At 35.5% G+C, this 72,089-nt stretch overlaps 4 protein-coding genes across 5 annotated transcripts; 2 read left to right on the top strand and 2 right to left on the bottom strand.

The window, feature by feature from the left end:
* Positions 1–12,950: 12,950 nt before the first annotated feature.
* On the top strand, positions 12,951–17,969 carry LOC121246107 (aspartic proteinase-like). The gene is made up of 14 exons (XM_041144117.1): positions 12,951–13,277; positions 14,584–14,946; positions 15,024–15,084; positions 15,246–15,340; positions 15,432–15,544; positions 15,675–15,843; positions 15,958–15,997; positions 16,458–16,522; positions 16,647–16,760; positions 16,839–16,906; positions 17,000–17,156; positions 17,255–17,371; positions 17,463–17,554; positions 17,666–17,969. Exons 2-14 carry the CDS (start codon positions 14,602–14,604, stop codon positions 17,748–17,750), a joined length of 1,521 nt encoding a protein of 506 aa, XP_041000051.1. The 5' UTR covers positions 12,951–13,277; positions 14,584–14,601; the 3' UTR covers positions 17,751–17,969.
* A 16,718-nt stretch (positions 17,970–34,687) lies between these two features.
* Positions 34,688–40,297, bottom strand: LOC121246111 (3-ketoacyl-CoA thiolase 2, peroxisomal). Of its 2 annotated transcripts, XM_041144122.1 has the most exons (14): positions 40,146–40,296; positions 39,646–39,722; positions 39,434–39,518; positions 39,242–39,368; positions 39,049–39,147; positions 38,888–38,955; positions 38,696–38,803; positions 38,540–38,617; positions 38,319–38,451; positions 38,113–38,209; positions 37,138–37,261; positions 36,942–37,050; positions 35,137–35,220; positions 34,688–34,988 (listed from the first exon to the last, which is right to left on the bottom strand). In XM_041144122.1, the coding sequence occupies exons 1-14, from the start codon at positions 40,233–40,235 to the stop codon at positions 34,876–34,878; spliced, it is 1,392 nt and encodes a 463-aa protein (XP_041000056.1). In that variant the 5' UTR covers positions 40,236–40,296; the 3' UTR covers positions 34,688–34,875. The 2 variants fall into 2 exon arrangements, with proteins under 2 accessions (XP_041000056.1, XP_041000057.1); XM_041144123.1 differs by lacking the exons at positions 34,688–34,988; positions 35,137–35,220 and adding an exon at positions 36,409–36,722 and having other exon boundaries at positions 36,868–37,050; positions 40,146–40,297.
* A 15,938-nt stretch (positions 40,298–56,235) lies between these two features.
* On the bottom strand, positions 56,236–59,966 carry LOC121246120 (probable voltage-gated potassium channel subunit beta). Its single transcript, XM_041144132.1, has 4 exons — positions 59,307–59,966; positions 57,322–57,465; positions 56,913–57,077; positions 56,236–56,601 (listed from the first exon to the last, which is right to left on the bottom strand). Exons 1-4 carry the CDS (start codon positions 59,868–59,870, stop codon positions 56,488–56,490), a joined length of 987 nt encoding a protein of 328 aa, XP_041000066.1. The 5' UTR covers positions 59,871–59,966; the 3' UTR covers positions 56,236–56,487.
* An 8,541-nt stretch (positions 59,967–68,507) lies between these two features.
* Positions 68,508–69,047, top strand: LOC121246134 (40S ribosomal protein S21-2-like). Its single transcript, XM_041144153.1, has one exon. The coding sequence runs from the start codon at positions 68,524–68,526 to the stop codon at positions 68,770–68,772; it is 249 nt and encodes an 82-aa protein (XP_041000087.1). The 5' UTR covers positions 68,508–68,523; the 3' UTR covers positions 68,773–69,047.
* Positions 69,048–72,089: the final 3,042 nt, after the last annotated feature.

The raw sequence follows: 72,089 nt of genomic DNA, 5'->3' as shown, positions 1-72,089 counted from the left end.
ACCTAACATCAAATCGTACTAAGTATGCTTTCCAATGACTTATCATTACCAAACTCAAATCAAAACTCAATTTTATACCATGAATCAAAGCTTAACATATTAATCAATCTTCCAATAAAGAGTCATGGCAGAATCACTTACCAATCCAAAGCTTTGTGGGTCACTTAATACCGACTCTCTTGAAAAGGTGCTCAGTTTCACTCTTAACTTAGTGCTTATAAAGGTTCTCTCACAAAATGCTTATGTACTCTTGAAAGTGGAGTGGATGAAGGTGATGGATGAAGCGTGCTATATATAGGGCTCATAAGAAGAAGAAATTGTGCAAGAGGCTAACCATCACATGGCTTTTCTAAAGTTGAGAGGATAAGTTCATCTTGATGCAATCGGCTATAGTGCTATGATTTTGTTTCATTTTGTTTTCTCATGTGCACTAGGAAAATCTTTTTGTCTCCTTATGGTTGAAGACTAGCTGAGTGTATATGGGGTGTAGGGCTTCATATTTTCAGAGGCGCTTAAGTTCCCAAAAGGAATTGGCTAGCCAAATCAGCTTTATAGGTCCAAGTATGGCTGAGAAAAACAATTTGGCTTCCATTTTTCTTCATATTTTCTACAATCTTTATGGCCAAGTAAAATGTGTGTGGGTCAAGCATGAATTTGAACATCTTGAAACTCTAACCCATGCTTGGGGACAAAGTTTGTGGTTTGTGAATAGGGTTGATTTTGTTTGTTAATGGTGTAAGCTCATGATCGTGCTCTGCTAGTCTTTCAGTGTGCTATTCTAATTTTGAACGTGTAAGAAGGTGCAACTATTGTCCCTACACTAGTTATGAGTTTCCAGCTTTGATTCTTGAGAGGGGGGTTTGTTTGTTGTAGAGATTTTACTCAAGTTTGACTAGGAAACTAATGGCATACATTGAAGGGTATCTAATTGCACTAAGTGGTTTGTTTGTGTGGGTTGCATGGATTTGACATGTCTCATATGGGCATGATATGGGCTGGCATTGCTACCTAGCATAGGTCTGCTAATGTCTGATCTAATTCCAGAAAAGAAAGGCCTAATGTTGCAGAAAATTTTTAGAGAATAAGCCAGGGTAATCGGCTAAACCGTGTATTATGCCAATGTGTCTTGGTGCTAAGGCATTATGCTATAGAATCTTGACCTATGATGAAGAGTTGAACTTGGCAACCAAGAAAGCTTTTAGGGGCACAACATGGCTCAGTCAATGTCAAAGATTTCAGATGCTAGGTGTTGCATTCCTAAGGCCAAGAGTATTAAGCAATGTGCTATACTTGATCTCCAAGTTGGTGAGTCTTTGGCCCCAAATTTCACTCTAGTTAGGATTTTCTTATGGGCCTCGGTTTGGGCCTTCCTTTTGGCTTTGGGTCTAGTTTGTTAAGCTTAGTTTTGGGCCTCTTTAGCTTACTAAATTGGGCCTTAACTTTGGGTCTTGCCTTGGGCCCATCTTTGGCCTCTTTCTTCCAAAGTTTGATCCATAATTTAAATCAGCTTGAGTCCTCTTCATACCTATCCATGATCCATAATATGCTATGGGTCCATCTCCAAGCCCATTGAGGTGACAAGTTTTCTCCATGCCACTTGGCACTTTCCTATTGGTCAATTGGCATCTTATTCCAAAATTTTCTAACTAGAGAAATGGTGGAAGTTAATTGACTAAATCATAATCCCAAATGTCAAAAATTCAATTCTCCTAGAAGTCCAAGTATTCACTTAGCCTAAACATCATATCACCATTGTCAAGACCTTAATATTTCATTTGGTCCCTTAGTGTGTTTTGGTGGGGTGTTACATTAAGAATTATTTTTGTTATATGTCTATGTTTCCGTTAAGTCACTCCATTTTGTTAAGGTGTACGAGAGCAAGGCTTGTGGTAAATTATGTCATTGTCATTTAACAATTGTTTAATTGACTTGAGGAATATTCTCTACCTCCATTAGTTTGGAAGAACTTAATTTTAGTGGAGATAATGTTCTCAGCAAAACATAAGGAATGTTTGGAGAATGAGATGATATGAGAATTTTGTGAATAATAGTTATATGGTTCGTGCATAGTAGTGAAATAATTTGAGTTAAAATATTTTATTGAGTTTTAGAAAAGTAGAGAGAGAAATTTGAACAAAAATATTATTAACATAAAATTGTTAGAATATAGTTTTTTTAATATTTTCTTTTAAATTTAAAAAAGTAGTCTTATTTTTTGTGTTTTGCTTGGAAATTTAGAAAAGTTGTAATTATTAGGTAATGGTTATATAAAAAATTAAAAATTTTGAAATTAAAAAGTGTTTGTGTTTTATTGATGTTTGGGATAGAAATTATGAGAAATTTTGAGATGAGATGAGTTTCCCAAACAAACCCTTAAACTTCAGAAATCAAGATAAAACTTCATATTCTTTTGACAATGGGAACAACCAAGTAAACTTAGAGAAATCATCTATAAAAAGGACATAATAGTTACAACTACCAATGGAAGGAATAGGAGAAGGTCATACACCAGAATGAATTTAAACCGACTCTTATAGAACTAAATGGTTACTACGTTATTTTGGCAAGTTGACAAGGTTCACACATGAATGTTGATGTAGCAACCTTGATCATAGGTAAGTGGAAGTGGCGGATGACATGTTCAACAACAAGTTAAGTTGGATGTCTTGGCCTGAAATGCTATAAGGAGAGAGGTGGCAATGCCTAAAATACAGATAAAGTGACTGTTATTACTGATGAATATCTTTGTAAACCAAATGGGATACAACCCATTTTCACTGTGGCCGTGATAGAGAAGCCTTCTGGTCTTGCAATCCTTGATAAAAAAAATTCATTGGCAGCGAGTTCAAAAAAGTAATCATTATCTAAGAAAAAATTTCAAATGGAAACAAGATTGGTTGCACCTTTTGATAATGAAAAATATTATTTAAGGAAAATGTAGGGTTGTGGGTAGAGAACACTTGAACTAGAGTGAGTAATAGTGAGAGGGGATCCATTACCAGCTATTACATTCTCAAACCCTTGATATGGTTGTTGAAGAGACAAGTTGCCAAGATAGGCAGTGATGTGGTTGTTAGCTCCATTGTCAGCGTGCCAAAATTGTCTTCCAAGGAAGAATTCTTCTTAGCAACAATGACAGCAAGTTGCTTGGGAGGATGGAGGCCTTGGTAGGAGTGATCCATGCGATGATAGCAATCTAGCGCTTGACGATTACAACAAATTTGGTAGGGAGCTCGTGGAGGATAAGAGGTTGACTGTCAAGGTTTGGAAGCCTTTTGTAGAAGAAAATGATTTCTTATATTAAGGTTGTTGATATCTTTGAGAAACATTGGACAATCTAGACTTGTAAGAAGGGGCACTATGGTTACATTTGTTGGAGCGGAGGGCAAAAAACTAGTAGCTTCTGAAGGAGGGGAAGTTTAAGTTTTTAAGAGTATCTCGGATGTTCTGTAAATAGTAGTGAAACAGTAGTTAATAGTTTGTGAATAGTAGTGAAGTAGTCTGAGAGTATCTGATAACAATTGTGTTCTCAAATAGGTCCTAAAGTAACTCATGATTGAGCAACTCTGATTGAAAATCCTCAAAAGACATGGGTTGGGCCCGAGTGGCAAAGCTGAAATAGTGACAAAGAGGTATAGGAGGAATTGAGAGGTCTTTATGCATCCAGCCCACTCTATTTTCATTTCAAAATCATTGACAAAAATAAAAATCAATTAAAGAGGATGAACTAAAATATGAATTATAACGATTTATTTTGTGTCGTTTTGTGACAAACCCGCTTGAAGTGTTCAGACCCTGTGGCCCATGTGTTGTAGTTATCTTTTTAATTTTGCATTTCAGCCTTTACATTAGTCATTGGACTTTGTTGTATTAATCAGTGGGCTTAGGCCCCTAACATAAGTTAGTTTACAAATTGTGATTTTATTATCTTGTTGTTGCTTTTAGCACAGGCTCATTACGTTGGTTATATGTACTAAGCAATTTTGCTACAAAAACTTATGCAAAAAGTAAAAGAAAGTTCATTTTCTTCTTCTATCTTCCTCTTCTTTTTGGAGGTCCTCACTCTCGAAGTGAGATTATCTTTTTAATTCTTTGGAGTGTTACAAACCGGTATTAGAGAGACACCAATTTCTATGTTATCAATGGAATTAATCATGGAATTATTTCTTCAACTGAAAGAAAGTTGTGAGGTGTATCAGCAACAACTAGAAAGGGTTGTAGATAAAATTGCTTCCATGAAAAAGGAAATCAGCGCAGCCATTGATGTAGCCAGGGAAGAGATTTCTACGGCAATCGAAGATATTATTCAGGAATCAGCCGAGGTTGAAACAAGTTTTACGCCATCTACTACGATTACAACTACAAATGAAAATGAAGCCACGGAGCCAGAGAATTTCTTTCCACTATTAGATTGCCCTCTCCTTCTACCGTCTCTTTCAACAATCGAGACGGATCTCACTAAGGAAGGGGACCTTGACCACACAAATCTTCAAGGCAAACGTGTCGAGGTAGCCTTGCATAATGGAGTCCAGACAACATACTGTTAGAGATAATCTGGAATACAAGACTAAGAAGAAAGAAAGAACGCAATCAAGAATTCAAGAACCCTAAGAACCAATCTTTTTTCTTGGAAAGAGTTTTCGAGGAACTCTCAACCTCCACTGTAACAAAATTCGTCTAAACTTTCTGATACCTCTCTTACAAACACGAGCTCCCTTTTATACAAACATTGTAATAAAACGCCCCGTATCACTAACCCATACAATCTCTTCTTCTATACACAAAAAGCACCGCATCACTAATATTAAACGCACTGTTTCACTACAACAAACATATTATTCTTTCCCTTACAACGAAACGCCTCGTATCACTTAACCTACTAAAACGCCCCATTTATTAACTACCAACTAACTTTCCTTCCACTTAAATCCCCTTTCTAGCTACACTTCTGCACTTCTTCTTCCTCCATTCTCTTGCATTTATTTTCACCCATAACAATTCCTCCCCACTTCCAAAAGCCTTGACCACAAGGCTGGTAAAATGTGAGCCATAGTTCCCCCTACAAGACCTTGCCCACGAGCAGAGGGTAAAAGTCCCTTAGCTTCCACAAGGACTCCCATGTACTGTCCTCCATTGAAGTTCTAGTCCATTTTAACAATGCTTTTGTGATAGCCTGATTCCCCTTTTTCTTCATACATCTATCCAAAATAACCTTAGGTTTTGGCTGAATGATGCCTTCTTTATCTACTGGAGGTAAAGAAGGTATAAGAGTAACATGTTGTCCCAACATCCTCTTCAAACAAGATACATGAAAGACATGATGTATCTTGGATGAATTTGGCAAGTTGATTCTATATGCAACACTTCCCAACTTAGCAGTGATATGAAATGGTCCATAAAAACGAGGGGCAAGCTTCAAATTGTGGCGCATAGCCACTGACTTCTGAGATTTCTGTAAGTTTTCCTTCCACAAGGCTATTACCTCTTCTCTAGTCCTCAACTACTGATCTACAACTTCATTGGCAATGGTTCCTTGCACATAAGATAAAAGCTTAGGGGCTAGATACCCATACAAGGACTCAAATGGAGTTAACCCAGTAGCGGAATGAATGGTTGTGTTGTAACACCTTTTAACCATTGAAAAACATAGACTTCAGTCCGTAGGTTTGACCCTTACATAACACCTCATATACCCTTCAACACATTTGTTTAAGACCTCAGTTTGCCCATCTTTCTGTGGATGGTAATCAAAACTAAAGGCCAAAGTAATGTTCTGCAGCTAAAACAACTCCTTCCAAAGTGAACTTGTAAAAGCAGGATCTCTATCTGAGATTATAGTATTACGCATACCATGGAGTTTAAAAGCTCCATTAAAAAAAATACTTGAGCTACCTTCACAACAGTGTATAGGTTGGAATGGGCAATGGTTGTAGCAAGCCAATTGGATGAAGTGTCTCATATTTTGCAGTTTGACACACCTCACATTCCCTCACAAACCTCCTAATATCACCATGCATACCTTCCCAAAAAAACCCCATTTGAGCTCTATGTAAAGTTTTATTATACCCAACATGTCCTGCTTGAGGGTTGTTGTGTATGCAATGTAAGATTTTCTCCTTAAAAGGAGATAAAGGGACTATTATTGGCTTCCTTTTCCTCAATAACAAGTCTTGCTATAAACTGTAATGTCTCATAGACATATCTTCATTTTGCAACTTATAGATAATGTCCATAACTTCTTGTGATATTGAATAGCTACTTCTCAGTTTCTCAACCCTTTATGGAAAAGAAATCAAAGCCAATGTTGCAATATGCTCTTCACCCATCCTGGATAACCCATTTGCTACTTTATTCTCTTTACCTTGTTTGTACTCGATTGTGAAGTCATACCCCATTAATTTTGCCACCCATTTCTGTTGAGACTTAGTTCTCATTTTCTACTCCAAGAGAAATTTAAATGCTTGTAGGTGAGTCTTAACCTTAAAGGCTTGACCAAACAAGTATGGTCTCCATCTTTGAACTGCAGAGACAAGGGCTAATAATTCATTCTCATAGGTCGAAAGTAACAAACTTCTGCCTTTAAGCATCTTGCTAAAGTAGGCAATTGTTTGTCTTTTTTGCATGAGGACTGCCCCCAAACCAACTCCACTAGCATCACACTTTACTGTAAAAGGTTTCGAGAAGTCAGACAATCTTAGAACAGGTGGCTGTGTAGCAACCTTTTTTAATTCCTCAAATGTTGCTGCTGCTGTTTGTGACCATTCAAATGCATTCTTCTTTAACAAAATTGTGAGAGGGGTTACAATCAGGGGCAGAACTACTAAGAGGCTTGCCCCCCCCCCCCCCCCCCAAAATAGCAACCTTTTTTAATTCCTCAAATGTTGCTGCTGCTGTTTGTGACCATTCAAATGCATTCTTCTTTAACAAAATTGTGAGAGGGGTTACAATCAGGGGCAGAACTACTAAGAGGCTTGCCCCCCCCCAAAAAAAATTCAAAATTTGATGAAAATTAAGTTTTGAAAGGTGTTTTTATAAAGTAGACTATATAAAAAATAGTATTTGGTCCCTCCAAAATTATTATTATTTAACTTGGCCCCCCCAAACCAGATTTTCTGGTTCCGCCTGGGCTGCAATGGAACCATAACCCCTTATAAATTTTCTATAGCAGCCAGTGAGACCAAGAAACCCTCTCGTTGACTTCAAAGAAGTTGGAATGGGCCAATCCAACATAGAAGCTATCTTGACTAGATCTTCTTTAACCCCCTCACCTGAAATAAGATGCCCCAAATAATCCACCTCAGCAACTCCAAATTTACACTTGGACATCTTTGCATACAGCTGGTTACACTTCAGAGTCTCCAACACTATCCTCAAATGTTTCAAATGCTCAGAATAAGTGTTGCTATACACCATAATATCATAAACAAAGATCAAAACAAACTTCCTCAAATAAGGCTTGAATACCTTATTCATTAAACCTTGGGAAGTTATTGGTGCATTAGTTAGCCCAAAAGGTATAACTAAAAATTCATAATGACCCTCGTGAGTCCTGAATGCAATCTTGAGTATGTCTTCCCCCCTCACTTTGATTTGGTGGTACCCAGATTTCAGATCAAGCTTTGAAAAAAAATTATGCTCCAAATAGTTCATCAATAAGTTTGTCAATCATAGGAATTGGGAACTTATCCTTGATTGTTTCTTGGTTCATTACTCTATAATCTATGCGCATCTTCCAACTCTCATCAGCCTTTCTTACCAAGAGAACATGAGAGGAAAAACCTGGCTCTGAAACCATTTGTTACACCCCAATGGAAGGTCCAAACCACATGTCCTATGATCCAAAAGGACTAGTCAATGATACAATTGAAGTCTCCATTAAAACCTTATAAAGAGCAAGAAATTTTCTTTCCCAAGCAATGTGGGATCTCATTCACCACCTACATTTATCCATATCATATAGTGTATCACAATATGGGCTCTGACTTGGTCTTATCACTCCTGACTTAAGCAAAACCTGCACAATTTTTTCTATCTCAAATTTCTGATAGAAAGGGTATCTGTAAGGCCTGACTGAAACAGGCTTAGCATCACCTTTTTAACACTATCTTATGATCACATGACCTTGAAGGAGGTAGACCTCTTGGCTCCTAAAAAATGTTATGCAACTCAATCAACAACTCAGAAACTTCTTACTGGTTACTGCCACTGTCACTATCTGCCTCTGCAGACAACAACTACAAAAACCATCCTTGTTTCCTTGCTAAAGATGGTTTAAAGAATTTTTGTCCCTCTTCCAAAGAACTATCTCCACTGCACAATCCATGCAACAACACCTCTTTACCCATAGACTGAAACTGCATTGACATCTTCATAAAATCCCAAACTATAGGCCCCAATGTCCTCAACCACTTCACCCCCATAACTACATCACAGCCACCTAAGGATAATAAATGGAAAGAAATAGGAAATTTGTGACCTGAATCTTTTCATTTAATTCCTCACATCTTCCTTGGCTCAATAGCTTCTCACCATTAGCTACTTTAACCTACAACTGAGGTCCAACAGAGACTCTCACCTTAGCCAACTTAGAAACTTGCACATCAAGAAAGTTATGTGTGCTGCCAGAATCAACCAAAATCACTACTGGCTGAGCACCAATCACTCCTTTCAACCTTATAGTATTTGGGCTAGGGGAACCCAAAATATTATGGATTGAAACTTCTAAATTCTCCTCACCCTCATTGTCAACTCCTCCCCCTATGCCATTCAAAGACCCTTCTTTTCCCTCACAATCAACTACCTCATTAACATCAGCTTGCAAAAGATATACTCGAGGGTTCTTACAAACATGTCTTGGGTTCTACTTCTCCTCACAGTGGTAACACAACCATTTCTTCATTTTTTCATCCATTTGCCAAGAAAAAATATTTTTCCCTTCTACTACATTCTTCTGATTTCCAGTCATTGAATTATCAGTACTGCCATGAGAAGTGCTACTCCACCCTGACTTCAAATAGTAGCATTCAAACTTCTGGAATTAAGCATGTAAACTGGTAGTCTCACTCATCTTTAAGACCACTTAAAACTCAAGTTGTGTTGTTCAGAAAGACCCTTCAATCTATTTGAAAGATTTTTATGCTTTGTAAATAGCCACAGTCAATGTTTGTTTCAGCCTTGTCAAGGCCTTCATGGGTTCATCATACGCCGTTGGTCCAAATCTGACCAATAAAGCCTTAACAAAGGCTTCCCATGTAACAAACTGCCCACTATCAACAACATCCTGATACCACACTAAAGCTTCTTCTTCCATATGATAAGAGGCTATTAAAAGCCTCTGGAATGGGGAAACTTGATGAAACTCGAAATACTGATTCACTTTGAAAACCCATGCTGCTGGGTTACTACCATTAAAGTGAGGAAAGTCAAGTCTGACTCCCCTAGGCAACATACTTCTTGGCTCCTGAGTTCCCTCACCAGAAGACTTTACTCTATGATTCTAAACTAAAGTTCTCATCATATCAGTTAACTGGTCCAACCTGTCAGAAATAACATGAATCGAACATTGTTGATCATCCAATTGCCGCTGAATAGCCTCCTGCTGCCTCTGAGTAGTTTCTTGAGTTGCCTTCCAAGCTGTGACTCGTGTCGCTTCTACCATGAGGAATCTTTCCTCTCTGATACCAATGTTAGGAATAATCTGGAATACAAGACTAAGAAGAAAGAAAGATCGTAATCAAGAATTCAAGAAACTCAAGAACTAATCTTTATTCTTGGAAAGAGTTTTCGAGGAACTCTCAACCTCCATTGTAACAAAATTCGTCCAAGCTTTCTGATACCTCTCTTACAAACACGAGCTCCCTTTTATACAAATAGTGCAGTAAAACGCCCCGTATCACTAACCCATACATTCTCTTCTTCTATACACAAAACCCACTACATCACTAATATTAAACACATCGTTTCACTACAACACACATAATATTCTTTCCCTTACAACGAAACACCCCGTATCACTTAACCTACCAAAACGCCCCATTTATTAACTACTAACAAAATTTCCTTCCACTCAATTCCCATTTCCATTTGCACTTTTGCACTTCTTCTTCCATTCTCTTGCATTTATTTTCACCCATAACACATACCGACTGTGCTTGGCTCCCTTACCATACCTCAAGCTTGAGTATAAAAATGCAAAGCCCTGAAAATGACAAAGATTTCTTAAGGAGTGCAATATATCTTCCCCCGCAGTCTATGCTTCAATTATCTGAGGAGGCTCATTATGCTGGGCATCATTATAGTCCACACCAGCAAATAAATCACAATAGAGAGGTTATTCTTACTCGCTATATGCACCATAATAACCTGTTTATTATCACCATTAAGCCACCTCTAGATGGGGCTTGTAGCCTTGACTTTGGGTTAAGGGACCATCTACAATGAATGGGACTTGATTTTCCCAAAGACATCAGTTTGATTGTTGTCGTAAGTTGTTAGATGAAATGCTAAAGAAGTTGAGCTTGGTTTGGTGCAATGTTGTGTCAAGTAGGGGTTTGGAATCTATAGCATAGAAGTGTGGGTTGTTGGATTCAGAGTGCCTAAGCCACAAAAGGCTACTTGCTACGGCCAAGGAAAGCTCTCTTTTGAAAGTTTTGAAAATACAGTGTGTTAATGTTACTAATGAGGCTTTGGCTGCTATTGGCACTTCTTGTTCATGGCTGGAGTTGCTGGCTCTATCGGTTGGTAGAGACTTATTAAAAGAGGTCCACATGCTATTGACAATAGTTGTAAGAAGTTAAGGAATCATACCCTGAATGATTGTTATTTCCTGGATTACAGGGGTTTGGAATCAATTGCAACTGGGTGCAAGAAACCTACACATATCAAAGTTAATGGGTGCCATAATCTTGGAACTAGGGGACTGGAATCCATGGGAATTTTTTGCCCACACCTCACAAAGTTAGTGTTGTTATTCTACCAAAATATAGGCCACAATACCCTTCTTGAAGTTGGAAGGGGCTGTAAGCTTTTGCAAGCTCTTCACTTAGTAGATTGTTCTTATGGTGCTGATGTTCAAGCTACAATTCTTGTGGTGAGGGGAATGAGAAGGTACATATTGAGCAAGTGGAGGGAATATAAGTGAAGCTTGAATTGGATGGGCTTGTTGTCCATGGTGGAGATGACTCCAACATAAATATCTACCTTCTTTTTGAGAACTTTAGGGGTAAGCACCTGGTAACTCAAATTCTTCTAGTACCAATTCATTGGCCTTTTGATAGAGGAAAATGACTAGACTATTGGATGAATGACCTTGTGTTACTGCATTTTGAGTCAATTTATAATTTGAAGTATGAAGTTTAAGCTGTTAAGAAACTGAAGGAGGAACTTAAAGCCAGTTAGAATGATGCAGGTGTTTGGGAGCGGGTCTTGGAACTTGGGGCATTGGCAAAGCTAATCAAGATGGTAAAATCTAGTTTGTTTGAAGAGTCCATCCAAGCATTATATGCTGGATATATGATGTTCCAGGCCATTCTGAGCAATTTAAGCATTGATATTGGAATGCACAGGGAAGCCATCTCTCTTGTGGGCGATCTGAAAGAGTATCAGTTAGAAAATGAGGAGGCACTTGTTGCAACTAAGAATCTTCTACAACTTAGAACGGCTGAACCACTAGTTTCCAAGGACTTTTGTGGTTTAGGTGGAGCATTAGAGAGAACTAGTCTACAGCTCCAAGCATTAAAGGCAGAGGAAGAGGTCGAAGAGTATGCCATGAATCAACCAAAGGCAATACCTAGAGACGGCATTATCTGTTCTAAGAAGTGTCAATCTCTGAATTAGGAATGGGGTTTGAAAGAAAGGAGTCCATATACCAGGTTATTTAGGAGACTAGCTAGTGATCTAAACCTTGAGGACAAGGTTTTTGAAGGGGACGACAATGTAACAAACCCGCTTGAAGTGTTCAGACCCTGTGGCCCATGTGCTATAGTTGTCTTTTTAATTTTGTATCTTAACCTCTATATTAGTCATTGGACTTTAAGTTGTATTAATTAGTGGGCTTATGCCCCTAGCGTAAATTAGTTTGTAGATTGTGGTTTTATTATCTTGTTGTTGCTTTTAGCCCAGGCCCATTACGTTGGTTATATGTACTGAGCAACTTTGCTTTGAAGATTCGTTTGGAAGTTAAACCTATCTCAATTCATCTCAACTCATCATTACAAATTTTTCAATCCCAACATAAAATATAATAAATAATTCAACTTTTTCAAATCTAAAAATAATAATAATATTAAAAAATAATATTCTAACAATATTTTATCATCTCAACTCAGTGCATCCTTATACAAAAAGTAAAAGAAATTTCATTTTCTTCTTCTATCTTTCTTTCTTTCTGGAGGTCTTTACTCTCGAAATGAGATTATCCTTTGTATTTGCACTCTTATTACTATGGATGTGACGACTTTCAGGGGAAAAAAATCCAATAACACGCAGTCATTTTTTTCTTGGTTTGAGTTAATCTGCTATTTTACAAAGATGAACCTGTGAAAAATTTAAATATTTAAGCCTAACTAGTATTACTCTAAGCAATATAATTGAAATATTTTGATTCCCATGCATATTGTTCTATATATTTAAGCCCAACGCAGCACACTATCCTCTATGTATATTGTTCCATCGATCCCTTACTCGAGTACTTAAAAGGCACGTAATTCTTAAGAGAAGATTTGATCTATATATAAAGTTTAGAAAAATAAATTTATAAATTAACGTGTTTTGATATGAAATATCATATTGTATTTTTTTATTATTATAAAATAAATCTAATATTTTTATAAAATTTTTTATAAAAATATTACTTCTCAAACTTGAAACGTTCCGGATGCCTATTTCACTTTCAATTCAAACAGAAACTAAAACATGTATAGGGTTACATCCCCACTCGCCCTGTCCAGAACGTGAAACACCATTACCATTTTTTACTTTGCCTCCTTGGCTTGCTATCTGTCTTATATGTACTAGCGATTTCCTTCCCACTGGCTATATTCTACATGAACAGTTTGTGTCGTACCACGTCTGCATGGAGAAACTTCGTGCCAGTAGACTGGTTTTGTCTCTTTCAGATCCTGACATGCAGCATGCACGTCTAACTTGGCTTTATTTATTCTGGAAAGACAAGTAGTAGCATTAAAAGAGCTCCATTCGGTGGATCATACTCGGTCGAGAAGCCTACCCATCTTTGCTTTTTTCCTCCTCATCCTCCCTCTCTGCTCGAAGTTACTCTGGTAAGTTTTCTTCTCGGTGTTCCTCTTAATTGTTTGAAAATAATTCCAAATGATGCTTGTTACGTTATTCATTACCATAAGCCTCACTATCCACTTCCCATAGAATATCTTCTTGTAATTATGTGTTGATTGATAACAACTTTGGGTTTACTTCTTTCAAATTCACTGTCTCTCTAGGAATTTGTCTTTGCTGCAATAAGTCTTTTGGTCTTGCGTTATTTCAGAAACTGTTTGCCACAGCATTTGAATTAGACTGCTATATGCTTCTCCAAGCTAAAGACATACAAGCCGTGGAATGCACGCCACACTTATTTTTTGGTGGATTTCAATAGTTTACCTTAAAACAGAGTCAGCTCTCAATGACATCGAAAACTAACTACAACACATGTTTCATAGTTCAATGGTCATATGATATATCACATAGTTTTAAATCTGCATAGATAAAACAGATTTATATTCTTGTATTGCCTTTTAATTTGACCATCTTAACTTTGCTTTCCTACTTTATGTGTTGGCAGTAGTCTGAAAATGAAACTAAGTCCAGATTTGAGACAAGCTTTGACGGTTGGCACTGGACTAACTTCTTTTTTGTGTGTGTTTTTTTCTGAAATAGTTAGCAGTGCATTACATGTTCTGTGCAACCCAGTTTTTGGATAACATAGTAAAATGCTGTTAGTCTTTTCCTCTCTTAGCGTACATGTGCATATGTGTATGTTTATGAGCACTCAAACCTGATCACTGCAGGGTCAACCTTCCCTGGTTGGTCGTCTGATCCAATTTTTGAGCTTGTTAATTGAACAACATTCCCTGACATACTGGATACCGGAGGACTGAAACTCTTAAACATTATCTAGGTACTCTCTAGCTTCTTTCTTCGTTTTCATGAACCTGAAAAACAATGTAGAAGTGGGAGGTGAACATTAGTAGTTCATAATTCATTTCCCTTTGCAAGAAACAGAGTAAATGCTCTGAGAATAACCAACAAGTTCATTGCCATGCTTTGTTAGATTTTGGACTCCAGGTTTTTAATTTAGTATTTTATATTTTATTTAGAACTTTAAACATTGTTAAGAGTAAAGTTGTTTGTCTAAAACATGGTTAGAATGGTTAGAACAGTAACGTATGCCATTCTACTTTTTTCAATTTAATGTCTGTAGAATGATTTGTTATTGAAGTCTCGTAAGGTTTTCTTAATCTAATTGTAGAGTTTAATGGAGTTAAGAACTTGGGGGCTTAGATTAGTTTTTGCAGAGTTGTTGCCATTGCTTTCTCTCAATGTTAATGAATAAGATACGTTGTTTCTCAGAGTCGGATATTTCGTACCATGGCTATTAAGTTCTTGACGGTTCTCTGCATATTGGCTTCAATATGTTCCTTGGCTATTCCTTCTTCCTCCAATGGATTAGTGAGAATCCCATTAAAGAAAGAACGTTTGAATCTTAATAATATAAAAGCGGCCAGAATAGCTGGGAAACAGGGAAAATATGCTACACAGAGCGATTTTCATAATCTAGGTGGTTCAGCAACAGATGTTGTCTCATTGAAGAACTGTTTGGATGCTCAGTATTATGGAGAGATTGGAATTGGTTCACCACCACAAAAGTTCAATGTCATCTTTGATACGGGCAGTTCAAACCTTTGGGTTCCATCTTCATACCATAACTTTTTAGTGAGTCTCTTTGTAATTATGTGCTTTTGGTTTCATAGTCCCCATGTTATTTTCTTAGAAATCTTTTCATCATGCAGATGGATAGCTATGTCCATTCTAGGTACAATGCTTGCCAATCCAGTACACATATGGAGATTGGTAAGTTTTCAGTTGAATGCTCCTACAAATATCATGAAATATATTGGCAGAAAAAAGTTTTGTTGTAGTCTAGTGAAATGAACTTTTTCTTTTTGGGAGGAGGGTGATGAAAAGAGAGGTTTTGAAAACCAGGCCTTCATTTCTTATTATCTTTTGCATAGGTAAAAATTGTAATATCCATTATGGTTTTGGATCAATTTCGGGTCTTCTTAGCAAAGATAATGTACAAGTTGGAGACCTTGCTGTCAAAGATCAAGTAAGTGATTTCCAGCTTGAGATGTACTAGGGTGATGTTATGTTTGCTTGCTGGTTTCATATGATGTTAAGACATTTTTATCATCCTTGAGGTACTCATTGAGGCTACGAATGAGCGAGGTGTTCCTAGGGTACAGACAAAGTTTGATGGGATACTTGGACTTGGGTTTCCAGAAAATTCTGCAGGGAATGCTATGCCAGTTTGGTAAAGACTTGGGCATACTTTTCAAAATATTCATTGTTATACCTCCTCATGTTGAAAGAATTTTTCCCCTCACGTACTATGTTTCATCACTTTCTGTTGCGTTGTACAACCTTTCATGCTCTTGGCACAGGCACAACATGGTACAACAAGGCCTGTTAAGCCAGAAAATCTTTTCCTTATGGTTGAATCAGCATCCAGAGAAAAGTGAGGGAGGTGAGATCATCTTTGGTGGTGTTGATTACAAGCACTTCAAGGGTGAGCATACCTATGTTCCGGTTACTCAAAAGGGTCACTGGCAGGTGCAGTTCTTATGTTCTACCTAGTCGTCTTTATACAACACTCTTAACAGTTATTTTATCTTTTATAGCATTATTGTAAAGTGACATGTTTTGTTTTGAATTTTCATCTTCTAGATTGGGTTGGAAGATTTTCTTATTGCAAACCATTCCACAGGTGATGAGATCGCATACTTGTACCCACTTCAGCGTTTGTGATGAATATTTACATTTCTTTGACCAAGAAAACATCTCTCTCAAAATATGATTCTTAAGATTATGCAGTGCGTCCCATTTAGATAACACAAGCAATGACTTTGTAAAGATATTTTAGAAACAAGCACATCCTACTTGAAAAAGTATTCTCCCTTCAAGAAAGAATGATCCTTTACTGTCACTATTTAAAGTGAAATACTGATAAAAGCCTTTATTAAGAGGCGGTTTGTCTGCTGCGTTACACAAATCATTTCTCCATGCACATATTTTCATTTTATAGTCCTTAGAGATCAAAATATAATATATATCCTAGTATTTCTTAATGTTTAATTTCTGAAGTACATAAAATTGCCTATTGTTTGAGATTCACTGACATAACAAGCTCCATTGAATTCCTAAGATTGAGAAGTTCAAAATTTCAGGTTTGTGTGTGGTTGGCTGTGCTGCTATAATGGATTCAGGCACATCCTTCATCGCTGGACCGAAAGTATGTGCTAGTACTATATGGCACTTGTTCTGCCCAGAAAGTTCTAACAGATACATTGTACCAAGTTTTTTTTACTTAATCCTATTAAAAAAGATGATTTTTCTCTTTGTTTATTCAACTTCAGGCTATGGTCGCTAAAATCAACCATGCCATGGGAGCAAAAAGATTCAAGAGCATGGAATGTAAAAAAGTTCTTTCCCAATATGGAGATATGATGTGGAATCTCTTGCTGTCAGGGGTCTGTCTGTTCTGGTAACTGTATTTTATGCTTGTTATATAGGGTATATGTCTTACACTTTTCTTCCCTTATCTACAGCTACAGCCTGACAAAGTGTGTTCAAGTATTGGACTGTGTTATAATAATGGGTCTCGGCATGTACTGAGGTTATTAATTCCATTTCCTTCTTTTCTTAGAATGAATTCTGTATCATCAGATGTGGCCTTGAACTAATAAATCCAAAATTTGAATTTATGCAGCAAGATTATTGAAACAAAGGTTTTGCATAAGAGTGGGAAGAAATTGGCAATTGGTGAGGATCTTCAATGTGCTGCCTGTGAGATGACTGCTATATGGATCCAAACCCTTCTCAGACAAAACAAGACCAAAGTCAAAATATTTGAATATTTAAACAAGGTTATTTTCCCATATGTCCTCTTCTTTATGTCACCAATTTTTCTTTTTGCATAATGGGACTAATGTTTCTGATCTGCACACATTTTCCTTTGTTGAAGCTGTGTGACAACTTGAATCCAGTGGGAGAATCAGCTGTCAATTGTGACAACATTCGAAACTTGCCACACATTTCATTCATCCTTGGGAATAAATCCTTCCACCTGACACCTGAACAAGTATGGGTTTGTTGCAACCTTTCCCCTTAAGATTCTACAAGTGTTTGAGATAGTTTAATTTCTCATTCCATTTATCTGTTATTTGATGCAGTATATCCTGAAGGTTATACAAGGATCTTCTTCCTTCTGCATCAGTGGCTTTATTCCTTTAGATGCTCGGCCTCCTCAACGAGATCCGCTCTGGTATGTTCTCATCTAATACATGAGGTGTCTCTTTATGCAGTACTGATATGAAATCTTAATGGTTTCTTTCATATTATCTATGCACACATTAAACATAGTGTCTTCAAGCAGGATTCTTGGAGGAATTTTCATGGAAGCATATCACACAGTGTTTGATTTTGGCTATCATCGAGTAGGATTTGCAGAAGCTGCTTAGTGATCCTCCAATAAATAAGACAGTGATATTACTGAGATGGAGGGAGGTATGTATGGTAGGCTGTCATTGAATGATGGATGGCTAATAATGAATGTTAGATATGTACTTTATGGTTAGATGCTTGTGCATGGTCGTGTGTTACTTCATGTAGTACTAATAAACAGTACTGATGGGTAGATAATTTTTATGTAATATTACATCCAATGCTTTTTTTATGTTGATTCAACTTTCGAAACTGAAGGAAATTTAATTTTTATTTAATTTTTATATAAGAAAAATGATAAACACAACTCTTTCCACAACCCTTTTCACAATCATGTTTAAAATGAAGTACAATTTTGTAAAGTAATTTATCCCCATTTTAAAAATGAGAAATGATATTTACAATTCCAGGATGTATAAGTTCCGCGCATCCCTTTTGAAAAAAGTGAGAATTTTATTTTTTTAATGATAGACTCCACTTTTTTCTAAAGGGGGTATGTGAGGCTTGCACATTCTAGGACTGTATCTAGAATTACTCACTAAAATTTCTTACACAGGAACTGATCGAGTGGTTGTACCAATTAATTATTGTGATGATTAATAATTATGTGATGATCTTCAACCCAATTAGGTCTCAAATCAACCTAATTAATCATCACATATGCGAGGTTTTCGGTAACTCCAAGAGAGATTTGATTACACCAGATCGATTAATAGAAAAATTGGTTTCCTTCTTGGCTTAAAATGATAACTCAACATCTAATTGGGTTGCTCTAGAAATGAATTTATTGCTCCTTAAGTAGATCTTGGGTTGACGTGTTATATATATATATATATATATATATATATATTTCGAAATCACACTTCTAAAAATCTGCAAATAGGTCATCATGGTACATTGTTGACATTGTGCTAGGCACGATTTCTCCCTCAAATATGCAGATAACGGCCTTGTCCCTTACCCAAAATTGAAGTACCTTATTCATCAAATAACAAATTTGCAGATACATTTTTATTAAATGTGGAACATTAGTTTCAAGTAAGGGTGTAAGTTAACATGTCCGGACTGGAAGACCGACTGGACCGAACGGTTTCGGTTAGTCCGGTCTCGGTCCATTAGTTTGCAAAGGTTCAGTTTTCAATCCAATCCTAGGTTATGGTTTTTTTGAATCGGACGAGATCGATCGAAATACATATATATACTTTTAATTATTTTTTATATAGTATTTTATATAATAGTTGTATAACTTGATTTTGTAATTTTCATCTAATCTATAATCATCGACTATATATATTAAATATAATATTAAATATTAACTAATATGCTATTGACAATTAACTAATATATTATATGATAAATCATAACATTATATGCAATGATACATACTCTAGTTACCTAGTATCTACACTTAAATGAAATAGTTAGGTACATTTTTTTTGTAAGATACCTAAGTCAAGTATGAAATATCCAAGGACCAATTATTCATTAAAATATTAAAATTTTAATATAGGCCATTATGTATTATCTATCATAATTCATACATGTACTATTAAGTATTGTGTACTAAGTTAGTAATATCATAAATATAATTATAACTAATAGCTTTATGAATGAGTTAATTAGATAATCTACAACTCACTTAAATTTTATTTTATTATTTTCTATAATTTTTATCATTTAATTTATTTGCTAAGAAAAGAAAATGGAAGAAAAATGTTGGGCTCTTTTGTATGTTGGCCCATTTTGCACTGGTTCCAACCAGATTGAACCGATAGATAACGGTCCAGTCCGATCTGCAAGTGTAATCGGTCTGGTCTTGAGATGCAAAATGAGAGGATTGTAATTTTTGATCCTGTCCAAAAATCCCCCCATGAATCAACCGGACTGGATTAATTACACCCCTACTTTCAAGTTTTCATAATTTTCACAAAAACAAACAATCCTAAAATTGTATATACGTGCATATGTGCAATTATTGATTCTTAACCGTCATCTTCCAGCATATTAATTTGCTCGGGTCAGCATCGAAATAAGGACTCACATCCTTTTAAGTAAAACTATTATAGGGCCTTTTGGTCGCCGAGATGCCTACATGAGGTGAAATTGTGTATCCATCCATAGCTTAATAAGCAAAGCAACTACCAAACTGAAAAGAAAGATTTGTTGTGAACGATAACAGAAAAAGTAAACCAAAAACAAAAAAAAAAAAAAACAGAATCATTCATGTGACGCCCCAACCTCCGCTTGGGATGGAATGGAGATTTGGAGCACATGGTTACATACTTCCGTTCTTGACAGATAATATGCAATGCATCTTAGTATGCAACTAGCAGTATGTAATAATTGTAGCGGAAAAAAGTGACTTCTAAAAATTTTGCTCTAGAATGAACTAAACATCTCAATATTCAAATCAACCATAGATAGATGGCACTTTACTTAAAACTTAAAAGAGGTCCCAATAGTAAGCTATAAGTCCAAACATAAATTGGAAGATAGAATCTCCTTATTACAGACAACTTAGTGGTTTCATAAAAGATAGCTTAAATAATTTCTTTGAGGCATTACATGGTAATCAGGACCATCTTTAAAAATATCATAGTCAATTCCAACTTGAGGTCAGGGTCGGGTTCATCCTTAATCACCCGTATTCAGAGGCTGGAGTTCATCACCATCTTAATTGTTTGAAGTTTGGTCCTGCTACAATTTCTACCATTCTGGTGGGGAATGGTAGTTGGGACTAACTCAATGAGATTCTTTAAAATCTCATTAAGTTAAACAACCAACTTGCATATAGATAAGATATACATGATAGATTAGGGGTGAGCACCGAATAGTTAGAGTCGGATTCCCCTAAATCCGACTCTGACTCCGACTTTGTCGGAGTTCAAATCCAAACTTCGACAAATCGGAGTTGGATTTGAGCTTTTAGTCTTGGACTTTTTTTTAACTACATATTTAGCCCCTTTTTTTTAAAAAAAAAAATTTGTGACATTTCAAATTTCAATTTTTCCAAAAAATTTAAAACTAAAACTAAATCATTCCCTGCTAATTTACTTCTATACTAATATCTAATTTATTTTTATACTAGACTTATACCATAATGTCTAATTACATGTTATCATACTATAGTATTACATATTATTTTTAGTGCCTAATCACATATTGTTATACATTAGTATTACATGTTATTATACTAATGTCTAAGTTATTTCTAGCTTAATTATATACTAGACTTTTTAGTGTCTAATTACATGTTATTATACTTTAGTAAATTAGTATATGTGTTATTAATTTATTATACTAGACTTATATAAATACTAGTATCTAATTTATTTCTATACTTGATTATGCATTATAGTAATACTATGCTGTTTACATATACTAAACTATCATTAGTCTATTTATATTATAGTATAAATATATTATTTTATAATAATTTGCTCATAGTAGTATATTATTGAATTTAATTATATAAGTTCTAGTTATATAACTATACTAGTATATATGATAAATATATAGATAAATACATACTTTTATAACATACGTATAATATCGGAATTGGATTTAGAGTTGGAGTGTTGGAGTCGGATCGGATCAAAGTCGAAGTCGGTCCAGTGACACCTCTGACTTCGACTCTGATTGAAAAATTACCAAAAAAAAAAAAAGCTGACTCTAACCTCGTTTTGTTAGAGTTGGAGCGGAGTCAGATTTAGTTGGATTTTCAAATTTTGCTTAGCCCTATGATAGATGATAAACATGATATATATGCATGATATGCATAAAACTGTATTTGCCTTTCATCTAGATTCCTTAACATCTTTCAGAAAAATTTGATACACATTTTCTTACAGAAAACATCTTTTTTTTTTTAAAATGTACTTCTTGTTATTAGAGCCATCATAACATACATAACATATCATTACAGTTCTCTACTTGCACTAAGAGTATCTGCTGGTGACTATAGCACAACTCAAGTTAAGACTATGTCATAAGAGCTGCGCAAATATATTTTTCAATGTGTTGATATTAAACATTTCATTATCATAATATATGCACCCACCATCATTAGATGTCATATACAACTTCGCTCTGAAATTCTTTACATGAAAAAAACCATGTGAAACTCGTTGACTGCTCGTTATCAACCCAGGGATTAACTCTCCATTTTTACTTACTCCAGAGTGGACAGAGGAGTTCCACTAGGATATTCCTCTGTTCTAGCATTGGGTCGTGATAAAAAATTTTCATGCTATGCTTAATGACAAATATTTCATGACGTGTTCATTTCGTAACATGCAGTGTACTTCATGCTTAAAAAGACATTTTCACATACCATGCTAGAATAGTATTCTTTCATGCTTTTTGCAAAAGTAACATAACACATATCATGTATGCAAGTAGTCATATGCTCAATGATGTATCACATGACATTTTATAAACAAAATGACATTTATAACATGAATGTGGTGTTTATACAAGAATCATAAATAAATTATCCAAGAGTAAATTAGAAGCTAACTTACAAACTTCTTGAGTTTTAAAAATCATCGCAACTGAAATAAAATACATACTAGAGTTAGGAATCATGAAATTTGTAGAATTTAATAAACTAAAATCAGTATTTACAAAATTGCCCCTAGCTTTTCCTGAATTTGCTATTTGGGCCTTAAACTTTTACTATTTGCATTGTGGACCCAAATTCCACCAAATTGCACAAACGTCATATAATCCATATTCTTATTCCATATATGACCTTAGAATTTCATGAATCAAACATCCATTATGAGAAATTCATCCAACCCGTGGCATGCGTATGACTTAATTTTTCACTATATGTGATTTTAAGCTTATAATCTCTATGAACTCTTTATAACCAAACATTGTATCTGAACTTATTAACATGCTAATAACTTAGATTTAAGCCATATGGAATCATATCAACATCCATGTGATGAAAAAAATCAAAACATCATTAAATCACCAAAACGAGTACTTAGCATGATGTATCTAACTTCTTTTTAACATAACTCTTATAACTCTAAAGAATTTCTGTAAAAAAAATACTCCAATTTGTCCAATTCAACTCTGTGATGTCACGCTTTCTCTTGTTCTTTTCCCGACCCTTGCCAAATTTGTATTATGCATGTTCTTCAAAAACTTGTTCTCACGAGAATTAGATTTGGATGTGCTGAGGAAGATGAAAGAGGATATTACAATGATACTATGTAAATTCAAGCATATTTTTCCACCTACTTTTTTTTTGTAATGGCTCACTTAGTAGTGCATTTACCTTGAAAGGCCGTGCTAGGTGGACCAATGCAGTTTCATTGGATGTCTCTTGTTGAAAGATTTTTTTTGTAGGTTAAAGCCAGAGCTGAAGAGTCAACAGTAGAGGCTTATATAAATGATGAATGTTTGACATTTTGCTTGCTATGTTTTCATTAGGTTGAGATGCACTTCAACCGATGAGCGGAATGTTGATTTTAGTGCCGACCACTTTTTTCGTGCGAGCTATTTGTATTCTCCCAAAATGTACGTCCATTGGTTACACAATCGGGTTACAATTTAATTAGCAGGGAATTTTACAAAGCTTGATGGTAAATGTTAAATAAGTGAGCATATGGACGAACTTAACGTTTGAACTAATGGTAAACTAACGTTCGAATTAAAAATATTGGTCATCACTTTTGTACAATATATCGAACGGTGGAATTCAAACCGTCACAAAAAATATTTTTCTATATCGGTTGAATAGTAAGCCGACACAACATCTATTTGGTGAAACGGTTGATATGTCGGTAGGTTGACTTTTTTCTTCTTATTGAAAAATTCTTGATAGCGGCCACTGTTTGCTGCATCCAAATTGTACGTATCGAAACAGGAGCAGCCATTGAGAGCTGATGAGAAAGAGAGAGAGTAGAGATGAGAGAGATAGATGAGAGAGAGTCGATGAGAGAGAGACCGAGATGAAAGAGATCTGATAAGAGAGAGGAAGGTCTGGTGCGTTTTGCCTAAAAGAAAAAAAGAATCTAAAAGATCAGAAGCAACCACATAACGTATATAATATGTGTACAGTTACAGTAACTGCTCTATAAATACTCTTTTTTTTACATCACGCAAAAGATGTTGTGCCAATTTAGATTTTTTTTTTTTTTTTTTTGAGTGATGGTTTGGTCCGTCTCAAAGTTACGAATCTGCTGTACGTAGCGAGGAGAGGAAACTCCCCTTGAAAAAGACGGAGGAGAATTAATCTCTTTTATAACTTTTTTGTCTTCTTCGATCGAGACTTACATCTTGTCCCATCTATACTTTATTAAAGTTATAATTGCTGTGTTGCACATCTACATGCCAAATTTTGCCTCCAACTACTCGAAAACTTGTTAATTATAAAATGCGTTACTTTTTTCTGTTTGTATCAATGTGAAAACAACCCTCTCTTGGGAATCATTGAAAAAAGTACTATTGATCATCGGGTTCTAAACAACCGATCGACACATGTTAAAATAAATCTATCATCGGCCTTATTTGTTTTTACAATTCATTTCAATTCATCTCATTTAATTATTATAATTTTTTAAAATTTTCACACAAAATAAAATAAAAAATTTAATTTTTTTAAATTTCAAAACAAAAATAATATTAAAAATATATATTCTAATAATATTTTATTTAAATTTTAATTTTAATCTTAATTCAACTTATCTTATCTGCGAAAATAAATAAGAAGAAAGAATGTTATTCTATGAAAGTTATATAAATAGATGTGATGATTGATGAAAGAAGTTAAAGGCAAAGATAGATTTTGTGCGTCCTATATTGTTAAAGTAGGAGATGTGCATACAAAAATCTGGCTCCGGTAAAGGGATTCAGATGCTAAAAAAGTAGACAGCTTGAATGCACTGCTAAGAGTAGCACTGAAATAAGGGGTGGGGACTTTCTTTCAAAATCCAGGCCCTTACAAGCCAATGCCTTCCACAAAAGGTTCCCCAATAGGAAAAAAGAAACACAAAATAAATAAACAACTGAAAGAAAGATAGAAAGAAAGCACCCATGCAACACGCTTTTGATTTTCCTTCTTTCATTTTGATGTTGGCTAAGAAAGCTAGCTATATATATATATATATATATATATATATATATATACTCAAGAACAAAGTACGCGGAATAACTTTCTGCAGAAAAAATATATATTGGAGGATGATCAGTTTGCTGCAATTTATTTAGTTGTATGATGTAGTTGTCTTTCAAACCATTCCATGCATCTAGACGGCCTCGTGATTCATGTTATCCTTCAAATATCATTGCTTGAGATGAAAAAAAAATTAAGCCTTTACATTGGCGGAGGAGTTAGCTAGAGACGGTACTGAAAATATGTATTTTCTGTTTGTACGTAAAAACTTGAGCCCACTTAGGGGGAAAATAAAATAAGAATTCTAGAAGAATAAAAGGATTCACCAATATTCATATGCACTATAAGCAATATTATATATCAATCACTATTTATTTTTATATTTTATATTTATAATTTTTTTATAAGATATGAGAGTATTTTTTATAGTATATAAAAATATTTTTTATAAAAGCAATTCTATGTATCAGTCTATAGCCGCAGCACACCTCACATTATTTATTTATTTATTTTTTACTACAGCACATGAGGTGTGTTGCAGCTATGGGTTGATGCAAATACATTTTTTTTTTTATAAAATGTAAGGTATGAGATGATGAATAGTAGTTAATGAAAAAAAATTTTGATAAAAAGGAGGACATCTACTTGCAAGGCCGGCTCTTCCATTAGGCAATTGCCTAAGGTCCCTAATGGAAGAAGGCCCCAAAATATATATATATATATATATATATATATATATATATATACCCAATAAAAAGTTTTAATTAACTCAATGAAAATGAGAATATAAATAAGATCAAATAGATATTATATCATTATTAATTTTTAAAAGTATCACATATAATAAGTATTTTATCTATTTTCTTTTAAGAATACACTTCTCTTTTGTCATTATTAGTTTAATATATAATTAATGTGAAAATTATAAATAGCAAAATTTAATTTTTCAGTGTTCATAAAAGGTTTTTGTATAATCCTTTGAAGAGACAAGAGCCCTTTTTTTTTCAAATGTATAAATTGCTTATAGAACTTTATTGACAATAATGATTATAATTGTGTCTAAGAGTCTAAAATACTTGTAAAACTAGATTTGATAAAATTCTTCTAAATCAAAAATTTTCTAATAAAGATTAAAGTCAGTTATTAATTGAAAATGTGGTATAAAATCTTAATCAATAATTTTACTGCATAAAATGACAGGAATTATTTTTAAACAAAAATATAATATAAAAATAAAATAAATTTATTTAATTTTACTTTAAAAAAAAAAAAGCCCTCACGCAGAAATTTAGCCTTTAGGGCCTTAGGCCCCGGAATGTATTGAGCCGGCTACTTGGTAAAAAGAAAGTGAAAGGAAGGAGAAAGAAAAACACTGGAGAACAGTACCAGCAAACACAACTGTTTGGGTCAACTGAAAAGTTGTGAAAAGCAGAGGACCATAACATGCACCTATGCTTTTATGATCTGGGTTTTACGGCCAGGAAGATCTCTCTCTTTGCTCGTCATTTCAATGGATCTAGACCGTCCATTAATTATTAATCCTGACCAGCCAACAACAACTTGGAGGGAGTCCCTAGTTGGTTTCCTTTCCTCCCACTATAAATACAGATGAGATATTTCATGCTCTTTCAGCCTCAAACAGCGTCGAGTACGTGCTCTTTCAGACTCATATACACCATATTCCTAAATCACATAAGAGAGAAGAAGATAATTTGAGAGATGGGAGGAAAGTCATCTTCTAATTCATTCTCAATCTGCAACATATTCAAGGTATGCTTCTCAGGTGGGAGCGGCAGAGATGATGACTGGGATGAAGGTGACAACGTTAGAAGATTATGTCCTAGTGATGAAGACAGATGGGGTTGGACAGCCGAACCAGGTATCGACTGCAAAGCCACCGCCTACATTGATAGATTCTATGCAGCTCGTGTCTCGGAGTCTGAGCACCACTCTTGCGCCCCATGACGGACGGCGCGCGCTCGCTCGCTCACTCTCACTCAGAGTCACCTTAATTATGTTTCCAATATATATTTTTTAATTTTCTTTTTATTTTCCATTCTCTTGCGACGATTTATTTTAAGCTTGTATCCTGATCTCAGAATTATAATAATAAACATTTAATGGCCACAAACATATATACATACATATATATATATATATATATGAATTATGCTAGGTATAATCATTTTTACATATATTTTTTTTTTACGTATTTTATGATGTGATTGGTTAAAATAATTATTTTATATTAAAAAAAGTATCGCAACTAATGATATTAGTGAAATACATAAAAAGTACGTAAAAATGATTGCATATAAAATATATATATATATATATATAACTTGTCAACGGGCAGAATTGAGCGTAAAATCCACATTTTACATCCTCTAATTTTGATGCGCCACCTCGAAATTCTACAAATTTTACAATGAATTCAACTATAAGGGATTATTTTTATTTCAAAGAAATATATAAAACCCTAAACTTCTGAAAAATCTAATGTTAATTTATTTTTAAGGTAATCGTTAGATATCATTCGACCGTCACTTAGGTATCACCTCATGAGAAATGGTTGGAATTATATAATTATCACCAAAAAAAATTGAATTTGGTGTTGTTCAGGGTGGCAATCACCACCGGCCACCTACCAGCGTCACCACGAAATTGGATCATGGTTGACGGTCACTACCTTGGACGCGGAGGTGGCGGCATACTGTGTAGGTTTTTTTTAGTTTAATTATTTTAAATTTTAATCTTATATGGGTTGGCTTTTTGTAAGCCCCAATGGAAAGCTAATGCGTCAGCAGTCCATTAGATGGTGTTAAGGATCTAGTACACACCAAGTTCTACCATGGTGTATCTCTTGGGTTCAAAACATCATACAATACTTTTGCCTCTAATGACCAAAAGAAATTGAAATTGCATCAGTTGATGGGCTTTACGTCCAACAAACTGGGCCGTCAGTCATATGCTCAATCATGCACATGGGAAGGCCCTTGTCCACGCTCTGATCATGGGCCCTCTTGTTGAGCCACAAAAAAGTCCAACCTTTCCAAAAACCAAATGAGCTTGGGATAATTTTTTTAGCATATTAGGCCAAACCATAAACCTGCGAGCTGCCCTCCTAGGCTCCCAGCAACCTTGAATGCCTTCGACCCAGTTGCCTAAACAGCTTTTTTTTTAAAACTAAGCACGAAATGGGCCAGCTACAATAACTTGGCCCAAACCTGTTTTATGTATCACTTTAAAAAAAAGAAAATGATTTATACATAATATCTTTCACAATACTTTACACAATTATATTTTAAATAAGAGGTATTTTTATAAAATACCTTATAAAAGTAACATCATTTTACAAAAATTTCCTCATCTTATAATATTGTTGTGAAATGTGTTGTGAAAATGTGTTGTGTATATCATTACTCTTAAAAAAAACCCAAATTGTTCTTCTTCCATACCCAACGGCTACTGTTCATTTAATAAAGAAACAAACACTTCAAGCCACTGTCGAATGCAGCGACATTGTCATTAATGGCAATGTCGCAGCTTCTTGAAGAGATGATATTATGGCATGGCAACCGATGCCCCACGATGCCATGGTAGAGTCATATCTGTTGGTTTCTAGATTTAGAAATTATTCAGATATTTACTGTTAAGTAAAAATTAATGCGAACCATTGTCATTGCTCAATGTGTTGGTTCACTTTTCATGATATAAATGAAGATGTGCTATGACGACTTAAACCAATGCATGCATCTTGGGGATATGAGTCTTAGCTATTTGGCTACCAAATGAGGGATAGTGCTCTTGGTGAATTAAAAACCTTTTCACTGTATTCTCTACAATTTGAAAAGTTGTGACTTTTCACAAGTACTCTTTCATTTTAGTTGTGACTTTTTATAAATACATTTTCATTTTATATAAGTTATGACTTTTCACAAGTACCATTTCATTTATATAAGTTTGAACGTGGCGATGTATATTTTTTTAATGGAGGGAAACAATGTTTTAAGGCTCGAAATTGGTAAGTAACATTGAATGTGGAAGTACAAACGTTCGAACTCTTAACCTTAATTTCAGAACTTAAGTTGATAAACAGCAATACCCCACCACACAAATGTGTTAAAATTAGGAAAAGGTATTAAAAAAATGCACCACACCTATTAGGTTGTAAATTCACAACTTAAATTGATAAATAGTGATATCCCAACACACAAATGTGTTAAAATTAGGAAAAATGTATTAAAAAAATTACCCCACACCTATTAGGTTGTAAGTTCACAACTTAAGTTGATAAATAGTAATACCCCACCACACAAATGTATTAAAATTAGGAAAGGGTATTAAAAAAAATACCCTACACCTATTAGGTTGTAAATTCACAACTTAAGTTGATAAATAGCAATACCCCACCACGCATATTTAATATATAGGGTTGCATGTTTAACTTATATGTGATAGATTATGCGTGACATTGCATGAACAACCTTAGATCCGTTTGAAAATTAGTGTACACTTAGGATGTCCACTAATTCTTGAATTGTCTAATGTAGACAGTTTGAGATTATATTATCTAATTGCACGTCGTTGTCACTCTTACTTGTGAAGGGAAGAGCCGTGCTTTGTTTTGGGTGCAGGAAAACAGAGTATTCTAGGGCGTTGGGGATGAAGACGAGCCGAGGTGCGACACCCCAAGCGTAATCTCGCTTGCTATGTGGCAGCCGGGTTCTTCAGTGACTGCAGATCTAGAGAGGAACAAGGAACTAGGGGTATGACAATGCGGCAGCAAAAGAAATCGAAAGGAGATAATCACATTAACGACGCACTTAATTTGCTCCCCTTCCCATTACCAATCTTTATTTTTGGAACAGCTTAAAAGAGTTTTGAACAAGTAAATTTGATAGAAGATCTTAAATCATATTTCTTAAAGATAGATTCAAGGACTTAAGAAAGTAGCGAAAATATTGATGGTAAAAATGGAGCCAAAGAATAGAAACTAAAGCAGTAATGATTCAAAGAAGAAAATCATAATATATTGAGTATTACTAAAAGAAAAACACTGAGTTTTTCCACTCCAACCCAGAGCTCAGAATATTTCGGAAGAAAAAGAAACTTGAAGAAGGAGCCAACAGTAGCATCTTTCCCGTATTTTCTTTTTAATAATATCAGCTCACGTCAGCCAACAGCACATAGTCTACATGAGACGACTGTGCATAGAAGAACAGTATTTTTATTTACTATTAATACTGATGGGGAATGACCACTAACAGGGGCATTTTGTTCATCTTGTTCAAAGAGTTTTGGTTATGTTTTTAGTAAACTTGAAATTTGAAAACCCACAAAAATTTTTGTCTAAAAATGGGCTAAATATGAAGTTAAAAAAGGTTCAAATCCGACTTTGCTCCGACTCCACTTCGACAAGTTAGAGCTGGAGTCAGATCAGAGCCTACATAAGTCGAAGTCGGAGTCGGAGTTCGGATTCGAATTCTGAAAAAATATTAGTTGGATTTAGGTGATTCCGACTGGATGCTCACTCCTATCAGCTTGGAGAATATGGTGCTATTAGTGTTCCAAGTGAAAGCAATTGTTGTGGAATCATCACAATAAATCTTGAGTGACTTCGAAATGAGACCAATAATATCCAATCCTAAGATAAACACAAGCATAAACATTATGGATTTTTTTCATAAATAATTTCTTTGTGTAGCTCTAAATCTCTGATGGAGTTTGTATTTTATGATGCTGATGATCTTATATTTTTCTTTGTAATCTTCTTCACCTTAAAAGCTTTTACTCTCACTATATGTTGGGTTTGGTTTCTCTGTCTCTCACCTTGCCCCTTATTTTGGTGTACTAATGCTCTATTTTCATTATTTCTTAGATGACAATTGAAGGGCTCAGGCACACGAATCAGTAACAACTAAGCAGAGCCTTTGATGATCATGGCAGGTTTTGTACTTTGATGTGCCTTGAGAAGTTTAAAGTTACACACTTAGAATATAATGTAATTGTTTTATGGATTGTAATATAATGAAATTGGTTAGAATAAAAAGTAAGTATTTTATGTAATTGCTTTATGGATTGTAATATAATGTAAGATGTGTAATTTTTTTTTTTAATGTATTTTGTGACAATAGTTTCATAGTTGACAATAAAATTTTCCTAGCAAATTGGTTATATTTGTGGCACTACTAGTTAGTCACAAATGTATTTCTTGACTGTGTAATCAGTCTCAATTTTTTTGCATCACAAAATGAGCTCATTTGTAAAGATCTTTCTCGCCACAAATATTAAATACTTGCAGCGATATCTATTCCCGACACTAAAAATAGCTCAGGAATAATCCCTTTTTACAGTAATATTTTTCAATTGCAGCACAAACATATTGCTGCAATTGTGTTTTTTACCATCGACTCACTCTTTTGCGTCTAAATTGAAACACGTTTGTGCAACAGAATTCGTTGCAAGTATTAGAGCTATTAGTGACCCACACTAGTTTCGCCGCCATAAACCTTTTGAGACGATATAGTTGAGTCCACTTTGTGTCGATTGGATTTGGACGGAATTATTTATTTGTGGCGTTTTTTGATATTTTCACAGCAATTTTAATTGACGCAAAAGGTCGTTTCTGTTGTAGTGAAGGCACAATTGATGTAGGTTTGTTGAGACAACACAATGATCCCATTTGATTTGTCATAAAATTAAATGTTTATGGCCAATAAATATATAAGACCTCAACAAGATCCTTTATATTTAAATGAGAAGACATCATTTGTTTGGTCTCATATTGAAATAATTAATTGTCGTTTTCTTCGAGCAATATATTATCTACATTAAAATAAAGAAAAAGGAAAAAAAAGAGCACTGTGAACTGGATTTACTGCCACTATCCCTCAATATTTTCATTGATAAACCAGATTCCACTGATAATCACAAGAGGTGAAAGTTTCATCATCAATTATAATTGTTAAGATGGAAATCTAATTAAATGATTAAAACTATTTCTCACGCTTGCCTTTACAATTAGAAATTTGACACTCCAATGAGCATTATAGATAATCTTGAGTACTGCCTCAATTACCAATTTATAAAATATTGGTAAAAATACACTAGAGAATCCGTTTTGTTTGCTGGTAGCATTACCAATTAAAATATTGGGCAAAAGATACCTATGATCTTGATTCAGTTTTGTTTGCTTTTATATTGTTTTAGACAATTTGATCTTGCACAGATCTGTCTGTCTTTCGTTTTGCATTCTTATATTAGCAATTATTCAGTATTCTGAACTCAAAAATCCCAAGTTTGTGAATGGCTACTATAAGGTTGCGTTTGGATGTTGAACTGAGTTGAGTTGAGATGATAAAATATTATTAGAATATTATTTTTTTAATATTGTTATTATTTTGAGATTTGAAAAAGTTAAATTGTTTATTATATTTTGTATTGGAATTTGAAAAAATTATAATGATGAATTGAGATGAGTTGAGGTGAATTGAGTAACCAAACGAATCTAACAGAAATATCAATTCATTGGTTATTCAGTTAATCAAAATTAAAGAGAAAGAGAGAACTAGAATCCCCTCTAATTGAGACGGTTGATAGACGAAATAAGATTTTTTTTTTTTTTTTTTTGAGTTGGGAGAGGGGGGTATCGAACTCCAGACCTCCATTTTGGAGGATGGAGGTTATGCCAACTAGACTATAGGCCTTTGACAATGATATAAGATGTTAGACTCACTTGCACAATTAAAATTTCTTGAATTCAAAACTTTAGGAACTTACGAAATTTAGAACTCCCAACATGTTCTGTGATAGAGAAACTTAGCTCTTCATTCCAAATAGGTTTAAGGCAACTATTGACTATCTTGGTGATCTTTGTGGTTTGATACAAATACCACAAATAAGTTAGGAATTCTATGAGAATGAGACATGTAATCACTTTTACGTACTCTTCGTGCACTTCACTGATATGGGCAGTTATTTTGTATTAAAAAAAAGTGACGCAATCAATCACATTAGTAGAGTGCGCAAGGAGTACGAAAAAAGTGATTGCATATAGAATTTTGGTTATTGATATTCTATAATTTTGCCAAACATTAGGTATATAAAAACTTCACCACTCATGTTTTCCTCTTTCTTGTTCTTCAAGTTAGTTTATACCATTATCTCAAAACTTGTTAATTCTCGAATCTCTCAGTTAAATTTGATTAACGAGATATTTCTTTGTGGTAGCCATTCACAAATTTAATTAGGATTTTAGAGTTTACAATATCAAATTATTGCTAATCCAAGAATGCAAACCAACGTATGAAAGACAGATATTAATTGCACGTGAAATGCATCTAAAGCAAAAGCAAAGCAAACAAGCATCAACATCGCAAACATCCTCTGCCCAGAGATTTCAATTGGCTTTGCTAACTGTAGATAGATCTGAGATTTATTATTATTATTATTATTATTATGACAGTAGAAAAGATCAAAGAGTAATGCTTGGTGCCATGTCAAGGGGACAGTGGTATAAATTAGGGATATGGTAGTATTTCTCAAGGTGAAAATACATTTTTGTTTTTAGGGTTGGTCAAAATGAGCCACCCTTATAGGGTTCTACAAACTACATACACATGCTATTATTCACACAGTACTGCTTGTCAATGTCTTAGATCCTATTTGATTTCACAGATAGTTTCAACTCATTTCATCTCATCTCATCTCATCTTATCTCAATATCTAAACATCATTCAAATACAAACACAATTCAACATTTTCATCTAATCATTACCTAATCATTTCAATTTTTCCAAACTTAGAAACAAAATAAAAAAAAAAATCACTTTTTTCCAAAACAAAAATAATGAGTTTTGCTACTATCATGATTCTCACATACCACACTTATTTTTAATTTTTTAATTTTTTTTAATTTTTTATTCTTTCTAAACTAATTGAGTTATTCTACTCATCATTCATACACCACACATTTGATAAGATAAAAAAATAAAAAAAAATTATATGTGGTGTGTGATGTGAGAATGATGAGTAGAATTTTAAAAAAATATTTATTATAAGAGGAGTGCTACAGCCACAAATGGATTACATAAAAATAATCTCACAAGCTGACGTAGCTTCATGTAATCCATCAAATCTGCTTTCCAATAAAAGTAATTTACAATTTGACAAACTATATCAAACCAGGGATTAGTTTTATATAATCAATTTGTGACTAGAGTATTTCTTATATTATAATAATATTTTAATTTTATAATATTTTTATTCAATTTTTTTTTCTCTCATTTCTCAAAGCTCTGTAAAATATCTTAACTCAAATTATTTTACTATTATTTACAAACTATTTTACTATCATTCATAAATTTCTCATCTCATATGTATAATCAATCGAGATATTAGTTAAATCACTCAAGAGTAATGTCTTGGTCATTATTTTTACACACTAACAGAAGTTATTTAATTTATGGAAAGAATAATCGAGAGAAGAGTGCGAGAAACCGTCACCATCACGTGTTAATTAATCCAAAATGTTGCTGTGTGGATCATATGGTTGATAAATATTTAAAGTTTATCCACCTTAATTAATTTGCTAAAATCCCTCAAATAGAGCACCACAAATTATCAGGGTCACAGACCCTTTTTGTAAACCCACCTTGATTCTTCACAACCTACAAAATGAGACTCAGAAAAATGAGATTGAGAGGAAATTCTAAACAGCGGATCCAAACAGGGAAGTTGGACATGATTATATATTGTTTTATCCAACTCCCAAGGACCTGATTATGATACTAATGGCACCGCAGTGAGTTACCATCACCCATGTATCCCATTCGGTGACTTTATTGCCAAGAACGTCCACAAATTACTCCAACCCTTTGATGTCCATGGTTCTTTCAAAAATACAAAATAATGCCATATTTATTACATTTCTTTACCGGGATTTCAATCCTCGCCCTGTAAATCCTGATATTATTAATAGGAATCTGCAACCAGTGGCAGATAAGACTAATCTACCGAGCATCCTTAGATAAAAGGTGGTGGTTGCTGTCAACTTTCCGGGCATTGCAAAACTCATCGACGACGTCACCTCTCTCAAAAACAGCTGCTGCTCCCATTCCTGTGCCTGCATTTCAGTTACAAATACCCGTAGTTAACCACATATTCCAGTAGATAAACATGCTTGCACCCGCACCCATAGATATAGAGCGAGAGGAGGAGGTGTGTGTTGTGTGTGTGTTGGGGGGGGGGTGTTGTGTTAAGTAAGCGCATACCTATGCACATTGATACCACTCCAAAGCGGCAATCTTTGCCACGCCTCTTCATCTCATGTAATAGAGTAGCAACACAGCGAGCACCTGTGACAATAATAATCTTAACCGATTTCCACATTGAAAAAGCATCATAGCATTTTTCATGCTCCATCTACTAAATTATCTGTCTCCAATTTGAAACCATACGAGCAGAAATCAAAATAATACTTCAAAGTTTTTCTTCTGCAAAAATAAATCTAGGAATATTGCAAAAAGTAATAATCCCCCAATTGTTTCCCTCAAAGAATACAGCACTATTTCTTGAAACTAACTATTTGTTTAATACAATCTCCAAACAAAGCAATTCTCAGCATACAGCAAGCAGGCTGTACAGGAACTTGAGATCACCAACTTTTAGAGTAATTCCAATAAAATCCAACTAATGAAAAAAAAAAAAAAGGATTAAGAATAAACCAAAAGGAAACAAGAGGGCATATTTGCTTGGTAGCATCCCTCAATCCCTCTACTGAAGCACCAATTTCGTTGCCAAAACACACTTTGTTTGGATTCAGAAAGCATCTCAACTCATCTCATCTCATCTAATCATTACAATTTTTTCAAATTCATAAACAAAATACAATAAACAATTCAACTTTTTCAAATCTCAAAATAAAAATAATATTAAAAATTAATATTCTAACAATATTTTATTCAACTTTCATCTCATTTCAACTCACAATCTAAATCTCCCCCAAGGCTTGCTTTGGTTTCACAAAACTTTAAAATCATCTCATCCCATTGCATCTCATCTAATTTCAACATCCAAACACCATTCAAACTCAAATATTTTTCAATTTCAAATTTTCAAATTTTTCATCTAATCATTAGCTAATCATTACAACTTTTCCAAACTTCTAAACAAAACACAAAAACAATTCAACTTTTTCATATCCCAAAACAAAAAAATATTATTATATTCTAATCCTCTTTTAACTTTATAATATTTTTATTCAATTTTTTTCTCCTTTCCCAAAACTCCATAAAAATCTTAACTCAAACCATTTCACTACTATTTACAAATTATCTCACTACTATTCATAGATTTCTCATCTCATCTTAGTAACAAAACAAAGACCTAAGTTTGCTCCTCTGTATATTGGGATTTATCACGACGAGCACTTCTCCCAGGAAATAAAACCATCCCCCCTCACAAAACAAATATAAACCTTAATATAGAAAAGATTCAACTACAAGCAACAAGTTTAGCAAATTACCATATCCCTCCAATGCTTGTAAATAGATACATATATATATATAGCAGTTATGGAATTATACCCAGTGCAATTGACTATATGGTGACCTCATCAATTGTGGTATAAATAAATTAAATCAGGCTGCAAACTGCCCCCCTATAAGTTCATTTGACCACTAGAAATCACTCCTAGAACCAATCGGTTGGTGAACAGTTTCCAAACTGAAGCAATACTAAGGGTTGATAGGTCGCCCTTGGTGCCTATGCCCGACAACAATGCCTCAGGTAGGTTGGCCGGGTCAGTTATTCAGATTTTCTCCATAAATGTGAACCCTATAGAGTAGAATCACCTTTAGGCCTGGTTTGGATTCACAACCCATCTCAACTCATCTCATTACTATTCATCAACTTTAACTCACGAATCTCACTACCATTCACAACCCATCTCACTACTATTCACAACTCATCTCAACTCATCTTCGAATCCAAACGAGGCCTTAATAGTTCCAGGAGTATTTTAAAATTGTGAATGGAGTAACTCAAACTCAAGTTAATTTAAATTCATAGTATATACCTGTTGCACCCAAAGGATGCCCAAGAGCCATAGCACCTCCATTCACATTGATCTTTTCTGGATCAAGACCGAGCTTATTACGGCAATATACAAATTGGGATGCAAATGCCTGCACAGTTGCAAAGGTAAACTCTTGAGTAATTGTATATTCACAAAGCCTGAGGCCACTATTAAAATTTCTTTCAAAATTTAATACCTCATTTATCTCAAAAAGGTCAATATCATCAAGCTCTAAACCAGCAGCCTTGACTGCAGCTGGAATTGCAACAGCTGGGCCTACACCCATGATAGCTGGATCAACACCAACAGCAGCAAAAGTCCTGCAAAACCAACGCAAGTCACTTTTCTGCATTAAGTTATAAGGATAGCTGTGAAAGAGATGAAGGTTTAGGGTCGGTGGTTTCTCAACACAGATTTACTAGATGAGTTAATTGATTCCATGACTCATGATAGGGGTTAAGAATAGAGTTTCGCTATCTCCATGATGGCTCAACTCTTAAAATAGAAGACATGACAAACAAGGTCAGGTCAATGAACTAACATACAAGACATGTTAAATGAGGTTGTCCGATTGAGGCTGAGAGATATCCTTGCCCTAATTAAACTTGTATGGCTAACTTGTTCGGATCAAGAACCTCTGTCTAAGGTTTTGGGTTGCGACATCTTTAATGGTAATGTCAATGAACGGTGGAAAACCCACGAAAAGAGGCAAACTGAAGGTAGCATAGTTCTACATTCCCTACAAAACGGAATGCATGCTCGGAAATTTTTCACTACACTAGCGCAAAGAGCCTATGATATTACAAATTGGATTCTTTTATTTTTCTTAGCTTATGATATTACAGATTGATCCTTTTATTTTTCTTATTATATATTTATATGGTGAGGGGTTCTGGTGAATTATGCTGCTTGTAATAATTGCAGCATAAGGTTATTTGTTCCTGCCAAGAGTGACTAGTAAGTGGACCCCAGAAAAACCAACGCAAGTCAATAAAAAGTAAACAGAATGTTAGTGGAAACCCAGCACTAAAATAGGCTTTGTGGGTGGAAATAGCAATGTGAATATACCTAAACCAGACCTGTCAGGCTAAAGCTTATTTATGCAGCACTTCTTATTTTGAAGCTAGTGCAAATTATCAGATTAATTGACTTTTAACCGGAAGATACAAACCTGAATACACCAAGGATGGGTAGTCCTTTTTGCAATGCGACACTTCTCTTCATTAGGAGTACAGCCCCAGCTCCATCACTCACTTGGCTAGAATTGCCTGTGATAGAAGCACCAAAATGATAAAAGTGGAATAGACCCAACTTACCATCAAAATCATAATATGATGATGATGATGATGATTATGACGGGTGCCATTAATCCAATACCTGCAGTGGTGCTCCCATCTTTCTTAAAAACAGGCTTCAGTCTTGCCAGATCTGACACTGTTGCGCTAGGCCGAATCCCATCATCAACAGAGATTTTAACAGGTTTCTCCTCCCCCGATTTTGGGTCAACAATCTAATTAGATGATCTGGGGATCAGTTCCCTAACAATAACCATCTGTGCACACACAAATTTCTGCTAAAACCGCAATAATAGTGGATACCTTCGTAGGCACGGGAATAATTTCATCTTTAAATTTACCAGAGGCAGTAGCAGCAGCAGCTCGCCTATGTGACTCAACCTAACAGAATAAGCATAATAATCAATAACAGGAAAAAGATCATTCAGTCACAATACCACAAAGGTTTATTCAACTCACTGCAGCCTGATCTTGCTCCTGCCTAGTTACACCAAAACGATGTGCAACATTTTCTGAGGTTATACCCATGGGAAGAAGGCAATTTTGGGCTTGTTCAAAGGCCTTCACCTGCCATTATTAATGGAAAATCATGTCAGATCCGTAGGATCCGATAGAAGAGCTTGCACACACAAACAAGGTGAGAAAGTATACTTTTGGGTTCACAGACCCTTCCCATGCCATTGGATTAGTTGTCATGGACTCCAACCCAGCTCCAATACCTATATCAAATTATCAAAGATCGAGGATATATTTTCAAAGAAGGATAAACATATGATATCCCTAGAAAGGGAGAAAAAAATGCATTCCTTTACCAATATCATAAAATCCAGCTCTTATAGCTGCAGCTACATCAGCAACAGCCTGAAGCCCAGATGAGCATTGCCTGTTCACGGTCCTGACAGGCACAGTCTCTAAACACCACAAATGTGATATCCTTGATAAATATAGTGATTACTTCAAATTTTAACAAATTAAGGCTGCCTGAGAAAATAAAATTAACACTACCAGGGAAACCGGCATAGAATGCAGCCATTCTGCATTCACTTGCTCTCTGAGATCCTGGTGCCAAGACAGAGCCCACCACAATATCCCCAACTTCACTAGGATTCAGATTGGTTTTCTCTATCAATGCCTACACCAAACAACTACCATGAACAAAATAATTAACAGAAAAATTAAGATAAAGACAAAGTTCACCTTCAAAACTGGAGCGAGGAGATCATCGGGATAAGTATCCTTAAAACCACCACGTTTAGATTTGCAAATTGGCGTCCGATGTGCTCTGTGTAATAACCAATTCAACGAAATACGATACACGACGGACCCGATTGATTGATAGTTCACAATTTAGATATTTGCAAAACAAAAGCTAATCTGTGCAAGGTAATTTGCAAGACAGAGCAACTTACGCTACAATCACCACATCATCCCCAAAAACCGAAGTTCTCTGGTACGCAGCACTGTCCCCAGCCAGACATGCCGATCCCTGGTAAAATTTAACAACATCTCTTATTTATTTGTGGGGAAACCAAATAAAAAAGAACCTAATTTGTGAAACTTAGATCAAGTGCCACAGCTTTTCGGACTAAGATTCGAAATCGCTTGGTTGGTTATCGAACATGCCAAAAATCATAACCAGCAATATATTTCTTCCGTTAGCAGCTTATTAGCAGTTATAAAGTATCACAACAGGTAAAAACTGTAGCCACGCATCTACAGGTTGACATCTAGATTCAAATTCCAAAGTCTCCAAATCATTTCAACCGCCTGGCTGTGTGAAAAAACTTAGAGAAACAAGAAAATTAGAGCAAAATTCCCCGGAATATCCTGCAGATAAAAAGCATCCAATCCCAAAATGAAAAAAAAAATAGAGAGAACAAGAAAAGATTTCGGGGAATCAAACACATACAGAGATAGAAGAATCGCTGCCGTAAGAAGAAGAAGAGGAAGGTCGGAGGTGCTCGAGGAGAATCCTCTGCCTGTTGATAGCTTTCTCCATTGTTGCTTGTCTTGCCTTCCAAGTTCTATCTCTGTCTGAACGAGTTCTGGAGAAAGAAAGATTGGTGCTTTTATAGTAGGTGGGGACTTGGGACCTTTGGGACGGTCGGTCACTCTCACTTCTTGGCGCGTGCTTTACCTAAATGACCGAAAATATATAATAAAACATTTACGGATTCTCGATGAATAAGGAATTAAGCATCAGTCATCAAACCTTGACATAATTCGTGAAGACTAATTTTTTTAATACCTTCTACTAAAAAATAAATTAAATAAATATTTTCATAAAAAGATAAAATAATGGCGTGAGACCCGCGCAATAGTTTTCTGATCTTGCAAAGGGGCCAATCCTTTATTGATTTGAGAAGTTTATGGATCTTGATTTATTTAGGATTTAAGGTTCTTTAGATTGGTTGTGGATGATTTTTATTTTTATTTTTTATGATTTTATGCTGATCGACGAGAAGGCGAGGTGGAGGCTTAGGGAATGCAGGGATAGAATCAATATAATTTTATTTAGATTCTAGTTTAAATTTTAAGTTTGAGTTACATTTATAATTTTAACTCACTATTAATTTACATTTTTAAGTTCGGATATCATTTATATTATAAAGCATTAATAATTTTTTATATTCATGAAAAGAGCATATTTATATTAAACTTCGAAAAATGCTAGTATGCCACCTAATTTTATCTTCTCACTTTGATTGCTCATGTATTTAATTTCTTTTTTATTTAATGGTTGAGAAATTGACTTTTAATGTAATGATGTGTTCTTTTATTTTTTTAAAATATTTAAAGATGTTTAAGAAATTTGAAAAGAAAAAAAACAGAAAAATAAAGTATAAAATATGTATTAGTGAGCATGTCTAGCATCATTCTTAAATAGAGGTGATACTCGCACCATACGGTGTGGGGGCACACCCCCTCCCCCCCCGGCCCACTGCCCCTCACCATACAGGGAAGGATTTCCAACCCCGTCTCGATACTAGGAGTGGAGTTGAAACCGCACCTCGCTTAACCCAATAACCTATTGGGTTTATAAATTTTTTTTTATCTAAAAATTTTTTTAGACCCATATTATAATATAATTAAAATTTATACATTAAAGAAAAATATAAATTTTTTAAAGTTGTATTTTAAATTACCTTGACATAGTAAGTCAGATATTAGTTAAATATGATTATTGTATTATTTTGACCTCCGATATAAAAGTTGATCTAGCAGGTTAAGACTGTTGAGTATTTGGAGTCTGGTTCACGCCGCTCGAGCGAAGCGTCTAGCCGCTCGAGCGAATACAAGTCAGAGAGATTCGCTCGAAGAGAGCTCGACAGACTGCTCGAGCAAAAGCAAGTCAGAGAGGTTCGCTCGATGACAGCTCGACTCACGGCTCGAGCGATTGCGCGAAACAGGTTCGCTCGACGAGGGCTCGACACGCCGCTCGAGCGAACATCATTAATTCTGCTGAATTTAGGGTTTCCGCCGTACAACATATATATTGAGTTGTTTTTGACTTGTACAGTATGACAGTGAACAGTAGCCGTTCTACACTATTGTATTGTGATTCCTCAATAAATAAAAATCCTCTGCAGCTCCCATGGACGTAGGCAATTTACCGAACCATGTAAATACTGTGTCGTGTGTGATTGCTTGTTTTTCCTGTGTCTATATTCACTTTATTGTCATCGTTTGCACAACAATTGGTAATAGAGCCAAGGTTAGGGTCTGAGAAATACGATGGCTGGAGAAAAAGTAAAAGTATCGGGGATCGAGAAGTTTGATGGCACGGATTATGGGTATTGGAGGATGCAGATAGAGGATTACCTCTATGGGAAGAAACTACATCTTCCATTGTTGAGGAAGAAGCCGGACAGCATGTCAGTTGCTGATTGGACTCTGTTGGATCGACAGGTCTTGGGAGTTATTCGGCTAACCCTGTCGAGATCCGTTGCACACAACGTCATCAAGGAGAAGACGACTGCGGATCTCATAGCGGCTTTATCAGGTATGTATGAAAAGCTGTCAGCAAATAATGAGGTACATCTAATGAAGAAGTTATTTAACTTAAAGATGTCGGATGGTACGTCTGTTACACAACATCTGAATGATTTCAATACTATCACAAATCAATTATCGTCTGTTGAAATTGAATTTGATGATGAGATACGTGCACTAATACTATTGGCATCAATGCCAAACAGTTGGGAAGCCATGAGGATGGTTGTTAGCAATTCTGCTGGTAAGTCAAAGTTGAAATATGATGACATCTGTGATTTGATTTTGGCTGAGGAGGTGCGCAGGAGAGATTCAGGCGAGACCTCAGGTTCGAGTTCAGCTCTGAATGTCGACTCTCGGGGCAGAGCACAAGACAGGAACTCAAACAGAGGCAGATCAAAATCAAAGAATAGGGGCAAGAGCAAGTCAAGAACTGGTCAGCAGGCAATTTGTTGGAATTGTGGCAAAGCTGGCCACATAAAGAAGAATTGCAGAAATCCCAAGAAGACAGAGAATGATAGTGCTAATGTGGTAACTGAAGAATTACAGGATGCACTATTGCTTGCAGTTCATAGTCCAGTTGATGACTGGATACTTGATTCAGGGGCATCCTTCCATACATCTTCCCATCGGGAGATAATGCAAAACTATGTTGCAGGTGATTTTGGAAAGGTGTATTTGGCTGATGGAGAAGCTTTGAACGTAATTGGAATGGGAGACATCGACATTGTACTCCCTAACAAGAACAAATAGACCTTGCAAAAGGTCAGACACATTCCTGAGTTAAAGAAGAACCTCATCTCTGTTGGGCAACTTGATGATTGTGGTCACTCAGTGGTGTTCTCAAATAGCACCTGGAAGGTCACCAAAGGGGCATTGGTATTGGCTTGGGGTAAGAAAATCGGTACACTCTATATGACTACTGGTTTAAATAACATATTGCCACTACCGTTGCAGAGAGCACAGCAGACTTATGGCATTGCAGGCTTGGCCATATGAGTCAGAAGGGCATGAAAGAACTTCTGTCCAGAGGCAAGCTACCAGAACTGAAGTCAGTTGATCTCAGTATGTGTGAGAGCTGTATTATGGGGAAACAGAAGAAGGTCAGTTTCTTGAGGAGTGGTAGAACACTGAAGTCAGAGAGACTGGATCTTGTGCACACTGATGTGTGGGGACCTTCCCCAGTGGCATCCCTTGGAGGTTCTCGCTACTATGTTACATTTATTGATGATCACAGCAGGAAGGTATGGGTCTATTTTTTGAAACATAAATCTGATGTATTTAATGTGTTCAAAAATTGAAAAGCCATGGTTGAGACTGAAACAGATTTGAAGTTGAAATGCTTGAGGTCTGATAATGGTGGTGAGTATATTGATGGTGGGTTCAAGGAGTACTGTGCAACTCAGGGTATCAGAATGGAGAAGACCATTCATGGGACACCACAGCAAAATGGAGTTGCTGAACGTATGAACAGAACCATAATTGAGCGTGCTAGAAGCATGAGGCTGCACGCTGGGCTACCACCTACTTTCTGGGCAGATGCAGTTAGCACTGCAGTATACTTGATAAACAGAGGGCCATCAGTTCCTTTGGATTGTGGATTGTCTGAGGAGACTTGGAGCGGGAAAGAGGTTAAAATTTCTCATCTTAAAATATTTGGCTGTCTTTCTTATATTCTTATTGATTCTGATGCTCGTAATAAGCTTGAGGCCAAGTCAAGGAAATGTTATTTCATTGGCTATGGAGACGAGGCATTTGGCTATCGTTTTTGGGATGATCAGGGTCGGAAGATTATAAGAAGCAGACATGTGATCTTCAATGAGAAGATTGTGTACAAAGACAAGTCTAGTACAGTTGCTGAAGCAGCTCCTCAGGAGTTTGAGTTTGTGAGTTTGGATGATCTACCAGAGGTCACAGTGCAGTGCAAAGATGTGAGTGACTGGGAGAGTGGGTCCAGCACACCCATTCCCATTATTCTGCAGTCAGATCTAGAGCCGTCCACTCCAATAGCTGCAGTTCGCAAGTCAGGTAGGACTATTCGTCCTCCACAGCGTTTTTCAACTTCTTTGAATTACATTTTGTTGACAGATGGTGGAGAACCACAGAGTTACCAAGAAACCTTGCAAGATGAAAATTCTAGCAAGTGGGAGTTGGCCATGAAGGATGAGATGGATTCCTTGTTAGGGAATCAGACATGGGAGTTGACAAAACTTCCATCAGGGAAGAATGCATTACACAACAAGTGGGTGTACTGGGTGAAAGCTGAGCATGATGGCAGTAAGAGGTACAAGGCCAGACTTGTTGTAAAAGGCTTTCAACAGAAATAGGGCATTGACTATTCTGAGATCTTTTCTCCTGTGGTAAAAATCACAACCATCAGGCTAGTTTTGGCTATGGTTGCTGCTGAAGATCTATTTCTTGAGCAGTTAGATGTGAAGACAGCTTTTCTTCATGGAGATCTTGAAGAAGACATCTACATGCACCAACCCGAGAGGTTTGTGGTACAGGGAAAGGAAGGTTCAGTTTGTAGACTAAAGAAAGCTTGTATGGCCTGAAACAAGCTCCCAGACAGTGGTACAAGAAATTTGATGGTTTCATGTGTAGTGCAGGGTACAGCAGATGTCAGGCAGATTATTGTTGCTATGTCAGACAGTTTGACAATTCTTACATTATTTTACTGCTATATGTGGATGACATGCTCATTGCAGGGGCTAGTATTGATGAGATCAACAGTCTGAAGAAGCAGATGTCAGAGCATTTTGCAATGAAGGATTTGGGAGCTGCAAAGCAAATCCTTGGCATGAGAATTGTTAGAGACAGAGTCAGAGGCACTTTGAGACTCTCACAGGCTGAGTATGTGAAAAAGGCACTCAACCAGTTCAGTATGGACAAGGCCAAGTCAGTTGGCACACCCTTAGGAAGTCATTTTAGACTCAGCAAGGATCAGGCACCAAAGTCAGAAGAGGAACAAGACTATATGAGTAAGGTTTCTTATGCCTCAGCTATTGGGTCACTTATGTATGCTATGGTTTGCACTAGACCAGATATTGCCCATGCAGTGGGAGTTGTGAGTAGATACATGAGTAATCCTGTAAAACAACATTGGGAAGCAGTGAAGTAGATTTTGAGGTACTTAAAAGGCTCCTCAGAAACGTGCTTGTGTTTCTCAGGAGAGGGCTTAGAGGTGCAAGGCTATGTTGATGCTGATTTAGCTGGAGACATTGATAGCAGAAAAAGTACCACAGGGTTTGTTTACACTCTGGGCGGTACTGCAGTTTCATGAGGTTCTAATCTACAGAAGACAGTTTCTTTGTCTACTACAGAAGCTGAATATATTGCAGTTTCATAAGCTGCAAAAGAGATGGTTTGGATACAGGGCTTCTTAGAGGAATTGGGTAAAAAGAATCAGAATAGCACTCTCTACAGTGACAGTCAGAGTACCATATTCCTTGCCAAGAACCCAGCATTTCATTCCAGGATTAAACACATTCAGATCAGGTATCACTTTATACGATCATTGTTGGATGATGGACAGTTGCTACTTGAGAAAATTTGTGGAAGTAAGAACCCTGCTGATATGTTGACAAAGGGTGTTACACTTGAGAAACTGAAGTTGTGCGCAACTTCAGTTGGTCTTCTAGCATGAAAAACAGGAGCTGTGAGTTGCAGAAGTGGAGGATATCATGTTTGAGGCAGGGGCGACAATGTGAGTGTACCAGTCTCCAAGTGGGAGAATTGTTGAGTATTTGGAGTCTGGTTCACGCCGCTCGAGCGAAGCGTCTAGCCGCTCGAGCGAATACAAGTCAGAGAGCTTCGCTCGAAGAGAGCTCGACAGACTGCTCGAGCAAAAGCAAGTCAGAGAGGTTCGCTCGATGACCGCTCGACTCACGGCTCGAGCGGAGGGAAGTCAGAGAGCTTCGCTTAAGGAGCCGCTCGACTCACTGCTCGAGCGATTGCGGGAAACAGGTTCGCTCGACGCGGGCTCGACACGCCGCTCGAGCGAATATCATTAATTCTGCTGAATTTAGGGTTTCCGCCGTACAACATATATATTGAGTTGTTTTTTACTTGTACAGTATGACAGTGAACAGTAGCCGTTCTACACTATTGTATTGTGATTCCTCAAGAAATAAAAATCATCTGCAGCTCTCGTGGACGTAGGCAATTTGTCGAACCACGTAAATACTGTGTCGTGTGTGATTCTTGTTTTTCCTGTGTCTATATTCACTTTATTGTCATCGTTTGCACAGCAAAGATAATCCATTAACTTGAATTCAATTTCAAATTTTTATATTAAATATGGGAGGTGTGCGGAATGAGGTGTGAGGCAGGGCTCCATTGGGGTCAACTCGCCCCTTGCCCCTGCTAGAGATTTTTCATGCAGGGCGAAGGCCCCTATTCCTACATGGGCTCTCGTTGTCTATTCCTACTCTTAAACTTTTGACACGTGGAGTAATATTAAGTAGAAAAAATAACTATATTACCCTTAGTTCTAATTATATCATTTATAGCCATTTTAATTGGTGTTGTATATTTTCTTAAATAAAAAATTACCTATAAAATATATGGTATCAACATTGACAACTCAAGATAGATGGTGACAGGCACGCGCCTAAATTGTCGTGGTTTTGTGATCTTTACTATTTTTTGCCGGGGATAGGACTTGTGTTGGAGTGCGTGCCAATCCATTCAAGTTGCACTGGGGAGTTAAGAGCATGCATTTGAATAAGAAAACTTCCATATTAATTTATACATCTTTAAATTAAATAATAATAAAATATTATTATTTTATTTTTTATTTGTTTTCTAAATTTTTTTTTATATATATTTTATAATTAACATTTACTTTGTATTATCAATTTAATGTAAATTTTATGTATCAAAATCATCTTAATATAAATTTTATAAAGTTAATTTTAATAAGTAGGAGAGAAAAAAAATATTAAAAAAATGTTTGAAGAATGAATAGTACTTCTTTAAATTTGAATAAGCACTATTTATAGCTATACAAAAATTTTAAAATGCATAAGTCAATGTAAATAAATTTAAAGACACATTCTTTAAATTTAAAGATGAAGATGAAGATAGAGAAGCCACTACCAATACTCTAAGTTTATCCAAATCCTGGGAACAGGAAGTGATTTGGTACGCATTGCATGGTATTAACCAATCAGCAATGCTATATAACCTCCCACCATATTTTTTTTTAAATTTTTTAATATTTTTTTTGGAGTTTATTCTTTTTAAATTAATTTAATTTTTCTATTCATTATTTATATATTAAATATTTGATAAAAGAAAAAAATAATAAAAATTTAAAAAAATATGATGTATAGAGATTGTGTGAATAATAAGAAGTTGTGTAGATTTTTTGTTAACCAATACCAAAGTAGGTCAGATGCAGTTGGATGAGATTGGTCTAAGGCCCCTTCACTTTTTTTTAAAGGAAAACTAGTCTTACCGCTGGTTTTCTTTTATTTATTTATTTATTTATTTAATGATTAACTAAATATTTTTCAATAATATTATGATTTTCTTTTTAAAAAAAATTAAAAACATTAAAGAAATACATATAAAAATAAATAAAGAAAATCAACTAACAGTGTCTAGCAAGAACTTCCAACGGTAGGAGTAGAACCATCCTTTTCTTAACCCCATTGAAAGCTCCCAATTTCTTTAAAATAAAGATTTTTACCTGGCGAAGAAGTTCCCTCTAAGCCTAGTCTAATAATATTTTCACTAGAATAATTATATATACAATCTCTAAGATTTTGTTTAGATGTTAAGTTGAGTTGAGATGAATTGAATTTTTTATAAATAGTCGTGAGTTAAGATAGTGGAGTGAGTTTTTTAGAGTCCACCAAAGATGAGTTTAAATGTGTTTAGATGTTAAAATGAATTTAAATGTATTTATAGGAAGTTAAAAAAAATTGTGAGTTTTCTTAATTTTCTTTTTTACTTCTTAAATCTTTTTTAATATAAGTCTAGAAATGATTATTTATATTATTGGATTCATGTAAACTTATTAAAATTTTTTTTTATCTTTTATTATTTTAAAAACTTAGCATGAATGATATGGGCAGATAAAAAAGAATTATTGAATAGTTTTTTCAAGAAAAAAAGATATTGATGTTTCACAAATTGTATCCACTTCTAGTGTTAAACCGAAATTCAAGTACTGTGTACATTCTCCTAAAATAATATTTAGAGTTTGGTTGTAGAAGATGTTAATATAGCTATAAAATGGATGATGATTTTAATTTCTCTTACATATTATTGGTAATATTAATAACAATTGGTGGAATATTTAGTATGAATGTGATCATTTATGACTTTTATTCGTGAAAGAACATCTAGTTAAATTAACATATTTAATATTATATACCTTTTTATTATACAATCAAATTGCAGTTGGCAAGATATATATATATATATATATATTATTTTTCCTATATTTTTTTTTTAACTTTTTTTCTATTAAAAAAAAATTGTATGGTTCAACCCCTAATACTAGAATCCTGGCTCTGTTCATGATTTGTGTTATCTGTAAATGAAAATTAAATAATGTATCTTAAGACAAATCTTCTTAAATAAAAAGTAATATGTCTAATCAAACTTTTAATTTTATTTGAAATTAGTAAACTAAAATTAGTAGTCTTTTGGATTTATTAATACGCTTCTTTTTTTTGTTTTCTCAACATATATGCCTTTTTAGTTTCATAACTTAAGGATTCATAAATGTAAATAAATTAGATGAGGGAAGGATTAGTCTCCTCTCGTTTTTTCTCTCTAGAGAAAAACTGAGGTGGTGAGTGGAATTCCCTGCTAGTGTTGGTAACGGCAACAGAGGTGGATTGTGACTGTGTTGTTGATAGCGATGGAGAGTATATAGAGGAAATTTACGATTGAGTGAAGAAGAGGGTGGTGAAATTATTTTAGAGGATGGCGCAATATCAGAAGTTTAGAAAAAAGGAGAGAGATGCTTGGTTGGGAAGATTTGTTCAGATCGTCATATTAGCAGTAATGTGGTGGAGTCGATGATGGCAAAAATATGGAGGCTTAGCAAACCTGCAAAGTTCAAGGAGGTGTGCGCGAATGTGTTTATTCTCACATTTGAAACTCATGCTGATAAGCATAAAATTCTTAATGGGAGATCGTGGTCCTTTGATGGGAGTTTATTGGTGATTGATGAGTTTCCAAGGTTTTATTCAGCCGAGCATGATGAAATTTGAGTATGCTTCTTTTGGGTTCAATTTCATAACATGCCTTTGGTGGGGATGAATCGGGAGTGTGGTGTCAAACTAGGCAGTACAATAGGAGTTGTTGAAGATGTGGAGTAAAGGATGATAACGTAGGGTGGGGATTTTTTTGAGAGTGAAGATTAGGTGGGATCTTTATAAACCTTTAGCTCGTGGGAACATTACATTGCATGGGGTGAAGTACCGGATCCCCCATGCAGTATGAAAAACTACCTCGCATCTGTTTTCAATGTGGTAGGATTTTGCATGTAATAGATATATGTCCAAACCAAACCATGGAGACAAATACTCAATTTGGATCCTGGTTGCGTGCTGATCTAGGGGGAAGAGACGTCGTGATTCTGCTGTTGGGAGGTTTAGGTCTGGGGAGAGTAGCAATAGAGGTGATCAGGGGTTAGAGGATGGTGGTGATGGTCAGGTTGGAGTATTGCCGGTGAGTTTCACGAGCCTAGAGTCTAACGAGTAACGACTGTAACAGAAGGGGAGAGAATCTTGGTGGCAATCATGGTAATAGTAATGACAAGGCTTTGTTGCAGGAGACGATTGGGGAGGTCTTAAATGGGACAATTTTGAAGGATAGTGTAACTGTCAAGTCTGCTGAAATGATCGAAAAGGAGGTATTTACTATTGTTGGCAAGTCAGATCTTGAAATTCAAAAGGAATGTGCGGTTATGCAGGAAATGAATACTGATGTGCCTAGTGTCGTGGCTAACAATTATGGGCCCAGTCTAACTAAACCTACTGTGCATAATCTAGTCCATAATGAGGGATGCAAGCCCAAGAAATTCGATCTTCAAGCCCAGCAACCATTTCTAGTCCATTGAAGAAAACAACATGGAAGAAGAGAGCAAGAGGCCTAGGTAACAATTTTGTTTCTCAAAGAGTGGTCTTGAAAAAAAAAAAAAAAAACGTATTTGGAGTTAAGGAAAATAGTGAACATGTTGATGCAAAACTAGCTAAAAAAAAGTAAATTGCTTATGAGTAGCTCTGATGTTGCTAAGAAGGTTGAAGTTGGTAGATGTTCAACATTGAGATCGACAGAGGCTGTTAAACAACCCCGCCGGAAGTAATGATTCTTCTAAGTTGGAATTCCCGTGGACTTGGGAACCCACTGGGAATTCGAGTGCTTCGTGACTTAATCAGAAGAGAAAGTCCTGACATTTTATTTCTTCAAGAAACTCGTTTACAATCTAAAGTGATGGAGAAGTATAAGTATAGTTTGGGTTTTGACAATTGTTTGACTGTGAGTAGTGAGGGTAGAAGTGGGGGTTTAGCTTAGTTTTGGAATAAAAAATTTCAACTTACGATTCTTAATTACTCAAAGTTTCACATTCATGCTTTGGTTACTAATAATGATCATGATTCTGCTGCTTGGTATTTGACTGGTATTTATAGTCATCCTAAGGCTTCAAGAAGACAGGAAACATGGGATATGATTAGATCTTTACAAGTCAGTGTAGGCCAATGGTGGTTGATGATGGGGGTTTTAATGAGATATTTAGTAATCATGATAAATGTGGTGGTAGGGATAAATCAGAAAGACAAATGAGGGCTTTTAGACAAATGGTAGATGATTGTGAGATGCAAGATTTGGGATTTGTTGGAAATCAATTCACTTGGTGGAATGGTAGGGAAGTGCAGCATAGTATTGGTGAAAGGCTCAATCATTTCTTTGCTAATATGCATTGGAAGGTTCTAAATCCTATGGCAGAAGTTTACCATTGTGTTGCTCCCTACTCAGATCATGTGCCTATCATTCTAAAGAGGCAAGATGTTAGTAGGCAATGTTTTAGCAAAAAGATTTTTAAGTTTGAGGCCATGTGGGTTGATGAACCAGATTGCAGAAAGGTGATTGAGCAAGCTTGGATGGGGCTTACAGGCACAAGGGATTTGACAACAATCATGAAAAAAATACAGACCTATGGGGAAAAACTAACTGTTTGGAATAAAAATAATTTTGGCAATGTAAGGAAGAATATTGAGAAGGCAAGATTGAATTTACAGATGCTGCAACAGCTGGATCCTTGCTGTCATATGAGAGATGAACATAGAGCTGCAAGATCTGAGTTACAGAAGTGGTTAGAAAGAGAGGAAATGATGTGGAAGCAAAGAGCAAAAGTCATGTGGTTGCAAGCAGGCGACAAAAACACACGTTTCTTCCATAGTAAAGCTTCTCAAAGGAGAAAAAAGAATCTGATAAATGGTGTTAAGGACCTTGCTGGTGTTTGGCAGATTGGGGACATAAGGGATAATGTAATTGTTGAATAGTTCACAAACTTGTTCAAGTCTTCTGATCAACAAGGTCATATTCATTTCTTGGAGGAACTTGCAGGGAGGGTTAGTCAAGACATGAATGACGCTTTAACTAGAGTTTTTATTGCAAAAGAGGTGAGGTTGGCTTGGCAACAAATGGACCCTACAAAAGCTCCTGGCCCTGATGGTATGGCTCTTATTTTCTATAAAAAATTCTAGGGTGTTGTGGGTATAGATGTGATTGAAGCAGTTCTAAGTGCACTCAATTCTGGGCAGTTTCCTGCAGGGGTTAATCACACTTTTATCACCTTGATTCCAAAAAAGAAAAAGCTTGAGAAGGTATTTGATTACAGACCAATTAGTTTATGCAATGTTCTTTACAAGTTAATATCAAAAGTTATTACAAATAGACTCAAAGGCATATTATCTTTTTTTTTTTATAAGTAAAAAATTATATATATCAAAAGGAGAAATCAAGGACACTGAATGTAGATAAGAAAACACCTTACCCAAAATGACCCAAAAACCCCTTGGAAAAAAATCCAAAATACACCAAACCCAACCTTAACCCCTAGTTTTATGTAGAACTAAAACTCTACCCAAACACTCAATCCTAACCCCTTGATTCCCGTCTTCACAATAGCCTCCCTTTAGACTTCTCTCTAGTTGAGTTACCACCCTTAGCGTCATAGTTCATTGCCCAAAAAAGACGTTGTAATTTCCTGCTTTTCTTGAAACTTGATTTGGTTCCAAACGCGTGGCTTGCCTCAATCGCAATGATTAGTTCTTTAAATTGATCTTCACATCCTCCATGTGAGATTCTCACAAACTGCTGAATCTCGTTAACTTTAGGCAGAATCCAGTCCGCTATTGGAGGAAGAGAGACCAGGGGAGCAATGTTATCCTTAAACACAGTATCCAACTACACTCCGGACTCTACACAAGGCACCAACGCCAAACTCATAGGTTCTCCAGCAACTCCATCGGTTCTCTCCATTGGAGATTCTGGGGTGACAACAAGTCCCTTCACCTCTGGGGTGATAGTGGATCCTACATCTCCTTCAGACCTCGACAGTACACCATTTTCCTTCAACTCTGACGAGGGAGCTATAGTTTCTTCGGGGACCAAGCGTGTAATACCGACTATCGGTCTATCCCATGTTACATGAGGCGAATGACATTCCACTGATGTCTCTACACCGATACCCGATGTAGACCTCGCTTCAAATAACTCATATTTCCTTTTGATCTGCCATACTCTCCTAGATCTGGTTATAGGGATAGGGCCAAATCCGATCTTCCGTTTTCCTTTTTATGAGTTTAAAGGATTCAAGTCTATCTTGTTACTAGCAATCTTGTTGCCTCCAACTAAAAGCTGGTCAATTTTCATAGACAAGATAGTTATCGCTCCCTTCAACTCGCCAAGTTGGGTTTCCATCTCCTTTAAAGAATTATACATCTAGACAAGTTGGTCCTGAGGCATGATTTGCAATCCCCCATCACTATGAACCCCTGAAGCCTGACCTGTCTTTAGAGCTGCCGCATAGGATCTCCTCGCCACCGAGGATGTACTTGGGTCTTTATGCACCTCCAAGTTCTCCCTCTCTGCCATGCCATCTACATGTCTGCTATGCGATTCCCTGACAGAGCCATGTCCTGCAACACCTTATCCTTCCAAACCGTTACTCCCTCTCTTGCCAAAGGAAAAATCACGTAGCACCTCCCCCATCCTTCTCCAGCCACTACTCCCCTCCTCAAGAATGAAAATGTGATTTCACCAACTCAAGCAACTTTCGTTTCTAGGAGGCTTATTACTAATAATGTGTTGGTTGCATAAGCTAGAGTTGAGCGGAGTTTTCTTGAAATGGTGATGTTAAAGATGAGTTTTAACGAACAATGGGTTCATTTGGTGATGTTGTGTGAAAAATCTGTCTCTTTCTTAGTTTTAGTTAATGGAGAGCCTAAAGGTCCAATATTTTCTTCTTGATGGTTGAGACAAGGGGATCCCATATCCTCTTATCTTTTCTTACTATGCACAGAGGGATTGATCTCCCTTTTAAAGAAAGTTGAGAGGACAAAGTAAATTGAAGGGCTGAGCATTTGCAGAGGAGCACCAAGACTAAATCATCTTCTTTTTGCAGATGACAATGTTCTTTTTTGCAAGGCTAATATGGTGACTAATTTATATATTCAACACCTGCTACAACTCTATGAGCAAGCCTTAGGTTAGAAAGTGAACAAAGAGAAAACCTCCATGGTTTTCAGCAAGAATGTGCTTCATAGACAACAACAGGAGATTCTCAGTTTCTGGGGGGGTACAAAGCCATCAACAGTATGAGAGATACCTTGGTCTCCCTCCTATGATAAGGCATTTTTAGATTTGAAACATAAAGTGTTGTCAAAACTGCAAGGGTGAAAAGAAAAATTGTTGTCTCAAGGTGGTAAAGAAGTATTGATTAAAGTTGTTGCCCTTTCTATACACACATATACTATGGGCTGTTTTAAGTTGCCTTTAACCTTATGCACTGAGTTAGAAAGTATGATGGCAAACTTCTGGTGGGGTCAATGGAAAGAGGAAAAAAGAATTAGATGAATAAGTTGGAAGATGTGTGAGACCAAAGGGAATGGTGGAATGGGCTTCAAGGACTTGCAGACTTTTAACATGGCACTTATTGCAAAACAAAGCTAGAGAATTATGACTGAAGAGGTATTCTCTGTTGCACAAAATTTTTAAAGCCAAATATTTCCCTAAGAACAGGTTTCAAGAAGCTAGAATAGGAGCAAATCTCTCTTTTGTTTGGAGAGGAATTTGGGAGGTTAAAGAATAGTTGTTAAAAGGCCGTCGATGGAGAGTGGGTGATGGGAAGTCTATTAATGTTTGGACTGACTATTGGTTGCCACAGCATAAGCTTATTCCTAAACCTGCAAAAACTGATTTGGTTCATCAGCATGATATAGTTGAGTGCCTTATTGATAGAGAAACAAAGTGGTGGAATGTTGCTAAGATTCAAAGCTTAATTCCTGCACAACAAGCAGCAGAAATCTTCAAAATTTTATTGAACCTGCAGTAGATTGTTTAATTTGGGAACATGAAAAAAGTGGTGTGTATAGTGTTAAGAGTGGATACAGGTTCTTTAATTCACTAAGGAAAGATGAATAGATGGGGGAATATTCAGAGGCTCAAAACCAGAGGAAATTTTGGCCAAAGCTCTGGAGGATGAATGTGCCAAATAGAGTTAAGATCTTTGCATGGAGGGCCTGCAGAAATGGCTTACCAACTTTGCAAAACCTAAAAGCTCGAAAAGTTGTTGAGGAAGCTTCTTGTAGGTGGTGTAATGAGGAGGAGGAGGATTTTACTCATGCTCTACTAAACTGTAAAACTGTAAGAGAAGTGTGGTCTGATTACTTTCCAGATTTAATCACAGAAGATTCCAATACAAATTTGTTACATCATGCAATGCAGTTACAATACAGAGTTAATAATGGAAACTTGGAGAAGCTATTCTTGATAGCATGGGGCATGTGGTACAGAAGGAATCAGATGTTATATGAAGATGTGGAACTTACTGTTATGCAGGCAGCAGAGAATGCATTCGTAACCTATAAAGCTCACCTGCAAGTTCATGAAACTCATGGAGAAAGGAAAATTTGTAGATGGGTGCCTCCTGATCAAGGAATACTAAAGTTAAATGTGGATGGGACTGTTTGCAAACCAAAGAAGTGCAGGGGTGGGAGTTGTTCTAAGGGATGAAAAGGGTGGTGTTATCCTCTAGACTTGTAAGAAAGAATATGAGATTAATAATCCTGTCGAGATTGAGATGCTAGCAATTTTGAGAGGTCTTCAGATATTCATTCATCTTGGTATAACACAACTTGTTATTAAGAGTGACTCTTTGCTTATGGTGAATGAAGTTTAGAATGAAAGAACATCAAGAACACTTCATGGAAATCTTGTGATGCAGATTAAGCAACTTATGCGGAGATTTCCAAACTGCTTTATACAACACATCGGCCGTTTAGGCAATGGTGCAGCTCATGGAATGGCTAAACATGCATGGAATATTGATGATTTGATAATTTGGTGGGATTCTTATCCTAATTGTATTGCCCAAGTTATTTGGTTTGATTCTATATTGTAATTCTTTTCAAAGTATTGAATAAAGTTTTCTGTTATCAAAAAAATAAATGTAAATAAATTATATAATAAGTTAAGAATTTATCTATTAGGATTATGATGCCCAAAGTTACTTAGATACTTATTAGCTATTTGATTTCTCACTTGGTCTAAGAAAAGTAAGGGGTATACAAGATCAAAGTTGTTACAATAAAAAATTTAGATATCAAAATTTTTCAAATCATGGGACAAACTTCTTCTAAACTAGCAAATATTTTGGTTACAATGCATCACCACCATCTATGCTCAATCTAGACAAGGAAAAGATGGAAGGTATAGAATGGAAGGCATGAGATGTGAGATAAAAATGGGCATAAAAGTTCAGAAGGAATAAACTTGAGTTGATTTTCTCAGGCAAATAACACATGAACAATCCGTACAATATCAAACCACAATCGTCTCCTCCCTGCCCACAAAGGGCCAAAACAAGAAAAGAAGGAAAAAAGACCAGGTACACATGAAGTTCCATGAGTAGTTCAACGAAACAAGAAATAATTAAGCATCAGGAACATTGGTACAATGAAGTCTACGCTGCAATGTGTAGCATAGAAAACAGCATTGAAAATATTGTTTCACCTATACGATTCTGGACGCTTTGGCTTGCTTTGAACGACAGCCTCAATACTCTCCATCACGGCAGGAGTCAGACGTGGGATGACATCAATAGCTTTCATGTTTTCTTGAATCTAGGACAAAAACAGCTCATTAATTGGCTATAAAAAAGGGGCCCAAGATGTAAAACATTATGGGTCGTATCAATTTTAGATTTAGATGCTAACTAGCTCCTTATTCTTGCATGTATTTTTTTTTTTTTCAATTAACAAACAGGTGCTGCATATACATTATCAATAAAGCTTTTAATTTTCTTCTTTAATGAATTTTTTTTTTTGATAAAATTCTTTAATGAAGTTGAATGATGAGCAAATCCAACAATATCAGGGCAAATGCAGAATTGCATGCAAATATGCTTAAAAAATGTGAGACTTTTGGATCTAACCTGAGATTCCTTTGTTGCTCCAGTAATAACAGATGAGACATTAGGATTCGCAGCACACCATGCAATTGCTAGTTGAGATAACGGCACGCCAAGTTCATCTGCAATTGGCTTCAGACCTTTAACTTTTTTCAGCACGTCATCAACCAATGACCGATTAGCGAGATTCTACAAGAAAAAAATCGCAGTTTAACAACATTCTACTTCTCTTTTTCTTTTTCCTTCATTCAGAGAAAAAAGAGTAGAAGTCTGGTTCAACTAAGCATAACATCAAGGAAAAGTAATCATAATAACAAAACCAACACAGGTATCTGTATTATACTGATTTTTTTCCCTTTTATATTGAACTTTGCAGATGAATGTACAATATAGGCACAAAAACTAATAAGTGCTTCACACAGAAAAGGCTTACCTTGTAATTTTCCAATGAAAACCGGCTATCAGATGGTATAACTTTGTTGTTGTATTTTCCAGTGAGCACTCCAGATGCAAGTGGGCTCCATGTGGTAAGACCCAAGCCGTAGTTGCTGTACAGAGGAAGGAATTCAGACTCAACCTGCATCCAGTCAGAATGTAAGCATACACAAATATGAATACACAGAACTGAAATGCATATAAATGTCTATCGCTGCAACCATTTGATTCCTCATGACCTTCAGCAGCAACTATTCCATAAAGAAAAATCAAACAAGCAAAAGGCAGTTGAAGAAACAAACTCCCCACATTTATGGTAAAGTTCATAGAAGCATTAGAGGAACCTTCAACACTTAACTAGCAACAAAACAGACAATAACATGGTAAAGTTCAAATTTCAATGTATGCATCGAATCAATAAGAACATTAAGTAGTCATAGCCACCCAATTTCAAAAGACCGTTCCATATTGATTACCAAACCAAATTACAACAAATGGCAGTTCTTGTAACAGAGAAACAAAATTAATGAATGCTAGTCATATCACAAAGATAAGGAATAGTTTATCAGGATTGATGTATTGATCGCTCAGAAATTCAATAAGTTACAAAATGCATTTGTCAGGTTAATTGGGTCTTTCAGATTTTCCAACGCATGAACAGAAACTGGTTTACTTGCATGATAAAATAATAAAGGATTGAAGCAAACTGGCTGCTATGTTAACATTCGGGTTCACGTAAAACAGAAAGACCATATCAGCAATGATTGATTGTGTTGACTAAGAATGTGAAATATTGAGAAAAATGTCGTGCAATTGAAGGCCAGATAGGAATGAAACTCAAAGGAATAACTGGGAAAGATCCTATCCCACGAATCCAAGTCATTCTCTTCTGGTGTGGAAAAAGGACAGCTAATAATTCTTAGCAACAATATTAACTTAATTCTAGTAAACTACTAATGGTTTCCTCCCTTGTAGTTTCTACTATCAGGGAGGAAACAGACTGATGGATAACTGTAGAAACTAGAAGGAAAATGTGGAGGAACGCGTACTGAAAATGGTGGAAACTAGACAAGGCATGTACATGTCTTCAATATTGATTATGAGTCAGAATTTATGGGCTAAATAGCAGTTACGAACTGGACACCTAGTGTGCCAATGTGGATAAACAAGTTCATTGTACGGTATCTTTCAAGATATATGAGTTATACCTTGAAAGAATGCTGGCACCATGAGGAAGATATTGAAAATTTTCAGCTCTAACACGAGGGAGGTATAAGAGACCGCTAGGTAGGCATAGGAGACCATGTTGTGAAATGAGCAATGCTGAGTGATTCTGATTCAGATGCACATTTTCAACAAACCAAGCCAACCGAGGACTGGGATATGATGGATTTTAGTCACGTAATCATTGCAGGGGTTCCTCTTCATGTGGGTGAAGTGACAGAAGAGAAGCATTTATAGTTGCTTTTTTTGTGCCATTAGGCATTGGGTATTGAAATTGATGTCATCGGAGAGCTCACAAAGTCACTATAGCAAAACTCAAGTGGTATCGAGATGAAGGATTGAAATCGAATTTCTTTGTCAAGCACGAAGTGTTCACTATCAAACTCCCATGTATGAAATACGAAATATGAATTTAATCCTCAACTCCTAAACAGGTGCGTTAGAAGCCACCACATGATGTGCAGCAAACTCAACGGAACCTGATTCAGGTAAATTAACTTGAATGAAGGAAAAAAAACACTCATCCCCTGCTAAAAACTGTGCCAACAGAGTTGTTAATCAAACCCCGTCCAAAAATCCACAGACAGAGCACTGGACCAAAAACAAAGTACCCGACAACCTACCGTTGGCCAAAACCACACATTTGTTACACAAGCACTATGATTGAATTGATTATTAAATTCCCAAAAGCAAAACTTAAGCAATATAATATTATGAAGAAACCAAAACAGAAAAATAAAAGAGGAGAAAATCAGAGACCTTGTGACGGGACAACAAATTATACTCGGGCTGCTCGACGATCGGCCCCACCAAGTCCAATCTCTCGGCGACCCCCCAAGCCTCGGTGATCTGCTGGGCCGACCACTCGCTGGTACCCCAGTAGAATGCCCAGCCCTTATCAATAACATAGTTCATGGCCCTAACGGTCTCCTCGATCGGGGTGGAGGAGTCCGGGCGGTGGCAGTAAAGAACGTCGACGTATTCCATGTCGAGGCGCTTGAGGGAGGCCTTGGTGCCCTCGACGACGTGCTTCCTGGAGAGGCCCTTGTCGTTGGGTCCGGAACCACCCCAGAAGATCTTGGTGGAAACAACGATATCGGAGCGCTTCCAACCAAGCTCGCGGATGGCCTGGCCCATGATCTCCTCGGCACGGCCATTGGCATAGACCTCGGCGTTGTCGAAGAAGTTGACGCCGTGGTCGCGGCAGCACTGGAGCAGAGACTTGGCCTCCTTGACGTCGAGCTGGTTGCCGAAGCTGACCCACGCCCCGTACGAGAGCTGGCTCACCTTCAGCCCCGAGCGCCCCAAGTTCTTGTACTGCATTTTTTTTCTTATTTTCTCGCTTCTTCACGGAGAGTTGGCAGATACTTAAGTCTCGGCTCGAGTCCTCTGATTGCGTGAACCACGGTGTTTGCTCCCTTTACTCTTTTAAAAAAGGCGTGGACGAGGAAATATCAGGTGCGGTGACAAGTGGGTGACAGTACCGACTTGAACCTCGACACGTGTTGGTTTGATAATCAAACGACTATTTTGCCCTTGGGAGTGTATAAGTTTTCAATACTGGTTAAGGCAACCGTTGAAGGTAACTGTAGGGGAACCGGTCTGCCACGTTGTTAATATCTTTATTAAAAAAAATGAAATGAAATGGAGGGAGAGAAAATTTCAGATTTTTCATTTTCTCATTAAGATAAAACCAAAATTGGGGTCTGCGACGCTGCGTCTCGTGTGGCTGTCTCCATGGGTGTCATCCATCTATGGGTGTTTTTGAATAAGTAGCTTCGTGTGGGTGTTTCTTCCATCTCTGTCGGTGTCTCGTCCAAATTTGTGTTGTGTGGGTGTCTCCATGCATGGTTAGCTTCAAATAATATCTCGACTCTTTAATAATACATTTTGTGTTGTGGTGGTGCATGTTGTTGTTTGGGATCTTGAATTTTTACGTTCCTTGGATGAAATATGTTTATTTTGGAGCTCTATCAAGTACCAAATTTCTTGCACTAGCAATTATTATAGACCGCATTAAAATGATGGAAATTTGGGATTTTATAAGTACTATAATATTAATCTTAGAGGAGTTAAGAGGGAGCAACTGTCTTGATTTGGAGGTTTTGATGCAATGGATTGCAATGTCATTATAAACAGAGCCAAACCATGGTAGGTTGAGTGGAATTTGATAACATGAAGCTATCTTTATTTGCCTATTTTACTTCCAAACTTAAATCTGCCTATGTATCTAAGTTGGATTATGATCTAATCTCCCTATTTAGAAATATTTTCAGACCCAAAGATAGATTAATAATGATAACGAGAAGGTTTTACTTGCTTATTTGCATCAATTACAACAAAGTTGATGTCTAAGCTATTAGCTTAATTCTCGGTGTTATTAAAATGGGAGATGATGCCTGATGAGAACATAAATGAATTTGATAGGAAAAAGCTAGGAAAAAAAACAGTATTCTAACCTTGTTTTAGGTCACTGCATTAAAACAATTGCATGATTAAGTGTTCCATGATGATCTTTTATTCTTTTTTTTCCCATTTGTGTGAAATAATTAAAGATGTTTAATATATGTGGTTTGTCCAGATTTGTGTGGGGTTTCGAAAATAGAACCCATGATGATATTGATGCCAACTACTAAGATATGATCTAGTCTTTTATATTTAAATATATCTTATTCATTGTCTTTCTAAGTGCATTAATATTGGATCATGCAAATGCAAATGTAAAATTTATATAATATGACATGATTTTGTATTTGGCTATTCCATTTAAAACTTATTCCCCACATTAGATTATCCATATATTAGTCAAAATAATAATAAAATTTTATAAATTTTCAATTTTTTTTTTCAATTTTTTTTGTTCTATTAATTTTTTTTTTAAATTAAGAGTTACATGAAAATATCAATGTTATACAATATGAGACTTGGATAAAGATGTGGATGGGTCCTGGAATGCAGCAAATAGATTCTAAATATTTCATACAACACCATTGGAAAAAAAAAACACTTGTCAATTACATTTTCACCTTAAAAAAACATCATTAAGAAAAACACAAGTCATTACTAATGTTCAACACATTTCAGCCTATCACAAAAACAAACACACTTCCAAAAGTCAGCCCATCACAAAAATATATACACATTCAAAAGTTAGTCCATCACTAATATTACTATCCATCACAAAAAATAAGACAATGCCCAATCACAAAGTTGCTTTTCAGCCACATGTATTTCCATTACATATAGCTTGACAGCCACTAAAATCAAACAAAGTATGCGTTAAACATATACCATTGTTAATTACAACATCGAAATAGGCTAGACAAATACTTACACACCTCCAAAAGGTGTGGATGAGTCCTCAGACGGTGATGTGATTGTAGACTTACTCATTAAACCATCGAAAATTTCATTCTGAAGACGTTGGAAATAAAGTTGCTGCTTTGGTTTCATCCCATCAAAGTTTAATTTCATTATTTTAGCTTCGAAATTCTTCTTCTCCAATGCAAGATGTTCATCTCTATCCCGTTCTTGCTTACTGTAAAATCATCTTCTCTCCATCATGAATGTATTTGTCAGTAGTCACGCGAACTAAGGCATGGTTAAATTCAACATCTATATCATCTTTATACTTCATATTTCTTTCATTTTCTTTCTCAGTCTTTTTGCTTGGAGATCTCTCAAGGATGATCTCCACGTTGTCATCCAAAATATCTTCTCCATCTGGAGTTAAGCTAGCACTTGTCGGACGTCTTTCATGTGGTTTCCTCCTCGTTGACAATGTTGATTGATGTTGTTGTCATTTTGGTTGGTGTCTCAATAGACACCAACAATGCTCCATGGTAAAAGTTGTCTTCTCAGTTTCTTTGTACATTATTTTTACCTTCTCAATCTTAAATGAACAAAATGATAAAGTTAGTATGTAAATAAGACCAAACATATAAAAAAAAACTAAGGAAAAAACAAAATTAATACATTATCGACCTATGTGATACCACTTGGATGCAAAGACTTTACTTGTGCTACAAAAGCACAAAACTTGTTTGTGCGTTTTTTGACCGATAGCCATCGATTGGTCAATGATGCAATTGAACGTTTATGATTGTTTGGGTTTTTATACTCATGATAGTATTCTTAAATTCTTTCCCATATTTGTGTAGATTTTTTGTCAGTTCCCCGAATAACATCAAGGCTAATGTTTAGCTAAGCTGAAATAAAGAGATTATCTTCCTTAGTGGTGAAAGACACACCTCGTTGAGATTTTTTAGTAGGTGGCCTCCGTTCACCTTCAGCTTGTGATGGTTGGACCACGACATTACTATATATGCTATTGAAGGGAATGTTGCCTTCCCCTTGTCCACCATTTTGCAAGAGAGTAGTAAAGAAGAGATACGCATCAAATGAAGGCTCCTTCCTTGAATAATTTAAAATTCATCATAATTAAATGAGGCAGCACATAATGAAATGAGTGTTCAACAAGTCATTAAATGATGCAGCTTTATGCATGGAAGACAAACAATAAAAAAAAAAAAAAGTCAAGTGCTTCTTGTTTTACATTTCACGTTCAAGTGTTTCTTGCAAAAAATTGGCAAGAATTAGTTCAAAAAATTAAGTCAAAAGACATGAGGCCTGGGGTGGCTCTTGAATTATATGGCTCTTGAGTTTGATTTGTATTGAATTAGCTAATCATGATAACATTTAACCTTACCAAGATGACCATATTGTGTGTACAATAATATTTTGTTAAAGGATGAAAGATAATAACCTATTGTGCTAAAGGGATACATTTGGAAGCTGAAATCGATAAGGGAATAGTTAAAAGATTGATGAATAATATTTTTCGTTAACTTATAAACAATTCAAAGGTGATGATGGGAAAGAAGTTCCTCCAGTAGAAAATGAGGATTACATCTTTTGCTTTATAGGGGAGGAAAAATGCTTTTAGAGAGAAGGGGTGATGCCTAGCTTCTCTTCGAGAGTTTGGAGATGATAATTGAGAATAAATGTTTCTTAAGCTAGCTTGATTGCATTCTTTTCACATGTTTGGTTTGCAGTCAATTCATTAGTCCCAAAAAGAAATATCATTGTTAGTAGTAACCCCTTGGCAAGTTTGGGTCTCCTTTCCTTTCTAAAATGGGGTCGAATGGTTAACAGCAATGGATCCAAAATGGAATGCATGCAAGTGGAAAATAAAACTTTTTTTTTTCTTTTTTTCTTCTTAACTAGATGAAAGTCGTACAAGTGACTCAAATTTTTTAAAACCTCAATTACTCTTTACAAGATTGGAGCTTTAATTTCTTTTTAATGAATGATCTTTTCTTCTAGAGTAACTTATCAAAAACAAAAAAACTTTTCTTCTAGAGTATCTAATATCAATCTGAAACTTCCAATTATGAACTATTTTTCAACTATAAAACTTCCAACAATGAACTACATCTTTACACTGACAAATTCTTTGCAATCAAATTTCTGCAACTTAAAAAGGATTTTTTGAAGAGTATCCAATATCAATCTGAAACTTCCAACTATGAACTACATCTTTACACTAACAAATTCTTTGCAATCAAATTTCTGCAACTTAAAAAGGATTTTTTGAAGAGTATCCAATATAAGTCTGAAACTTCCAACGTTGAACTATTTTTCCTGGCTAATCTGAAATTCTAACACATATCCGGACTCCTGGCTAATCTAAAACTTCCATGTATAAATTATTTTTCCTATCGTTTGGGTCAATAGTAAAAGAAAAACACACACACACTTACCACTGTTTAGTTTCAATGGAAAATGAGAAAATTGAAAAAGAAAAACTGAGAAAATGATTAAAAAAAAAATCCAAGGAAAATCAGACAACTAAAAAATAAAGAAAAACAATAACAATCTAAGGAAAAAAAACTACACAAATCGAACATGAGATAAATATGAACTGAAAGTTTGAAAAAAAAATCTATACACAGAGAGAGAGAGAGAGAGAGAGAGAGAGAGTAACCTTGGTGAGAAGAGGCACAAAAATGACTGGAGAGAAAAGGCCCTGCAAATGATTAGAGAGAAAAGACACAAAAATAATTCCTAGGATAAGAGAAAAGGCACAGGGATGAAAGGCAAAGAACTTGATGGCTGGAGGAAGAAATCAAGAAAAGAAAAAGAGTTGGTAGAATAAAGAGGAAAAATCGAGGGAAGACAGAGAGTGTTCAAACAAAAGAAATAATTTTTTAATAGATTTGGTTGAGCTATAGTGAATGTCAAATATAACCACGAGCTAATTTACTATAGCTAAAAGTCATCTTGGTTTACATTTGGATAATCCAATGCAGGTCATTTTCATCTTCTATTAACCAAATTATCCATTTTATTTGCATTGGCATTATTCAATGCCAATGCTCTAAGTACATGCATTGAAATCCATTCATGCAAGATTAACACCAAAGTATTCTTATTCATTGTCTTTTACTGAAGCATGTATATATAGCTCTATTGGGATTGTCAACATGGAAAAATGAGAAGAACAGTCATCTCCCCTAACACTATCTAGCTCAAATCCTCTAAGCGTGGTATGTTATATTATTTTAAAAATTTGTTAGAATGTGTTGAGTTGCTAATTATCATTATTATTTTTTATATTAAGACATACCAAAAACTGCTCCAAACAGCTTAGCTTTTGACATTAGTGGAACTCGGCCCCAAGAAATAATGATTGCGAGTCAAGAAAGTGTAAGTTTACTAAAATTTATAAAATTTGAACAGTAATATCGATATCACATAAATATTTGAATATTTATTGGTTACAAATGCAATTTGGGTTAGATGGATCACAACTGGTGTAACTTGACTTGGATGGATCATAACCGGCGCAATGAATGTAATTCATGTATTTTGTGTATTGAATGTATTTGACAGATGTAATTCATGAATTTTGTAATGCATTTTTTTTTGTATTGAATGTAATTCATAGATGTAATGCATGGATTTTGTAATGGGTTTGTTGTGTATTCAATGCAATTCATGGATGTACTTGATGGATTTGGAGTTTGTAATTTTGTAAGGGGTTTTTTGTGGTTTGAATGTAATTCATTGATATATTTCATAGATTTTGTAATGGTTTGCTATGGATGGCAGTAACTTAATGCGTGTTAAAAGCATATTGCATTTTATTGCTAGGCAGTTGACATTTCAAATGAGTGGCTTTTGATTGCATTTTATTGATTGCATTTTTAATGTGTAAATCTGTTGACATGTTAAAAGCTAGAACTGCTGAAAATCTGTTGGCATGTTGGCATGCGTAAACCTCTTAGCATGTTGACATGTTTAATATATAAGAACTGCCGGAAACAATAGGTGCTAAAAAGCTAGATTTATATTCATTTCGATTGTTGCCTTCACCAAGGCTTTATATACCAATCACATTGTTTTGAACATACACTTACTTAAGTTTGGGATTTACATAAGTCAGAAACACACAAACTTAAGTTATGTATTTACAAACCAAGTTCCGAAATCAATTAGATACTATTAAGTAACATGACACAACAACTAGAAAAATCCAATTCAGCCGAAATAGTGTACGTGAACGCCTTATTTCAACTTGTTGCTCCAGAAGCCCCAGCTCCAGAAGCCCTAGCTCCTTCTTCAGAACCCTATCAATTCTATTCGATTGTAAAATTTCTCTCTTCTGAATTTCATCTGGATGAAGGCTACATAAATATATATATTATGCAGTGTAACCAAACAATTCAAGGAAGTAGAGAAAAAAGTATAAAGTGCAACATTCGGAGCAATGCATAGCTTTAAGCAGTGCTAGAGCAAGACTCTCAAAAAGCAATGAAACTATTACAAAGAACAAAATAAAAACCTACAAAAGAACAAAACAGAAAGAATAAAAAGGGCATAAAATTGAAGTATAAAAACCTCATATGATCAATGGTACATAGGGCATGTGGCAATTTGTAGAACAGAACAAATAAAGAGTGGCTAAAACTAAAGAATTATGAGCATTTTATATTATTAATAACAAGAGTGCTCCAATTCTTTTCCAAATTAACACTAAAGAAAATAAACTTATTTTTATGTGTTATCTTCACTTTTATAAAAAATGGTTGTGGTATCTAAAGGTTCATTGATTACCATTGCCTTCAAACTAACTTTTAAATGATAAAATCAATAGTTAAAAAAAAAAAGCATCCATAAAAAACGGACCGTATAATTGATTTACACATTCTACACATCAAGTATAATTTATCAAGAAAAGTCACAAATGTCAGCATGGAAAGTAAAATGCACATAAGCTGCATCAATAACCTCTTGCATCAAGATAAATAATTAAAAGCATCTTCTACACCTTGATGAAATGAAGGTGTTGTAGGTAAAAGTAAAACCAAATTGTAGACCAAGAATCTCTCTACAACTGCTACCCTAATCAAATTGTAGTATTTGATTTGATTCAGCTAGTTTCTTTATTCAACTTCTCCCAATATCCTCTTACTTCTAGACAAGACTTTCACTAATCAAGAAAAGAATCAGTTTGACAACATGTCGCACAAGTGACATTGAGTTCATGGAATTGTGGGCATGATACCGTCACACTAGTTATATTCTATTTTTCATAAGAAGATCAACATAAATGTTTAATGCGTAAATGAAAAGTCACAAATGTTTAATGCATAAATCTGTTGGCATGGATCATATAATTTGATACGCAACATCATACTGAGTAAATAAAGAGAATGAAACCTGAAACTCGATGTTGTTCACCAATGTCCACTACCCACCATCCAGATTTATGTCCATCTTCCATGCGAGGCCCAACAAAAGACGTTCCCTTACATAGGTAAAAACAGATAAGTTACCATTTATAGAAGAACAAAGAAAAAATAGATTTTCCACCCATTATACCTGATAAGTTCTTGAGACCAAAACCTTGAGACTAAAGAAGAAAATATCTACCCATTCTGGTTAGGGTTAAGGTTACATAAAATATTTTTGGTTTAGGGTTAGGATTAAGCTGAGGGTTGGGTTAGGGTTTGTGCTTTGGGTAAAGAGACTGTGTCAAAGGGAGAGGCAGAGGATCTAAGGATTTCGAAGGGTTTCGTTGTAACATTCGTGTGGTAGATTCGAGTGGGGAAGGTGGAAGACGAAGGAAATGGGAACTACGAATTGGGAAGATGGAAAACGAAGACGAATGAAGAACGAAGGATTTTGAGGGAGCTCTGGAAGACGAAGGAGGAAAGAGAAATTGTCTTCTGGGAAGGAAGGTGGAAGACTAAGAAAGAGAAAGGAGGATTCGAGGGAGCTCTAGAAGACGAAGGGGAAAGGGGGATTCCAGTGTCTCGAAAATTTCAGAAGGAAAGAGAGATTTCTATCAAAAATTGAAACGGTGTCGTTTCAATTTGCCACATGGGATGTGGTTCCCCCACGGTTTCCCTGGCCGGTTGTGTATAGAGTTTTTCATCTTTCACACTTTTGGTATAAAAAAATGCTATTCGTAACCGGCTAGAGAAACCGCCAGGGAACCGCGTTTGAGGTGGCAAAAATGAAAAGACCACATTTCATTCAACTTGTCAAAACGCACGGTTTCTTTTTTATCTTATTAGACCTAAGAAGCCCCCATCTCCACAAAGCCACATAAGTCTTCGTCTTCTCCAAAGCCACTCTCCCTTCATCTTCTCGACCCACATATGAAATCTACGAACCCAAAAACCCATAGAGCTCTACATCAAGCTCCTTCATCATCTCTTCATCTTTTCAAGCACTCAAATCTGAAATCCCATAGAGTATAGTTCGCTGTTGTTGTTCTCTTACTTCTCTCTACTCCTTTATGATGAACTCCACCTTATTGTTCTCTCCAACATATCATACTTAAATAGGTAAACCCCAAAGACAAACATGCTCAAAGACCAAACAAAAGAACCTAAAAAAGTCAAGCAAAAGAAAAAGAAAAAAGAAAAAAGAAAGTCAGAAACAGAAGTAGTAAACAGAAGCCAAGATGCAGAACGAAGGGGGGGTTATAACCGAGCTTTACACTCCCAAGAAATGTTTGGCTACAAACAGGTTGATTACATCAAACGACCATGCTTTTGTTCAGATCGACGTTGGGCATTTGGATGAGAATGACATGTACAATGGCCATTGCTCCACCTTTGCTCTGTGTGGATTCGTTTGTGCTCAGGGAGATGCTGACAGTGTGTTGGATCATATCTGGCAGAAAAAGAAAGTTGAAGCTCGAAAACAATAAACCAAAGGAGAGAGAATATAATTGATTTCTGTTTTTGAAGTTCTCCTTGAGGGTAGAAAAATGTGGTTGAAGGATTTTGACTCATTTTGTCAGTTACTATGGAATATTGCATCCTCTTTGAACTGCCATGAATCAAAGTGTTTTATGTTTCTGTGCTAAAAAAAAGGGACATTTGAGAAGGAAAGGGAGAGAGCAAGGGAGATTGAGAGGGAAAGGCTAAAGGAGGGTGGTGTTGGTGGCGTTGGTCTTGCTTTGGCATGGGTCCTGTTTAGGATGTTGAGGAACTGCAGGCCCTGAGTTGCTTAGATCGAGTGGAGGGTGAAGAAGATGTAAATGGAGTGACATCACTGGCATGGGTCATTTGCCTTTTAATTTTTACTTTTTGCTTTTTTGCTTTTTTTCTTTTTTAATTCCATGCAAGGCCGATTACCTCCCAGTTGTCCCTAGCAGCACTGTTTGGTATAAGTCCCAGTTTGTATACAAAAAGTCATCCAATTCATCTTATATAATCATTACAATTTTATTAAATTTTCACACAAAATATAATAAACAATTCAATTTTTTCAAATATCAAAACAATAATAATATTTAAAAATAATATTTTAACAATATTTTATTCAACTTCCATCTCAACTCGTTATCTAAACCTCACCTAAGTCTTTTGCACAAGTCTTTTGTAAAAATATGGGTTCCTATAAGAAAAAAAATGAATTTTTCACATTTTTTCAAAGTGAAATTCATCATTTTATAAAAAACTTGCGCGAAATTTGTGCATTTAGAATTTGTATATATCATTTCACTTAGTAAAAGAGTTACTAATATTTTGGTATGCATTTTTGTAAAATATTTACTATTTAGGCAGCCAAAGTTTAAAGAATATGGATCAAAGTTATTTGCATTGGCATTTGTAAAAATTAGCTAAAACAAGTTTAGGTTAAACTTTCCTACAAATATAAGTGGGGCACTATAACAATTAAATAATAAATTAGTATTTTTCTTTCTTTTTTATCTTGTAAGAAGAATATAAATAAACAAAGAAGTAAATAAAATAATAATATTTTTGTAGTATAGAGGAAAGATAGTTATTTCAACGTAGAGTCAGTTTTAGATTATGCAAACTAAAAGAAATGACTCTATTTAGTTAAATTTGATTAAGTGTCTGCTTGAATTTGAGTTTGAAAATCTAAAATAGATAATAAATAAATAAATTATTAACTCACCTCTAATATGCAAGAGTTAATTTAATATTTGTATTTCTCAAGTGTCCCTTACTCCATTTAGGCTGAATATAAATTAAGTTATACTAATATAATATTACAAATTGTGTTTGTCCTTACATTTATAACGAACATATGTCTATATATTGTATATGTTTCTAATATGTGTTATTGCTCTAAATCTTATATAATATTTACATATAATACCTCAATATATATAACATAATTTTATTAATATATGCGTGTATTACTATATGCTAGAAAGTTTACAAGTGGAGTCAATCTTTATACAAACTTGTTTGCAGTGTATGAGTTTATTCATAAACATTAATTAAACCAAGTAGAGTTTTATAAGAATTGTATCGTTTAATAATTTATCTTGATTCCATGTTTATAAACGTGGTCATTTACTAAAAGATTCGAGTGCAAATCGGATTCAACCAAATTGAATTTGAGCTACTTTCAAGTACCCTATTCAAGTTATCCATTTCAATATGGATATAATGTCATTGCATTTATAACATTGAAAGTTTGAAATGAAAATTCTTGTTAATGAGACATTATTTCAAATTGGTTCTCACAAATACGAAAGTAAATGAGGTACACCTTAAATTGGTAATGATTCGGATAGGAACTTTTCATCTAGGGGTGGGCAGTGGGGCCCCAGTTTGCCCCGCCCCCACATGGCAAGGCGGGCAATCCCGCCCTTCATTTGGCCCCCCTAGCGGGGATGGGGGGCCTGGGAGGGCCCAACCCCGCCCCATACTTAATATTTTATTACATAAATATATATTTATATTTATATATATTTATACTATACATATTTATAAATATTTATTATTTGTACTATATATAAATATAGTAATATGTATTAAGTAAAATTTTTATTTAATATTTTGTGCATGTCGCGGTGCAGTAGGATGACCCTTTTATAGATTATCAAGGTAATACAAGAGTCTCACATTGATTAAGTGTGAGATTTGTATTATGAAGGCAATCTAAAAAATGGTCACCCTACTACACTACAATTTATATTAAATATGCACTAAATTTAAAAACTACATAGTTTTAAATTATAGTCATATTTATAAATTTAAATTTACAATTTGGGTCCAAAAATATGTTTTTGATCACTAATTTTTGGACCTAGTGGATTGTAGTCCATTATTAAAGTGGGGAGGAGGCTACCCTGCACCGTATGGTGCGTGTAGCACCCCTACTTTCACCACGTGCAAGAAGGCAAAATTACCAAAATATAGGGTAGTGCTGATGTAAGTTTTTGACGTGGTTGGAGCCCAATAAAACGATCCAATGACTCACAATGATGGTTTGAGCTTGATATAGTATTCTAATGGTCATTCTTGAAATAAATAATAAACAAAGTAAATAAAATATAAATAAAGAGAAAGACAGATATTTAGGTGATTCAGCATAAAAGTCTACATCCACGATTCGTTTTAGGGTTAAATTCATTATGTTTGGTGATTGTACAGTTTCTCGTGATCTCACATAATTCTCAATATAATGAAGAAAATAGGGTTGATGAGAGGTTGAAAAAGATGTATTTTTTATAGAAATCTGGAGAGAGAGAGAGTCCCAAGAGAGTGTATCGAAGTGTAATTTGTAGAAGTTTCCTCCTACTATAAAGGTTTTTTCTTTCTTTGGAATAGTTGAGTTTTACTTGTTTTATCACTTTCAACTTTTTATATTGCAGTCAAATACTTTTAGCTTTATCACTTCCTTATCTTATCTCTTCCTTTTATCCCTTCTAATTGTTCAGCGTTGATTGACTTTTTCCTGATGGAGATTGTTTGCCATTGAGTAACTTTTGTTGATGGAGATTGTCCCGTTTGTGTAACCTCTTTGTTCCAATTGCTCTTATTGGGCTTACAATTGGACCCAATTCACCTTAGTGATGTTAATTACATAAGACCGAGGAGGGAAGTGTGTTACTTACCACTTGTCCATCCTTGTATTCTCGTTTGTTGACTCCTTTGGAGTCTAATAGCGTTTTGGGGGCTTTATGGAGGGGGGGGGGGGGGGGGACCATCATTCAAATCCATACTCAGTTAGCATAATTAACATTTAGATGGCAAGTTT

This window comes from Juglans microcarpa x Juglans regia, chromosome 1S (assembly GCF_004785595.1).
Source record: "Juglans microcarpa x Juglans regia isolate MS1-56 chromosome 1S, Jm3101_v1.0, whole genome shotgun sequence".
NCBI classification, from domain to species: domain Eukaryota; kingdom Viridiplantae; phylum Streptophyta; class Magnoliopsida; order Fagales; family Juglandaceae; genus Juglans; species Juglans microcarpa x Juglans regia.
This window is presented reverse-complemented; position numbering and strand designations above follow the sequence as displayed.

Coding starts and splice junctions, on each gene's coding strand:
- LOC121246107 (XM_041144117.1), top strand. CDS start 14,602: ATGGCTATTAAGTTCTTGACGGTTCTCTGCATATTGGCTTCAATATGT. Junction 15,341..15,431: donor ACCTTGCTGTCAAAGATCAA/GTAAGTGATTTC, acceptor ATCATCCTTGAG/GTACTCATTGAGGCTACGAA. Junction 16,907..16,999: donor GGGTCTCGGCATGTACTGAG/GTTATTAATTCC, acceptor GAATTTATGCAG/CAAGATTATTGAAACAAAGG.
- LOC121246111 (XM_041144122.1), bottom strand. CDS start 40,235: ATGGAGAAAGCTATCAACAGGCAGAGGATTCTCCTCGAGCACCTCCGA. Junction 37,262..38,112: donor CCCATCCTTGGTGTATTCAG/GTTTGTATCTTC, acceptor TTGGTTTTGCAG/GACTTTTGCTGCTGTTGGTG. Junction 35,221..36,941: donor GCATCCTTTGGGTGCAACAG/GTATATACTATG, acceptor TTATTGTCACAG/GTGCTCGCTGTGTTGCTACT.
- LOC121246120 (XM_041144132.1), bottom strand. CDS start 59,870: ATGCAGTACAAGAACTTGGGGCGCTCGGGGCTGAAGGTGAGCCAGCTC. Junction 57,466..59,306: donor ATTTGTTGTCCCGTCACAAG/GTCTCTGATTTT, acceptor GACTGGATGCAG/GTTGAGTCTGAATTCCTTCC. Junction 56,602..56,912: donor GAGCAACAAAGGAATCTCAG/GTTAGATCCAAA, acceptor TTTTTGTCCTAG/ATTCAAGAAAACATGAAAGC.
- LOC121246134 (XM_041144153.1), top strand. CDS start 68,524: ATGCAGAACGAAGGGGGGGTTATAACCGAGCTTTACACTCCCAAGAAA.